The following is a 72,089-nucleotide window of genomic DNA, read 5'->3' on the forward strand; positions in this document are numbered from 1 at the left end:
CCTGACCCCCGCTGGACCTCCAGGAACTTTTGGCCAGCTTGGGGGGGGCCTCCTGACCCCCACAAGACTTGCCAAAAGTCCAGCGGGGGTCCGGAAGGACCTCCTGCCGTCCAATCGTGTTTGTCTATGGCCGCCGCCATTTTTCGGCGCCATTTTGGAAAATGGCGCCGGCTGAAGACAACAAGATTCAGTAGCAGGAGCCCGTTCCGGACCGCTGCCGTTGCGGACCGCCGCTGGACCCGCAGGTTATTTAAGTCATTTGGGGGGGGGTTCGGGAGGGTGGGGGATTTAATTTAAAGGGTCGGGGGTGGGTTTTAGGGGGTTTTAGTGTGCCGGCTCACGATTCTAACGATTTATAACGATAAATCGTTAGAATCTCTATTGTATTGTGTTCCATAACGGTTTAAGACGATATTAAAATTATCGGACGATAATTTTAATCGTCCTAAAACGATTCACATCCCTAATGGATACGGCACAGCTCAATTCCCTGCAGGCCATTCCCGGCCTGGCCCTGTGCATTGCTGAACAACAAGAAGCATTGGAGAAACTCACTTCTGTGAGAATCAAAGCACTGCTTCCAGTAATGAAGGTCAGTTACCTGAAGTAACTATAAAGACTATGGTACCTCTGACTGCTCCAGTTTGTTTCTCTGGAGAGGTTCAAAGAACTAGAGGTTTCCTAAATCAGTGCTGCATGCATTTTGCATTACAGCCTTCTCACTTCCCCACAGCCTATGCCAAGACTACTTATATTCTATCTTATCTTGATGGAATGGCCTTGTGTTGGTCCTCAATGCTATGGGAATGTAAGGGTCCAATTCTGCAGGATATTGACGGAGTTTTGGATTTGTTTAAATCCGTTTTTGATGATCCTGCTTGAGTGACTGTTGCTGGTTCTGCTCTGGTGGACCTGAAGCAAGGCAACCGACCACTGGCTGATTTTGCAATAGAATTCAAGACTATTGCTACAGAATTACGCTGGGATTCCAAATGTCTGAAAACCCTCTTCTTCAGAGGTCTGGATACTCGCTTAAAAGACGAGCTGGCTGCTCGTGAGACACCTGACTCACTGTATGAACTAGTGGCTTTGGTTACTAGAATTGACCACTGGCTTCATGATAAGGTGAAAGAACTCAAGCCTAGTAAAGGACCGGTTCAGAAGGAGGTTCATGCTAATCCTGCACTTCGGATGGTTCCAACAATACCTGTCACCAGTGGAAAGGAACCGATGCAACATGGTCGCAGTCACCTGACTTCAAAAGAGAGAAGACTTCAGAAGAGGCATGGCCTGTGTATGTACTGTGGACAAGCTGGTCACGATGTCCCAACATGCCCAATTCATCCGGGAAACGGACAGGCCTAAGTCCTGCGGGAGGACTGTTCTTAGGCCTTACTACAATCTCTCCTCCACTCTCTCTCCCAGTCTCCCTGATCTGCAGACCGTCCAAAATTCAAACTCTTGCCCTGGTGGATTCAGGGGCAAGAGGCAACTTTATACTTCAACGCCTAGTGGAAAATTTGAGGATTCCCCTCGTCACTTTGAAGGTTCCACTGCTCTTATCATCTATCCATGGAGAGCCTTTGCCAGGTGAACGTGACTCGTCGCACTGAACTGGTAATCCTCCACACCGGAGCCCTCCATACTGAGTTGATTTCTTTCTTTGTGTTAGAGAAGGCCATGCACCCTATCATTCTGGGGTTACCCTGGTTGCAGTTGCATCAGCCTCAATTTGACTGGGCCACCTTGGAACTCTCCCATTGGGGCCCAGGTTGTCATGGCAATTGCCTTACAGAGGTTTCTCCTGTCCTCTGCATGCCTACAACTCCAGTGTTGTCAGGACTGCTGCCTCAATACACATCATTCGCTGATGTGTTTTCCAAAGAAGCTGCTGACATCCTTCCTCCACACAGATCTTACGACTGTGCCATAAGGCTGAAACCGAACACTGAACCTCCTAAAGGACATGTCTATCCACTCTCTGTAATAGAGAATAAGGCTATGTCTGTGTACATCGAGGAGAATTTACAGAAAGGATACATCAGACTATCAAAGTCTCCAGTTGGCGCAGACTTCTTCTTTGTGGGGAAGAAGGATGGTACCTTACATCCTTTTATTGACTATTGAGGTCTGAACATGATCACGATCAAAGACTGATATCCCCTGCCTTTAATCTCAGAACTGTTCGACCAGCTTCAAGGTGCCAAGATAGTCTCGAAACTTGACCTGAAGGGAGACTATAACTTAGTTCACATTCACAGTGGCAACGAATAGAAAACAGCCTTCAACACTCGAGATGGTCATTTCAAATACTTAGTAATGCCCTTCGGCCTGTGCAACACACCTGCTGTGTTCCAGAACATGATGAACGACATCTTGCGGGACATGGTGTACAAGAGTGTCATAGTGTACCTAGATGACATCCTGATATTTTCTCAGGACTTATCTACTCATCTAGAGCAGGGGTGGGCAATTCCGGTCCTCGAGGGCTGCAAACCAGTTGGGTTTTCAGGATATCCTTAATGAATATGCATGAGAGAGACCAGCATACACACTGCCTCAGTTGTATGCAAATCTATTTCATGCATATTCATTAGGGGTATCCTGAAAACCCGACTGGTTTGCAGCCCTCAAGGACCGGACTTGCCCACCCCTGATCTAGAGGATGTCAAACAAGTACTATGAAGACTTCGAGAACATCATCTCTATGCCAAGCTATCCAAGTGTGAATTCCATAAGGACTCTGTGCCTTTTCTTGGCTATATTGTGTCTAAAGATGGCTTCCTGATGGATCCCCCAAAATTATAGAGTATTAAAAATTGGTCCCAACCTACCAGCCTGAAGGCCCTAAGACAATTTTTGGGGTTCACTAATTACTATAGAAGCTTTATAAAGAACTATTCTTCTTTAACTGTGTCCTTAACTGCAATGACCCGGAAAGGGGCCAACACTTCTAAATGGTCTGCGGTGGCCATTTCCACGTTCGAGGATTTAAAGACTGCCTTTTCCACCGAACCATGCCTGCATCATACAGACCCTGACAAGCCATTCATCGTGGAGGTCGATGCTTCTGATGTCAGTGTTGGGGCTGTATTGAGCCAAACCGGAGACTCCAAATCCTTACATCCCTGCTCCTTCTTCTCGCAACGTTTCTCTCTGGCAGAGAAGAACTATGGGATTGGAGAAAAAGAGCTCCTGGCTATTAAGTTGGCATTTGAAGAATGGCGGCCTTGGCTCGAAGCACTCAACATCAAATTACCATGTTTTCGGACCATACAAATCTAGAGTATCTCCGCCATGCACAACGTCTTAACCATAGACAAGCCAGATGGTCCTTGTTTTTTAACCGTTTTGACTTTGTGCTCAAGTATCGCCCCAGAGACAAGAATACCAAAGCTGATGCCCTGTCATGCTCCTTTCTCTTGGAGGATGTTCCAGAAGAACCTCAGCATATTATCGACCTGAAGAAAGTCATCTTGGCGGCTACTCATACTGTGCCTGCTGGCAAAACCATCGTGCCTAAACACCTCAGGAAGAAAGTGCTCTATTGGGCACACAATTCCAAGCTGGCTGGTCATCCTGGTCAACGCCGTACCCTGCTGAAGCTACAGAAGTATTATTGGTGGCCAACTATCAAGGAAGATACAATCTCCTATGTAGCGTCTTGTGTCAACTGTGCCAAGCACAAACCTACTTCTGGCCAACCGTGGGGATTGCTGCAACTGCTTCCAGCTCTGGAACAGCCCTGGATGCATATTGCTACTGACTTTGTAGTCAATCTTCCCCTCTCTGGAGGTATGAATACCATTTGGGTCACAGTCGACCGGTTCAGCAAGATGACCCATTTTGTGGCGCTGCCTGGCTTACCTTCAGCCTTGGAGCTTGCAAAGCTCTTCATATCCCACATCTTTCGCCTTCATGGCCTACCGAAGCACATAGTCTCGGATTGAGGATCACAGTTCACGGCAAAATTCTGGAAGGCTTTGTGCAAGCTTTTCGACATCTCTCTAGATTATACATCTGCCTATCATCCTCAATCAAATGGCCAAACAGAATGGATGAATAGGACCTTTAAACAGTTCATTCGGGCCTATGTGAGTTGCCGTCAGAATAACTGGGCCGAACTGTTACCATGGGCTGAATTCGCCATTAATTCTCATCCAGCATCATCCACTGGATCAACACCTTTTGAAGTGGTATATGGACGTTCACCATCACCGCCACTTCTATTGAAGCTCTCAGTGACGTCCCCAGCAGCTCAATCCACTGCTGATGATATCCATCAATTATGGTCTCAGACGAAATAAATGCTACTAAAAGCGAGTGATCAAGCCAAAGGTTTTATGACGCTCACCATTCCAAAGCGGCTGTGTTTCAACCTGGTGACAAAGTCTGGCTATCCACTAAGCACCTTAGACTGAAGTTACCCTCCACTCGATTTGCTCCTCGCTACGTTGGACCATTTCCAATCCTCTGACATCTTGGCAACATCACTTACAGTCTGAAGCTACCACCTGGATTAAACATCCACAACACTTTCCATGTTTCACTTTTGAAACCACTCATTCTCAGTTAGTTCTCTTCCAAATCTCAGGAACCATCTCCCATCAATGCAGAAGACCTAGAATACAAGATTGAAGCCGTCCCTAATGTCCGGAGATGAGGCAAGACTTGGGAATACCTTCTTTCATGGGAAGGTTTTGGCCCCGAAGAAAATTCTTGGGAGCCTCTGGCAAATATCCTTGACAAACAGATGCTCCATCAGTTTCATCTCTTGCATCCTTGGAAACCAAAATCTGGTACCCACAGAGGAGACCGCCCTTTGAAGGGGGGGTACTGTTGTGACCGTCACTTCCTGATGGTTTCACTCTGCCTACCTTTCCTTTTTTGCGACTCCTCCTTGTTGCGTCTGTCGCTGCTCGACTCCCTCACTCCGCCCTCTCTCCGCCCTTTTTACCACTGTGGCGACTCCCTCTGGGTCTGATGGATGGTTAGCTGCCACGGCCTCTTCTTGTCATCTCTCTCCAGCGTCCCCGGACCGGCACGATGCTGTGGATCTGCCATGTTCCTGATGACATAGGGCGTGCACATGCTCCGATTGATGTACCAGCAACGTGGCGAACTTCGGGGGCGTCCCCCTGAGATGACTTCATCCGCTTCCAATATAAAAGGTCTCAGTATTTGTTAACAGATTGAGTTAGCAAGGATTTGTCCAAGCTACTCTGCCTCCTCAGACTTACCAGAGGTACCCGCTCCTTGGGGGCCTCGCTCTCTTTTCTTTATTTCAGATTGTCAATAGGAACCGGTACTCGCTACCCGAGGGCCCATGTTCCTGAACACTCTGAAGATTCTCTACTGCCTGGAAGCTATCGCTGATGCAGACATTTGTTAGTTATCTTTATTTCAGATTGCCAATAGGAACCGGTACTCACTACTTGAGGGCCCATGTTCCTGAACACTCTGAAGATTCTCTACTGCCTGGAAGCTATCGCAGATACAGACATTTGTGAGTTACCACCGCTCTCTCAGAGCTTTCCCTGGAACCAGGTATTCGCTCCTTGAGGGCCTAACCCTTTCCAGCTACTGAGCTTCCTAAAGACCTTATTTGAGTTTTGTCATTTAGTTCTGGCTATGAACACAGCATATCTGTCTACTCACTATCTATAGTTTCTCTACAGCTCAGCAACCCTGAGAACGCTGTTCCAGTACATGAGGGACTTCAGCCCTGCTGGGCATATCTGCTCACTACTGCCACCTCTGGTGGTTCTACTAACCTGTCTAATAAAATAACTATCTGTGTCTGTCTCCATACACCAGCCTAACCGGTGGTCCCTCTCAGGATATCCTCTTGGGGGCGCAGTCATCTGCCGTCGGCCCATGGATCCACCTATCTACTTTCCTCTACAGCTGAGTGCCCTCTCCAAGCACTCCGCTGGTAACAGATTGCTACTCTCTCCATCAGGAGTCTTCAGCAACAGATTCATAATAGATTACTACTCCGCAGTCAACTATGAGTTTGTAACTTCTTTTTTTTAGAATCTAGCTGTTTTATCTTTTATGATTGAATTGTAATTTCCTTACTGTTTATTTATTTATATTGTAAACCGCTGTGAAGGCTTGCTGAGACAACGGTATATAAATAATAATAAACCATAAACCATAAACTCTAACAGATTGTTTACTACTCCCTCTGCAGGAGCTGAGCATATCAGACTGCTACCTCCTCCTTCCATAGGAGCTAGTTCATAACAGATTGCTAACTCCTCATGGAGTTCCTACAGACTGCAATTACTCCTCCCTTTGACAGGTGTCGCTCTGCTACAGATTACTAACTCCTACCCTCTGGAGGGGAATTGATAACAGACTAAGTCCTTAGCAGATCCATAACAGATTGCTCCTCCTATCTGATTGCTCCACCCACCAGGCATCAGATTTACAACAGATTGCTAACTCCTTAGCAAGAACCTAACACTCCTGCTCTTCACGAACGCCTGGCTGCCGCGGCATCCGACTGCCGTCCTCTCTGACATCCCCAGACCGGCTTGGGCGCTGCCCCCCACCAAGTTTTTCAGGTACCTTAGGGCACGTGCACCACATGACACTCATTCTTATTTCCTCATTGGCGCGTTCCTCAGGGGCGCCCCCTGTGATGACATCACACTGCCCGGATATTTAAGCCTACAGTTTATTGCTAGCCATTGAGTTAGCAAGGGTGATTCTTCTGATGGGATTCACTCTCCATAACCAGCTACTCTGCCTTCCAACTTTCATTGGACTCTTTCTGCTAACAGGGTACCTGCTCCCTGGGGGCCTCTTTTGCTTCTTTCAGGTCGCTATCAGGTAACCAGTACTCGCTCAAGGGCCCATGTTCCCTGACCCGCTGCCTGCATCTATCTCCTCTTCTACTTGGAAGAATTCGCTACAGACACCAATAATAATAATAATAATTAGTGAATACTACTATCATTCATTCCTCAGAGCTGTCTCCCTGGAACCAGGTACTCGCTCCTCAAGGACCTGCCTTCGTTCTAGCGCCAGTGCCACCTCCTACGTGGAACGTTTGTTTGAGTACTTTGCCAACAAGTCTCTCTGCTTCCAGGGATCTGGTACTCGCTCCTCGAGGGTCAGCTCTCCCTATCTCGGGGCTTCTCCATATTTGGGACTCTGTGAATGTTCTATTGTACTCACTTTCTCAGTTCTCTCCACTTCAGCACTGCTACTGGAGGAACTGCTGTTCCAGTGCCCTGGGGAATACTAGCCCAGCCGGGCTACATCGTCTACGCACTACTGCCACCTCTGGTGACTTCTCAAACTGTCTAAATAAAGAACTATCTGTGTTTGTGTGTCCAGAGCTGAGCTTGACCTGTGGCCCCTCACGGGACTTCCCCCTGTGGGCGTGGTCAGCTGCCACAGTGTCCAAGGGTCCAGCCACACCTTACTAGCTATAACAGGTTTGAGACATAGTGTGGACTCTTAGTCGCAGTGGTGATGACTCCTCCCACGGGGAGAGGCCCCATGGGGAACCACAGTGATAGGCTAGACTCAGAGAGCAGACACTGGAGATGGAAAGCTTTAATGTACTGCTGTAGATAGATGTTAATAGTGGAGGAAGAGATGGCACTGAAGTGCAGCAAGGTGCCAATACATCAGACAGTCTCAGATGAAGTAGTCTCACCCAAATGTACAAGGTTGGTAGTGTACCACAGAGCAGGATAAGCCGAACCTGGTGGGTGGAAATGGAGAGCTGGATCATATAGGTACTCACTGAAGAGTAGTGCAGGAATCCTCCTGGTAGATGGTAAAGGTGGGACCCGAGGTCCGTGCTACAGGATACTCTGTGCTGGATATGCCCTCGAGGAACGAGTACCTGGAAGTGCAGATGATCCTGTGAAGAGAAGAGAGACCCCGGAGGAGTGGTTGTCTAATTAGTAGTAGAAACCCCAAAGTGTAATTGGAAGCAAAAGGCTCCCAAGGAGCAGGTGCCCAGAGCTTCTTCAGGAGTGAGATACCCCAGAGGATAGTGAGGAGTCTAAGGGTGCAGCTTAGAAGCAGTTAGATTAGCTAAACAAAGTCCTTGCTAACTCGTTCGTTAGGAACAGAGCGGAGGCTTAAATACCTGGAGGTAGTGACATCATGCGGTGGGAACGCCCCCGAGGTTCCCGCCATGATGTGTAGATAAGCATAGGCAGTGTGCGCGCACACCCTAGGAGGCCACGGGAAGGAGCATGGCAGACAGGGACACCCATGTTGAGTTGGAGACGCCGAGGGTTTTGGCACTCGGCACCAGAGGCAGCCATCTTACCCTTGGAGGAGAAAGGTAAAAAAGAGGTGAGGAAGAGCAGTCGCAGCCGTCTGTGACCGACGGATGCAACAGGTAATTAAGAAATAGTAGCTTGTGATCTATCTAATGTTTGTGTACTTACCAGGTACTTGTGACTTGTACTTCCCACTATTGGAAACAGGATACTGGACTTCATGGACCCTTGGTCTGACCAAGTATGGCATATCTTATGTTCTTATGTTCTCCAAGGTGGGAGGAGGTCAAGGGGGGATGGTAGGTTCATGAGTTGAAATATCTTACCTTCCCAGCCCCCCCCCTTCTCCCTTACCATTCTAACTCCCTCACCTTCCCAGCTCCCTCCCTGCTCCCTCCCCCCCTGCTCCCTCCCCCCCACCCTTCCCCAGCACCCTGCTGCCTCTCCCCTACCCCTCCCCTCTCTTCCTACAAACAGCCTTTCCTTGAAAGAGCCATTGCCTTAACGTTCTCCTATACCCCTACCCCCTCCTCTCCTTTCCCCTCCTCGCTCCCCCTCTCCCCTTCTCCCTGCCCCTGCATTTAATAATAATATTGTAAATAAGTTCATATGTTAAGTTCTTAAGTGTACATGCATCCTTAACATCCTGATGCATACCTATTCCTAACATGGATAATCTTCATCCAGTTCGTTTTACAAAGTTGTATCCCTGCTCGTTGACTCTCTCTATCCTTGTTCCTAGTTCATTGTAATATCGTTGACTCTCTCTATCCTCGTTCATTGTAATTTCCTTTCTCAGTTAATTGTGAACCGACATGATGTGTCCTACGAATGCCGGTATATAAAAATTGTTAAATAAAAAATAAAATAAATAAATCTAGTCTGGAACCTAGGGACAACCAGTGATAGACTGGATAGTCCAGCCACACTTGTTTTGTGGACTTTTAATATATTTATGTGCATATCTATGCTTTCCACACAGAAAACATTTTTTCATACAATCATATTTATAAGCAAGATTTCTGTACATAAATCCCAAACTACAGGTCCTGGTACCCTCCTGCTTCAGCTGATAGACTGACACTAGCGCTGGAAAACTTTATTCTATCTCCAAACAGAAACAACATTTTCAATGCTAAGTAAACATGATTTAAGCCTGAGCACGTGTTTGCATTAGGGAGTAATTGTTGCATGTGCTGGCCGCGGCCTGACCACGCTACTGATCATCTCCTAGTCCAGACCTCAGCCTTTCCTTGCCACCGCACCTTGATTGCCGCCAGCCCTGACTCCAGCTTGTTATACGATGCCTCTACTGTCCACGTCCTGGACGTGGCCTTTCAGGCTTTGGCCTGTTCTTGCTCGGGCGTCCCCTGTCAGACTTTGGTTCCTATTGTTGCCCAGGTCTCCGGGACTCCACCTTGTCCATTACAGACTCTCCAGTTTCAGCTGTTGCTGCCTCTGGGCTGACCGCACCATCCTTTCTCCGACGACTACATAAGGAGGCCCACCTAAGTCCAGCCGGCCCCAGTACCCAAAGGCTCAACCAGCGGGGAATGAGGGCTGGTATTGGTGAAGCTCCAGCCGGCCTCCGTCAGTCATCCCACTCTGCCTGCCGACAGTGGGGACCCATAGGATCCCTCCTACAGGTAGCGTCAATCCCACCTCGACCCAAGGGTCCACCTCCTGCGCAACAGGTTGTAAAGCCAAGGACTCGGCGGAGCTGTGTGCCCTCTAGACTATCCCTGGCTTGGCTTCAAAGGTACAAGAACAGCAATGATTTATCAAGGAACTGGCCTCCTCCATCTAGTGTCTGCACACTCATCTTGATGCCCAATCCGGTAATCCAGTTCCAGTGCCAGGTTCCTCCCACCAACAACCGTCTCTCTCGACTTCCAGGGCCTTGCTGGCCCTACCAGCTCTGCATCATTTCAATGGTGAATTCAAGCTCTGCAGAGGGTTAATCAACCAATGCTATATGTAGTTTGCTCTGCAGCCCTTCATCTTCCAAGATGAACTTACAGAGGTCACCTTTATCCTGTCTTGTCTTGAGGGAAAGGCATTGGCCTGGGCTTCGCCCTTATGGGAGTGATCAGATTCGCTCCTGCAAGAACTGTCTTGATATGTGGCCGGAATTTGGCAGACATTCAATGACCCAGGGCGGCATGTTGTGGAAAGTGCTAATCTGCTTCACCTTCATCAAGGCCAAAGGAGCCTGTTTGACTTCACAATTGAATTTCGGATCTTAGCTACCGAGCTCTCCTGGCAGGAAGACTGCCTACGAGCTATCTACCTGGATGGATAATCCCTGCAGCTGAATGATGAGTTTGCAGCTTGGGAGTTCCCGCCTTCGCTTGAGGATCTTATCGATCTGACAGGCTGAATTAACCATTGTCTCCAAGAGCGCCAACGGGAGAATCGGATGCCCAGAAGGTCCACTCGGGTACACTCCCGCTTACCACCGACCACCAGCCTTGCCACCACTCCTTGATTGCCGCCAGCCCTGACTCCAGCTTGTTCTACGGTGCCTCTACTGTCTACGTCCTGGACTTGGCCTTTCAGGCTTCAGCCTGTTCTTACTCGGGCACCCCCCTGTCAGACTTTGGTTCCTATTGGCGTCCAGGTCTCTGGGACTCTGCCTCATCCAGTACAGACTCTCCAGTTCATCTGTTGCTGCCTCTGGGCTGACCACGCCACCCTTTCTCTGACGACTACATATGGAGGCCCACGTAAGTCCAGCCGGCCCTGGTATACAAAGGCTCAACCTGCGGGGAACGAGGGCTGGGATTGGCGAAGCTCTAGCCGACCTCTGTTAGTCATCCCACTCCACCTGCCAATGGTGGGGACCCATAGGATCCCTCCTACTGGTAGCGTCAACCCCACGTCGGCCCAAGGGTCCACCTCCTGTGCAACAATAATAACTAATTACTTCTTTTGCATGGGATTTCCATCTGACGGTGGTGGTAAGCAATTTGTGCAGTTTTATACACACACTTTTTTTGTGCACAAACTCCTTGGTGCATTGGATGTAAAGTTTGTGCACAAAAAATATGCTTTCAACTGCAGACAAAACTGCATTTTTCTGAGCACCCCTTATTACATTGGGTCTTAAAAGAAGAGTTACTGTATATAGTCCCTCTTCTTGGTGGCTGTGAGAAGGCTTGGAACTGTATTTTGAATTACCTGCAGCCTCTGTAATCTCATGTGTGACCATCCTATTAAGGCTGGATTAGAGTAATCTGTCTTTGTTGAGATGAAAACATAGAGCACCATTGATCGTTTTGTGGAAAAAAATCTAAGTACTTCATTCATCTTGGCTGAATAAAACATCTTCTGTCTATAGAGAAGATATGAGCCTTTATTGATAAATCAGAGTTGATGATGACATCATATTTTTTTTTTTTATCTCAGAGCTGTAGATAAATGCCCCCCCCCCCATCCAATTCTGGGACATGCCGAAAGAGAGCAGAAAAAGGAGATATCTGCTCTTGTTGTTTTAAGGGAATTTAGTTCTTATCAGGTTTTTTTTCAACCATCCATCTTTAACTGTTTATTGTTATAAAAAATAATGACAATTTAAAACAGTCTTCTTGTAAAAAAAAGCACAATCCAACATTTACTAATAATTCCATTTCGATTTTTTAAATTTTACAATATCACGACCTCAACGACAGTGCACCTTAACAGCAAACACTAGAATAAAAATGAAATGAAATACATAAAAAGATCCAAATAAAGGAAGCAAAAAGGAAACACAACTTGTTTGCACGTACACCCCTACTTTGCATTCAGGACCAGCTTTAGGGAGAGGCAACATCCGCACGTGCTGAGAGCACCAAATTCTCAAGGCGCCCAGAATCTGGGACTACCCCCATTGATTTCAAGAGGAAAATCTACCTACCCAGAATCCTCTACCTTTGAACGCTGTAACTTTAAATCCAGCCCTGCTTGTACCTGCTTCAAAGCAAAACCCTGCTTTCCCATTCTGGCATGGATTGTCAAAGGGAAACTCCTTGGGCAGGCAGTTTTCCTCTGAAAATTAGCTTCCAGGCCTGCAAGCCATTGCCATCTTGAAATTGCCCCATATATATCTCCATCTTTTATTCTTCAGATGTTATAATTTTAAGACTGCTCACTCTAGTTATAAACATTTCCTAATCCTAGAATCAAATTCCTTGGCATATTCTCTGGCAATCCAAGGACCTGCATGCCCTTTTGATTTGTATTTGTGTATTTATTGGATTTGCTTCACCTGTGCTGAGATATGGTAAGCAAATTTTTCACGCTCTCTGGTCATAGTCCATATGATTATGGAGTTTCAGGTACCTCCTCCTAACTGTAATATTGATTCTGCTCATACAATTTTCCATATCAATTTTCTGCAATAATTTCTCCATATCTGTATCTGCCTTTGAAAGAGTTTTTTTCCAGAGTGTAGTTAGTGTCTCTGAGTTCCTGTCTAGTTTCTGGTCTGATTTATCAGTACTATTTCCCGGATCAATCAGGTTCCATCTCAGATCTTAAACTATTCCCTGCACCTTGAAGACTGCTCTGATTTTTACTCCTTTAATCATAACTGCATATCAGCACTGGTGATTGGCATGTCTGCTTGTTTTCCTGCCCTGCTACTTCTGAGTAAGTTCATACCATGCTTAGTGGGAAAACAGCCTCTGCATTCCCCTGTTCATTTCTTTATCTTCAACCTGGAGAGAATCCTAAAGGTTGCCTGTTTACTTTTTCCTGACCAGCATGCTGATTCTCACTTGGAGGAATGGATGTTGAGCATTTGAAGAACAAATTCAGTCCCAGAGGCTGCTGGAGTAGTCCTGCTACTATGACGCTAACTGCTTCTGAAACTGAATAGAGAAAATAATCTAATCATACTTATGCTGTGATGTCACTACAAAGGAAGTCAAATTTTTTTTCATCTTTCAGGGATGCGCATGTAAACAAAAATTGATTTGGTTTGTTCATTGGTTAATTTGGCTCTGCGATTTGTTTCACTGAGTTTGTAATAAAAAAATAAGTATTTGCCTTTTCCGCCATTTGGTCATTGTTTTTCCATTAATGTCAAAGAAGGAAAGAAATGCATCCTATTTTGGCTCAAAAATTGTGGGTTTCTATCCAAGTTTAGTGAAAGTTGCAGTCAGGCAACAACAGCAGAGCGAGGAGTACTCCAGGACAACAAGTATGGGACAATGTGTCATCAAGAGTAACAGGAATAACCCAAGACATCATGAGAGGGGCAAAGAAAACCCAACGGTGGATAAAGGGCTCCAACAACAATGATGTGAAGACCCAAGGCACCAGAAGATAGGCAAGACAGCTTGAACAACAAGGCAAAGAAAGAGGAGCAAAACAGAAGCAACAGTTACACCAAAAAAGGGGCAAAGGGCACTAACACAAGTGGCATGAAGACCCCATGATACAGTGGTCAGTGACAGACTTAGGACTTTGCTGTCCCTAGGCACTGATTGTGCTGTCGTCGTCCCCCCCCCCCCCCCCCCACACACACACATGCTTCTCCCAACACAGTATAGTCAGACAACAGGGAGTAGGTCTAAGGCACAGCTCTATAGTTTCCTATGGCAGCTCAGGGGTAGGTTCTGTGGCAAAGAATGCGAAAGTTCTGAAGTATGCTGACAAACATTTATCTTTTATATTGGATTATAAACCTTTCTTGTGTTTATATAATTGGCCCTTTACTAGGTGAGACTAGAGATGTGCAAATCCCGAACCTTTTGGTTCGGGCTTCGTTTTCCGCTCGCCATAGGAAATTTTGCATTTCCCGTGGTTCGGGCCTTTGTTATTCGGGGGACTCAAATTCTGGGTTAGTGCACACTAACGGGAGTTCGTGCATGCTAACTCCCTGTTAATGCCCACTAACTCCCGTTAGTGCGTGTAAACATTTTAACGTTAGTGCGCACTAACCCGAAAACCAAATTTTCCCAAAATTTAGGGATAATTTGATTCGGTTTTTGGGTCCCCCGAACCAGGACGAATTAGGCAATTTCAATTTCATTGAAATTGCCTAATTCATCCTAAACGATTGCACATCCCTAGATGAGACAAAAGGATCTCAAGTATCAGTACAGGGAAGAGATCTCAGGTCTGGGAAGAGGAGAAGTGAGAGAGCCAGGGATAAGGAGAGAAAGGCGGGAGGATCAGGAATGGTATAAGGAGAAGGTGAAACAGATGGAGATGGAAGATGGGAATGATCATAAATCTGGAAGGGTGGAGGGGAGGAAGGGAAAAAGGCCAAGATCTGGCAAGAAGAGATAGGCATGAAGGATGAAGGTTCCTGGATCGGAGAGACAGAATCCAAGTTGAAAAGAAAGAGGATGTGAAAACCACTTATTCCTGAAACAAGCTGGGACACTAATACAAACTTGTGGTGCATGAGCTCAGCAGCCTGGTTGTGCTGGTAATTGATGACCTCCCTTTGTATTCTTTAAGCATTCTCAATATAATTGAAGCTATCTTATTAGTACTTGTAGTGCAATGTATATAGTATCTGCAATGTATATAGTTTTTATAGTGCAATGTATATAGTTCACAATACAACTTAAGCATAGTTTATAATGCATAGATTTTTTTCGCCTGTTTCATGTCAAACGCACCTTAAGCGTAGTTTACTGTTTTACTGTTAACGATGTGATATCTTTGATGAATATCGGTATATAAAACCATGAAATAAATAAATAAATAAAGGTTTCATGATATCCACAATAAATATGCATGAGATAGATTTGCATGCACTGCCTCCATTGTATGTGTCTTGAGCCTAGCATGCAGCAGGTGGCAGGATTCTAAACACACAAGGATGATGGGAAAAGGGATGGATAGGTGGAAGATAGAGAAGGCAATCTCCCCTCCCTTGCACATCCCCAGATTTCACATCCACCTCCTCTTTTATCCACCCTCAGTCACATCTGTTTATCCAGCTAACTAGCCAAGCAATTCAGCAGCGGAAAATGGACCCACACTGAGGCAAATAAAATATTCAAATGCCAAGAGTAAAACAGGGTAAGTAGAGCATGTAAAAGCTTAAATATGTAATAGAAAAAAATACACAAGGAAAGAATGTCTAGCAAATGCCATTGATGGTTCCTGCCAGTTGAGGACTCAGAGAAGGTGCAAAAGACATAGCTCGTCAGCAGTTAAGCATTATAGGGCATGCACATGCTTTTGGCTTTTCAGCTATAGGATGCAGTAGGTGGGCTATTTCCCCCAGAGAAGGAATGTTCAGTTCCAGGCATTCCTCATGTCTGTCAGCCTCTCACACTTAGACTTTTGTTAGGTGTCATCTGTGTGTACTCATTGGAATTGGTTGACAATTCCAATGAGGGGGTTGTTGTTAGAAGACATTAGTCTCTAAGTCCTACCAGAGAATGAGAATGAGGTTTGTGTGAGCTGGGGTCAGTTTACCAAGGGATCATTACTCCTAATGAGAGGCACAACCTTTGTCACATTCTTCACATACTTAAGCAACAGACCTGCATGCAGTGGATGTGCAGACACATCTCCTTTCTCAGGGACTTGAAGTCTTTGATTGGATGGTCAGGAAACATGGAATGTATGATAGTGAAGTCCTCCACGGTTAGTGTAGGATGAATTATCCAAAGTATAGATAGAGTTAGTTGTAGATGGTACTGGGTACATTTGATGGCAGGAATTCTGCTCTCAAATCCATCTACAGGTTTCAGAACTGGCATGCTGAGTTTTGGGGTCAGAATCAAGGTTTCAGAAACCAGATACTCAGTCTCCTTCTCTGAGTCCCCAGGGTTGCTGTATTCAATTTAACAGTTATGGATGGATCTGGAGCTGTGCATGCATACTGGATAACAGTAGCAAGAAAAAGCAGGTAAGTAGTACGTATAGGTGCAATAGCATGTGCAAGTTTTCAGCTGACACTTGTCACACCTGCTTTAAAAAATGTGTCCAGTCTAGGAGAAATGAAATTATTCTCTCATCTGGTTCTTTCAGGGGAATAGGTGCAACCTTACATTCCAACATGCTCAATGACCAGGTAAGGCTAATCATCTCATTCTGTCATGGGTGCATTCCCAGACATTGGACCTTGTTTTGAGATTGTCATATATTTCAGCAATGGTATGCAACACTTGGAAGTGGACAAAAATTGCTGTCAGTCCCATAATGTTACAGATCCTTTCTTACAGTATGCACAGCCAAGACATACAAGCACCATCACATCCTTCTTGTTCGAAGTCACAATATCCTGATTCCTGACTGCCTTCTCCCTGATTTTGCACTTGCACTCCCGGCAAAAATATAATTATGTTTAATTTGCTTGATAGTCCTTGAAGCCACTCCTAGGCCGATGGCTTTGCTGTTATAGTTTTCCTGATGCTTTGCTTCCCAGTCAAGAACTTCCATATTACATGTTTATCAGACAGGATGATGTAATTCTCTAGAAAATAGACCAGGATTATTTTTGTTCTTCTCTTGGCAGCACTTGATCATCTGCAACTATGACTTTGGCTCTGTATCACTGGTAATTAGTCCTGCCTCCTCCTTCCTCCCCACCTCTTCCCATGCTGCTCATTTGTAGATAGTATTGTTAAGCATCTCTGCCTCCTTCTTGTTGCATCCGTTGCTGCTTGATGCCCTCACTCTGCCCTCTTTACCTCTGTGGTGACTCACTCCGGGTCTGATGGATGGTTAGCTGCCGTACCGTCTTCTTGCCGTCTCCCTCTGGCGTCCCCGGACCGGCTCGACAATACGGATCCGCCATGTTTCTGATGACGTAGGGTGCACGCGTGCTCCGATTAATGTACCAGCAAGGGCGTGAACCTCAGGGGCATTCCCCTGAGATGACGTCCTCCGTTTCTAATATAAAAGGTCTCAGTATTCGCTAACGAATCGAGTTAGCAAAAGGGGATTGCTTCGGCTTTACTCCCAAGCTACTCTGCCTCCTCGGACTTACCAGGGGTACCCGCTCCTCGGGGGCCTCGTTCTCCTTTCTTTATTTCAGATTGCAGATAGAAACCGGTACTCACTCCTCGAGGGCCCATGTTCCTGAACACTCTGAAGATTTTCTACTGCCTGGAAGCTATCGCAGATACAGACATTTATGAGTTACCATTGCTTTCTCAGAGCTTTCCCTGGAACCAGGTACTCGCTCCGTGAGGGCCTAACCCTTTCCAGCTACTGAGCTTCCTTAAGACTTTATGTGAGTTTTGTCATCTGGTTCTGGCTATGAACACAGCATACCCTATCTACTCACTAAATATAGTTTATCTACAGCTCAGCAACCCTGGGATCACTGTTCCAGTACCTGAGTGACTTCAGCCCTGTCAGGCATGTTAGCTCACTACTGCCACCTTTGGTGGTTCTACTAACCTGTCTAATAAAAGAATTATCTGTGTCTGTCTCCGTAGTCAAGCCTAGCAGGTGGTCCCTCTCAGGATATCCTCCTGTGGGCGCAGTCACCTGCCATCGGCCCAAGGATCCACCTATCTACATTCCTTTACAGCTGAGTGCCTCTCCTAGCACTCCACTAGTATCAGATTGCTACTCCTTCTCCATCAGGAGTCTTCAGCAACAGATTCATAACAGATTGCTACTCCACAGTCTAAACCCTAACAGATTGTTTACTACTCCTTCTACAGGAGCTGAGCATATCAGATTGCTAACTCCTCCTTCCACAGGAGCAGATCATAACAGTTTGCTAACTCCTCCCTTCCTCAGGAGCCAAAGCATAACAGATTGCTCCCTTCCTCAGGAGTCGAAGCATAACAGATTGCTAACTCCAGTTGATCCAGCTTTAAATTGGAGAAGCAGTACTCCTGGGAATACAGCTTAAGGTATGGGGTGTCAGTAACCCCATGGACCAGGCACACCTCTCCGCCTTGCAGTCTATACCGGGCCTGGCTCAATGCATCTCAGAACTGCAAGAAACCTTGGAGAAACATACTGCAGCATTCCATCAGCTTCACACACAGAAGATACAAGGCACAGCTTCTACCCAAGAAGGTCAGTTACAGGAGGTAACTTTAAAAACTGCTGTTCTACTGGCTGCTCCTATTCGCTTCTCCAGAGAACTCCAGAAGACTCTGGGCTTTTTGAACCAGTGCAGCTTGCATTTCACCTTACAGCCTTCATTGTTTCCCACAGGCCTCTCTACATCCTGTCATACTTGGATGGGAGAGCCTTGTCGTGGGCATCTACCTTGTGGGAACACAAGGACCCTATTTTGCAGGACATAGAAGGATTTATGGACTTGTTTAAATCCGTTTTTGATGACCCTGCTCGAATGTCTGTTGCCGGGTTTGCTTTAGTGAACTTGAAGCAAGGCAACAGATCATTGGCTGAATTTGCCATAGAATTCAAGACTCTTGCAGCGGAACTTCGCTGGGACCCCAGATGTCTCAAGACTCTCTTCTGCAGAGGTCTGGATACCCGCTTGAAAGACGAGCTGGCCGCTCGCCAGACACCTGACTCGCTGGAAGAATTGATAGCCTTAGCTACTCGGATTGATTGTCAGCTCCGAAACAAGGTGAAGGAACTCCGGCCTAAGGTGTTAACTGGGTTGAAACAGGCCAGTACCCCTGCACCTTGGATGGGTCCAGCAATTCCTGCTGTTGATACAGATGAACCGATGCAACTTGGTCATGGTCACTTGACCTGAAAGGAGAGAAGATTTCGGAAGAAACGCAGCCTTTGCATGTACTGTGGTCAGCCCGGCCATGATGTCTCTACATGCCCCATTCGTTTGGGAAACAGACAGGCCTAAGTCCCGTGGGAGGACTGTTCTTGGGCCATACTGCGTTATCTCCTCCACTCTCTCGTTCAGTCTCTGTGACCTCTGAACCAGCAACGGTTCGGACCCCTTCCCTGGTGGACTCAGGGGCAGGAGGCAACCTTATTCTCAGATGTCTTGTGGAAGACCTGAGGAGTCCCTTCGTCAAATTAGAAGATCCATTATTGCATCACAACTTGAAGTGGGCTTTGGACGTTCTATTACATCGCCGCTTCTCTTGAGGATCTTAATGATGGCCACAGCCGTTCTACTGTCTACTGATATTCATAGCGGTTGCTATGTTCGCCATGGCTAGATGGCACTCTACATCTTACCGTCTTCATGGACTATAACTTAGAGATATCTGCTACGATTGTTTCACTTGGAAGTCGTGTCTGAAGCACTACACCACTATTAGATCCAAGGAAGATATCTCTAGCTACCAGCCTGTTTGATTTTCTGGTGCTGCCACCAACTCTCTTCCAGCTTCTTCTATGGAAGAGTTATCCAGAAGTATGTTATGGATGTACCCCAACATTGCCACTTCTGTTGAAGTTTCTATGACGTCCATAGCAGCTAGATTGCTGCTGAATTCAACACTTCATCCATTACATTACTGAAGAAGTTACCCATAGAAGTGGGGTTGGACGTACCCCAACATCGCCACTTCCACTGAAGGTTCAGTGACATCATTGCAGCTAAGCTATTGCTGCTGAAGTCAACACCACATCCAGTTACATTACTGAAGTTACCTTTAGAAGTGGAGTTGGACGTACCCCAAAATTTCCACTTCTGTTGAAGTCTCAGTGGCGTCTATAGCAGTTAGCTAATGCTGTTAAATACTACTATCTCTCATCAAGCAACTTCTACTAGAGAGTCATCTTTAGAAGTGGATTTTGGACATTCTTCAACATCACCACTTCCACATCACCACTTCCAAGTCAACATCACCACTTCCACGTCCACAGCAGCTCTACCCATTGCTGCTGATATCATCAATAACACTGTGAAAGATTCTTCCAAATCTCAAGATCCATCTGTCACCTTTGCAGAAGACGATAAGACATCAAGATCAAAGAGATTCTGGATGTTCACATCAGAGGCAAGATCTTTGAATACCTTTTGATTTGGGAAGGCTTTGGCACCAATTTGATCACTTGGGAGCCTCAGACCCATATCTTGGATAAAGAGATGCTTCATCAGTTTCACCTCGCGCATCCTTTGAAACCTAAGCCTGGTACCCGAAGAGGAGATCGCCCATTGAAGGGGGGTACTGTTGCGTCTGTCGCTGTTCGACGCCCTCACTCCACCCTCTTTACCACTGTGGCAACTCCATCCAGGTCTGATGGACAGTTAGCTGCAATGGCGTCTTCTTGCCATCTCGCTCCGCCGTCCCCGGACCGGCTCGACGATACGGATTCACTGTGTTCCTGATGACGTAGGGCGTGTGCGCGCGCGCTCCGATTGATGTACTAGCAAATTATGTTTGCATAGTTTTTAAAAAAATGTTATATGCAAATATCATATTTACATGTTTGTAGCTAATTCATTTTAATGTACATTTTATATATATATTTTTATGACATGATTTATTTATTATTATTTATATATTTTTTCTGTAAATTCATTTTATTTGTTGTCTCAATTTACATGTATGTGTGTATTTTTATTTGTTTATGATAGCCCCTGAGGCAGCTCTCTGAGAGAAACGCGGCCAGAGTTGGGCAAGATTCAATAAAGTCCATTTTACATCGATCCAACCTTTGTGTTCATTGCTGTCAGCCATATTGGATCGATTACTGGTTTGTTTTCTTGGACCATGTATTGATGCACATACATCCCCCCACTTTACAAAATTGGGGGCTAAGTGCAAATGTTAAATGCATGCTCATCTCCTTAGTTTGGCGTGTGCATCTTTTAATGTTCACCTCAGATAGTTCACACTATTTCAACTAGTACATGCTCTTGCATGTAACGCTATTACATGTACACACATATGGCAGCGCGCATGAATGGATGAGGCCATTTTATAGCATACACGCGTATATGTGCATATGATATGAAATAGGCTACATGCGCGTACACGTGTGCACAATTTTGTATAGCCATGTGCTTGTGTATGCAAATGTCAGCTCTACCGCATAAGTGTGGGGATTTTATTTGATACGCATGCCGAACCAATTAAAAGTTTCCCAAGTCTGTACCCACTTCATCCAGGTAAAGGCTCACGACTTCCTAACCCACTAATTAATAGGGGTGTGCAATCATTTGCAACGTATTGGCAATCCGCAATGTATAGGGTCATATTTGTTGTATTCGTGGGGAAGCGAAACGTATCACAATTCCCACGAATACAACGAATCTTCACCAAATTATTTGGCCATCTAAAGGAGCAAATTTAAACAAAACCCCGCCCTCCTAACCCCCCCCCCCCCCCCCCAAGACTTGCCAAAACTCCCTGGTGGTCCAGCGGGGATCCGGGAGCCATCTACTGCACTCATACCGTCGGCTGCCGGTATTCAAAATGACGCTGATAGCCCCTGTGACATAGTAAGGGCAAAGGCTATCGGTGCCATTTTTATTACTGGCAGCCGATGGCCTGAGTGCAGATCACTCCCAGACCCCCGCTGGACCACCAGGGACTTTTTGCAAGTCTTGTGGGGGTCAGGAGGGTCCCCCAAGACTTGCCAAAAGTCCCTGGTGGTCCAGCAGGGGTCTGGGAGTGATCTCCTACATTCGGGCAATCAGCTACCGATATTCAAAATAGCACCTATAGCCTTTGCCCTTACTATGTCACAGGGGTTACTGGTGCCATTGGTCAGCCCCTGTCACATGTTAGGAGCACAAGATGGTGCCGGCCGTCCATTGCTCCTACCATGTGACAGGGGCCGACCAATGGCACCCTAGCCCTTGAGACATATTTTGGTCAAATGCTATCGGCTCCATTTTGTTTACTGGCAGCCGATGGCGTGAGTGCAATAGATGACTCCCGGACCCCTGCTGGACCACCAGGGAGTTTTGGTAAGCCTTGGGGGGTCAGGAGGGTGAGGGGTTGTAGTTAATTAAATTTTAGCTGGGAAATGAATAAGAATGGAATGCATGAATGGATCGGGGGCCCCCCCCCCCTTGTCGAATGCAACGTATCTGCCTCCCCATGAATACGAATTCTGTATGTAACGTATGCGGTCCCTCTGCACATCCCTACTAATTAACCTTCCTCTCTTTTACCATTTTAGCCCTGATCCTTCAAACCCCACTGATTAGCCCTGAATTTTATTTTAAAACTTACATGAAATCCATATCAGAAGTACAGTTACATGCTAGGGGACCCCGGCATGCGCTTTTGCGTGTAAATACTTACACGTACATTTCAAGTCACCTTCCCTGAATCCCCATATCCTGCCCATGCTCCGTCCAGACCATGCCCACACTCCACCCTTTTTAAACTGTTTGATTTATGTGCATATCAGGAAATACGAGCGTACTTGGGCACTTCTTAAAGTCCGCGCAGCGTGCGCTAGCCCAAGACCCACACACATCTCCTAGCTTTCGTACATGTAGGGCTTTTAAAATTCACCTAATTTTTGAATAGTATACACTATTTCTGATTGGTGTGTACTACTTATAAAGAGAACACACTATTCAGAAATAGCATGCACTATTCACAACTGATGTGCACTAAAATGATCGAAAAAAGTGATTTTATTTATCATTTCTTTTTAAAAACAATATGAAATGATCTATATATTGTTGTTGACATTGTCTATGCCATTCTAAATAAAAGCACATCTCTAGTAATCAATTTCTATCGTTCTGTTAATCATCGCCTGTCCCAACCTGCTCATCCTCACCTCTCCATTTCACTCCCTATACATATTCTTACCCAGAGGTGAAAAATCCCTTAGTTTCAGGTCATCTGGGCATTGGCTCAAGGAGCTATTATTTTGGCAGACCTAGACCTGGTAAGAGAAGCTGTTGCTTCTGTGGGCCCAGATCAAAAGGAAAAAGTCACTGCTTCAGTGGGCCCTGGTTCATCAGGAGGAGCTATTGCTTTTGACTGAATCTTCTCCCTGCTCCCACAGTATATAGGCTACATGGTGGGAAGAAAGATAGATAAATAATTTAAAAAATATGCAAAACAAATTAAGTATTAGCTGAAAAGCAAAAATCTAAAAAATTGTCATGCAAAAGGGCTAGAAATATTCTGAAAAACACAAAAAACAACTGTATATTTAGACAAAGTCCATGGTTACTTTGGGGGAGAACAATAACGAACGTGGGAAACTCTCCCGGTTTCACTCTGCAGCGGCCATCTTTACGATAGCGGCAGCCATCTTTACAATGGTGGCGGCTATCTTTAAAGATGGCACTGGCCAGCCAGTGCTCCTACCATGTGACAGGGGCCGGCCAATGGCACTGATACTCTGTCACATGGTAAGGGCAAAGGGCTATCGGCGCCATCTTTATGAGTGGCAGCCGACGGCCCGAGAACGGGAGATCGCTCCCGGGACCACCACTAGACCACCAGGTAATTTTAAAATGTTTTGGGGGGCTCGGGATGGTGGGGGAAGCTAAGGGGTCATTTTTAAAGGGTCGGGTGTTTTTTTTTTTATCGGGCCATCGGCGCCATTTTTGAGTGGCAGCCAAAATGGACCACCAGGTACTCGTAAAATGTTTTGGGGGGGGTTTGGGATGGTGGGGGAAGGTAAGGGATTAGTTTTATAGGATTGGGGTGGGTTTAGAGGTTATTTTGGTGTGCCAGTTTTCCCGTCCTCCCCCCTCCCCCGATTTACGATTTTTCACGATAAATCGGGGGAATTTCTATTGTATCTCGACTCAACGATTTTTGACGATTTAAAAAATATCTGATGATTTTTTTTAAATCATCAAAAAACGATTCACATCCCTAATCGATTCCCCGTGTTTTGTCCTTGTTTATGATAAATGTTTTTTGGTTCATTTTAGATTGTAAAGCCTTGCTTCTCTGCCCCTCCTCATGCAGTCTACGGGCAAAACAAGGGGTCCATGTCAGAAGACCTACCATTTAAGTCTGACTTTTGTTAACACAGTGGAGCTGCCATTTTTCATTTAAAGCATTAAATATATTATGGAAATACAAGGAAACACTGTGGGGCGGATTTTAAAACCCCTGCACGCGTAAAACCAGCAGGATTTACGCGCACAGGGCCCTCGCGTGCCGGCGTGCCTATTTTGCATAGGCCGCCGGCACGCATAAAGCCCTGGGACGCGCGTAAGTCCCGGGGCTTTCGAAACAGGGAGGGAGGGGGCGTGTCCGGGGGCGTTCCCGAAACGACGCGGCGTTTCGGGGGTGTGCCACGGCGTTTCGGGGGCGGGCCCGGGGGCATGGTGCTGCCCTGGGGGCGTGGTCGAGGCCTCCGGACCATGTCCCCGGGACCAGAGGATGGAGCGGGGCTGCCGGCAAACGCGCGCAAAGTTACGCCTGCTTTCAGCAGGCGTAACTTTGCCGACAAAGGTAAGGGGGGGGTTTAGATAGGGCCGGGGGGGAGGTAGGGGAAGGGAGGGCGAAGAAAAGTTCCCTCCGAGGCCGCTCCAAAATCGGAGAGGCCTCGGAGGGAACAGGCAGGCCACGCTGGGCTCAGCGCGCGCAGGTTGCACAAATGTGCACCCCCTTGCGCGCGCCGACCCCGGATTTTATAAGATACGCGTGGCTATGCACGTATCTTATAAAATCTGGTGTACTTTTGTTCGCGCCACCGGCGTGAACAAAAGTACCCGCGTGCGTAGTGTTTGAAAATCCACCCCTAAGTTAATACTGCATCTTTCTTGCTATGATGTATTGACCATCCAGAGCAGTGAATTACTTTGTTTGGTTTGTGGATTTGAGTGTGGGACATTGCTGGAAACTTATTCCACCAATCTCTCTCTACATAATGGGAGAGATTTCTTCTTCTGGTAAATCTATGTTAGACACTTCTATAACCTCAGGATTAAATATCCATTTTGCCAATGAAGACTGCAGTTGTTACTCTTGAAATGCTGTGGGCTTGGAAAACTGATGACTTCATTAGGAGAATTGCCCTCTCAAGTGAATGTTTACTCACAATTAATGAACAGGAAGGGACTATTTTAGAGACTGGAAAGTAATATACAAGTTTACATGAATGTGATGTGGCTTTAATTAAAGATAACCAAATGTTACATCGAAAGATGGAGAACATGGAAAATTATTCCAGGAGACTGAATTTATCATTTCTTAATTTCCCTAAATGTTCTTTATATCTCCCTTAGATATGTTGAGGAAATTTTACGTGGAATTATTGAAAATTCCTAGAGTCTATTTCTCAAACTCCTAAGCTTTATTACTTCCTATCAGTGGAAATGTTCCATCTACTGATAGTACATCTTTTAAATCAGATTTGACTTCAGATAGTCTGGATCTTACTGTTTTTATAGAACTATCATAATCAAAAGTTATGGCTAGAGCAACTCTTTTGGTTATATTTGCATTAGAGCCAAATAAACATTGAATGTTGGAAATGTTATTTCATGTAAAAAAATACTCTCTTTATGGGTCAGAAAATTTATGTACTCACTGTTGTTGCCAAGGAAACAAAGAAAAGAAGAAAGTTTTTTATTTAAAAGAAAAACAAAGTGTACTTGCTCTAGGTGTTTTCTTCCTATTAAAATATTCTTATAAATGTTTTGTGAATTTTGAAGGTATGAAACTGATATTTATAATCCAGATCAATTAGAAGGAATTATGCAAAAGAGATGCTGCTCCACAAGTCATTTCTCAATCTCAGATTTAGGAGACTAACGTTGAATAATGTGATACTGTCTTTTGCTACTGTTTTTCTTTTCCAATAGTGGACTAATTAAAGGTGATAAGAACATAAGAACATTAGAAATTGCCATGCTGGGTCAGACCAAGGGTCCATCAAGCCAAGCATCCTGTTTCCAACAGAGGCCAAAACCAGGCCACAAGAACCTGGGAATTACCCAAACACTAAGAAGATCCCATGCTACTGATGCAATTAATAGCAGTGGCTATTCCCTAAGGGGTAGATTTTAAAAAGCATTTACTCGAGCAAAACTGGTTTTTGCTCGAGTAAATACACTTTACTCAAGTAAGTGGGCTTTTCAAAATTGCTACAATATATGCCATTGAATTGTCCATAGGATTTACTCAAGTAAGTGCACTTTACTCGAGTAAATAGCTTTTGAAAATTGCTACGATAGTATGTCACATTTACATGCGTAACTCTTTTGAAAATGACCCCCCTAAGTAAACTTGATTAATAGCCATTAATGGACTTCTCCTCCAAGAACTTATCCAAACCTTTTTTGAACCCAGCTACACTAACTGCACTAACCACATCCTCTGGCAACAAATTCCAGAGCTTTATGTGCGTTGAGTGAAAAAGAATTTTCTCCGATTAGTCTTAAATGTGTTACATGCTAACTTCATGGAAAGCCACATAGTCCTCCTATTATTCGAAAGTGTAAATAACTGAGTCAAATCTACTCGTTCAAGACCTCTCATGATCTTAAAGACCTCTATCATATCCCCCCTCAGCCGTCTCTTCTCCAAGCTGAACAGCCCTAACCTCTTCAGCCTTTCCTCATAGGGGAGCTGATCCATCCCGTTTATCATTTTGGTTGCCCTTCTCTGTACCTTCTCCATCGCAACTATATCTTTTTTGAGATGCTGCGACCAGAATTGTACACAGTATTCAAGGTGTGGTCTCACCATGGAGCGATAAATAGGCATTATGAAATTTTCTGTTCTATTAACCATTCTATTAACGCCAAACATGCACATATGTTTGTTTGAAATTTGCTATGGATAAAAAGTACCTGTTGATAATTGCTCCTACTTTTTTCTAGGTACAACTTTCATGGAAAATAAGGCATGTAGATCTGATAATGCAATTTACATGTTTTATTTGTACAAAACACAACACTGGGGATGTTTCCTCTTAATGTGGCTAAAATTTAAGGATGTGCTTGCAATTTTTTTTTTTTTTTTGGTTTAGTTTATTTTTTCACATCATTGTTTTTTTCATTTTGTGGGGATTTTTTTCATTTTTATTTTTTTTCAGAAAATAGTATGCTCTATTTACAATCAAAGGTGAATTTGTAATAGTTGTATCTGTAAAATAGCATTTATGTGAGTATAAGCTTTTTTAGAAACGCCAACATACACACATAAATTGGAGTTCATGAGTTAATTTGTGCTTGTATAAAAGGGGTTGGCTAGGGGCATTCTGGAGTAGATAATACTTACATGAGTAAGTTGCTAATTTTAAAGAAATAGCCATATGTACAGTAGATTTGGCAGCTTACTGCTACTCAATATCTGGAGTACCTGATCATAAACATCTTAAAAACAAAATGCTGATTGGGCGGGGGGGGGGGGGGGGCGTTTGGTGAAATGGGCAGAATTCATGTTGATGAGCCAGGAGGGTCTCTATGACCTGCAGATGGACAGGACAAACTGATAGAATGATTGGTAAAATTGGTGATTTCACTGCCGTGTACATATTAGAAAATCTTCTGACAGGCGGTAAATGCATCTAATCTATATGTGTTACATCTACTCACTTATCACTATAAAATTTGAAATAGAAATATGTGGGTATACCAGTTGCACACACTTATCTGGCAAAATAGCTACATTTTTGCAATTATCTGAGTTACCCAACTAAGTAATGGCATTTATTCAGACTAAGGCCTGGATTTTCTAAGGCACGCACTAACATGAAAATCGGGACCCACAATAAAAAAAAAAAAAACATAGGAAAAACTAAAATTTCCCATGGAGGCCCGAAAACGAAGCTCGAACGAAAAGAACTAAACAATGCACATCTCTTTAGCTGTGTTGAAGTAGTGAAGTTTACAAACTGTCAACATATGCACATAAATTTCTACATTCCCAAATAAATGACTTTGAAAATTATCCAATAAATATCTGATTTCTGTGGCATTCAATAATATTAAAGGGCCTATGCAATACAATTCACAGTAAACAAAGGTTTAACATGCATGTGCTAAAAACTTAAAAAGTGGTAATCCCGCAATAAAATTCCATTTATTGAGTCATGAAATACAATTTAACATGAATACAGTAAAAAAAAATGGTTCCAGTAGTGTAATCAAGCTATTATCATGCATGGCAAATAGTGAGATCATGCTAAACTGAGCAAGCTTAATACTCTTTTCTTCTTGGCTCCTGCTTTCTTCCAAAGAATATACATGTAAGCAATTGCGTACTAAGGAGGGGTGAGGGAGAGTCTGCCCCAGGTGATAACAGAGACACAGGTAGTCAGGTACCATTGCTGCCAGCAGGAAAGTCCTGCGGTGGCACAAAGTAATGTGCTGGCAGAGTTCCTAGTCCCCGCCAGCAAAAGCGAGGTCCTGCCGTGCTACCAGCCTTTCCCTGGAGCCAGCAGCAGATGAAGAGGTACTGCTCTGCAGCTGAAGAAGAGGTCCACAATGTGTGTGAGAGAGTGAGAGATTGGCCCTGTGAGAGTGAGTGCCTGTGTATAAGAAGATGGGTGTCTGTGGAAGAGTGTATGAGAGGGTGTGTGTGTGTGTGTGTGTGTATGTGTATGTACATATGTGAGTATAAGAGGGTGTCAGTGTGTGTATATGAGAGGGGTTGTTTGTGTGAATGTATGAGAGTAGGTGTGTGTGAGAAGGGGGTGTCTGTGTGAGTGTATGAGAGGGTGTGTGTGTATGTGTGTGTACATATGAGAGAGTGTCTGTGTGTGTGTATGTGATATGAGAGGGTACCTGTGTGTGAGGGGGTGCCTGTGTGTGAGGGTATGTATATGTGTATGTGTGTGTGTCTGTGAGTGCCTGGTAGGTTTCTATGAGAGAGCGTGCCTGTGCATGTGTGACTGTATTTATGTGTGTGAGAAGGGTTAAAGTTTGGGTGCTCATCTCCAATCTAAAACAATGTCAGGAAATCTAAAGTAACCATGTATGGAGAGCAAGAGATTTTTTGTATCCTTATTAGTTTTAATTATTAGATGTGGTGTCTGTTATTTTGAAATATTTTATTGTTTGGTAATTCTATTCATCATCTGTTTTGATATGTATATTTTTTTATTATGGTTTTACTATTCTGATTGATTTATATTTCTTGATTGTATTGTTTTGAGGCATAGTGATGTTCTTCTTTTCCATTATTCCACTGCATGCAGAATCTGGCTTGTTGTGGACTCCAGTTCAGTTTTTGTCTGCATGTGTGTGTATAAGTATGTGTATGTGTGCTAGTGTAAGAGGGGGGGGGGGGAAGCATGTGTGTGGGTAAGATATAATGGATAAGTAATCAAAAATAGAAAAGCAACTACCCTCTCTAATTAATATCTCACAACAAACAGAGAGGAAAAAAGGATCAAACGTCCAATTCTCTAAATTCTACCCAACCCCCTAAATTAACAACTCAATTTTTATATATAAAAGCAAATGACAATATCATAAATGATCGCTTTATAATGTCAGTCTGCAGTCTCTCGCCGCACAATGGGCCACAAGCCGTGATCAGCCTCTAAAGCAATAAGTTCTATTTAATCATTAATTGTCATATTGCTATCTTTTTTTATGTTTTCAAACCTATTTGTTATCTCAAATTTTTAATAAATCATTTAAACCACCCAAAAAGAGTTTTTTAGCATTAAACACTTAAAAACGTATTGTGCTTCCCACACTATAAACTACCTTAACCCTATTAAAATTCCCACATCTAAACATATTGGAAAAACAAATACTTAGCCGCTTAGTAACCCCTCCTCCTCCAATACCCCAGACGGCACAACCCCTCCTCCTCCAATACTTTCAAAAAATGGCGCCTCAGTGTCGCCATTTTTTGAAAGTATTGGAGGAGGAGGGGTTGTGCCGTCTGGGTTGGGAGAATATTGGCCTTGTAAGAATATCTCAATAGATCCCCTGAAGAAGATTGTGAATCAATTGAAACATGAGCCATGTCGGGATGATTTGGGGATGATTTGGGAATATCAAGTTTGAATTATAAATCAGGAGCCTTTGTGGACATATCTTACTAAGCGGCTAAGTATTTGTTTTTCCAATATGTTTAGATGTGGGAATTTTAATAGGGTTAAGGTAGTTTATAGTGTGGGAAGCACAATACGTTTTTAAGTGTTTAATGCTAAAAAAACTCTTTTTGGGTGGTTTAAATGATTTATTAAAAATTTGAGATAACAAATAGGTTTGAAAACATAAAAATAGATAGCAATATGACAATAAATGATTAAATAGAACTTATTGCTTTAGAGGCTGATCACGGCTTGTGGCCCATTGTGCGGCGAGAGACTGCAGACTGACATTATAAAGCGATCATTTATGATATTGTCATTTGCTTTTATATATAAAAATTGAGTTGTTAATTTAGGGGGTTGGGTAGAATTTAGAGAATTGGATGCTTGATCCTTTTTTCCTCTCTGTTTGTTGTGAGATAAGATATAGTGGAAGCATATATATGTTGTGAGAGAGATGCAGAGGAAGTGTGTGTGTGTGTCTCACACATACACAATTCCTCTATCTTTCTCACACACACACACAAGTTGCCTCTGTCTCTCACCAAGCATGTTTGCATATATGTGAGAGAGAGAGGGCACATTTTGGGGCCGATGCAATATAAATTGCGGATAGCGGGTGCTGAAAAGTCAGCGCCTGGTTTCCGAATGCGCGCATGCCACCCGCAAGAGGGGCGCCTGCAATATCCACATTAGGAAGTAGAGGCTGCCAGTTATGTAAATAGCCACCATGCAAACTCTGCAGCCATTTTCACTACTGGCAGATGGCTGAGTTTGCATGGCGGCTATTTTCATTACTGGCATATGGCCGGTTATGAAAACTGACGCCGAGTTTACCGGCGTTGGTCTTCATAACTCGGCGGTCTGCCGAGTTATTTTTTTTTAATTTTTTACTTTAAAAAAGTACAGAAAAGCAATTTTTTCTGCTTTTATGTACTTCTTTTACCTGCGCTCAGCTATTAATGCCTGCTCCAGGCAGGCGTTAATAGTTGAGCAATAAATGTGCGTCTGAGACGCACATTTATTTTTTTGATTGCAGAGTGAATGAGTAATAGCCTCATTCACATGCATTTGCATGTGATGAGCGCTATTGCATTTACTCCGCGTGTGATGCAGGTTAAATAGGCGCTAATCCCCCCTTGTATTGGGGGTGGATTAGTGCCTATTTAACCCGCGTCGGAGTGCAGGTTATACAATCTTAGGATGACAGATATGGAGAGCAGGAGATTTTTTAAATCCTTATTAGTTTTAATTATTGGGTGTTATTTAATGTGTCTGCTGTTTTGAAATATTTTATCGATGTTTAGGAAATTTTAAAATTATATATGGGGTGGAGGGTGCCAAAGGAAGTATCTGCCCTGGGTGCCAAATACTTTAGGTACGCCACTGCAGGTAAGTCTAGCACATGGGGGATATATGCCAGTACTGAGGATAGAATTAAGAGAGATGTTGTACTTCAGGAAAGCGACTGAAAGGAAACTGAGTTCCTGGAGATCAGGAAACTAACATGAGCGCATGATTATAAGCATCTGTTTTCTGTGTCAGTAAGAATCTTTAAAAAGTATTGGGAGAGGACATGGTGGGGGGGGGGGGGGGGATTGGGAAGAGGACATGGAAAAGGAGGGGGCCAGGAAGGAATTTATGCAACCTGACACAAAAGTGCACACATATCTAGTCATTCCCCCTTCTATGACCACCTTGTAGTGAATGTCCCTCAATGACCGGACCATACAGTCTGCTAGAACCTCAGAGCTCTGAATGCAATCAAAACCCAAATAATTGGTGAATTGACAGAAAACTCTTTGGCTCAGACTACTGTTCAGCCTCAGTTAATTGAATGCCTGTAGTGGTCTCTGGCCACACTAACAAAGCCAATGACAGCAATGCCCTTTGTCCTGTGATAACCTATTCTGTTGAAAGACGTACGCCTTTATAAATAAAGGCAGACTAATATTTGAAGTACTTGTATTGATGTATCTCTCTCTCTCTCTCTATCATTCTCTACTTCTACATATTTCCCTGTCTTTGTGATATCTGGTAAAACTTTGAGGTGAATTTTAAAAGAGGTGCATGAGCCAGAAATCGGGTACGCATATAGCACATGCACATGTCCACCCAATTTTTTAAAGTGGCGGGATTCATGTGCATGAGCCAGGGCACGCACATCTTGTATTAGAGAAAAAGGGGGCATGGTGTGGGTGTTGCGGGGTGTGGCTAAGAGATGTGCACAGAATTACCTATGCACCTGGGCATGTTCCCAGGTCCAGTGCCAGGCCAATTTACTTCTTCTATGGAATAGCTGCAAGTTAAAAAAAATCAAAACAGGCATCCCTGAGGGTTTTAGGGTAACTGGGGGGAGTTCTGGGTAAAGAACCAGAGGGGGTCTGGAAGACCTTGCTCTAAGCTGGGCAAACTGGTGGACAAACTGGTGAAACTGGTCATAGCATAGACACACGTGCCTGTTAAAAAAAAAAAAAAATTGCCCAGCTTTGCACAGCTGTGCGTGCCCACTTGCCAAATTAGGTGCACACATACACACGCCTAGGCTATTTTATAACGTACGTGTGTGTGTGTGCGCATAGTTTACAAAATTGCTGCATCTCTAGGCATGTGCTAACACACTCATGTACATGTACACCCGCGAGCCCCTTTGAAAGTTAACGTCACAATTTGTATTTTATAAAGGGAGGAAGCACTGGGTGAAACACATTGGCTAGTCCGTGTCTGGAGGGATTCCCCCTCCCCAATAAGAAGAATCTCTGCTTTTATGAATAGCCAGAAGGTAAGAACTACTGCTCAGTTTAAATCATTTTAAAGCTTTAGGATATCTGTGGTACTCTTTTGATAACAGCTTTCTAGTAATTTATGCCAATATATTGAAATATATCTGTTTATACACCACTCTGAAACTTCTGTGCCTTGTACAATATGAGATGTGTCACAATGCATGAAAAGCCTTTTTATGTCTAGCAATGTATATTGGAGACAGCATATTTATGGTGTGCATATTTGCATTTATATAGTAAGTCCTGAAAAAATATGTCTTGGCTAGGGATGAATAGTTGTAAAAACATAAGAACATAAGAAATTGCCATGCTGGGTCAGACCAAGGGTCCATCAAGCCCAGCATCCTGTTTCCAACAGAGGCCAAACCAGACCACAAGAACCTGGCAATTACCCAACCACTAAGAAGATCCCATGTTACTGTTGCAAATAATAGCAGTAGCTATTTCCTAAGTAAACTTGATTAATAGCAGTTAATGGACTTCTCCTCCAAGAACTTATCCAAACCTTTTTTGAACCCAGCTACAACAACTGCACTAACCACATCCTCTGGCAACAAATTCCAGAGCTTTATTGTGCGTTGAATGAAAAAGAATTTTCTCCGATTAGTCTTAAATATGCTACTTGCTAATTTCATGGAATGCCCCCTAGTCCTTCTATTATTCGAAAGTGTAAATTACCGATTCACATCTACTGGTTCAAGACCTCTCATGATCTTAAAGACCTTTATCATATCCCCCCTCAGCCATCTCTTCTCCAAGCTGAACAGCCCTAACCTCTTCAACCTTATACCATTGACCCTTGGGGTGCAGATCCCCAGGATTAACCATAGGAGAGACTGATTTTGGGACCCCATGGCAGTAATTGCATAGTCTACCTAGAAAGACCAAGTTCTGGCTGTGGCCCGCACTCTTAGACTCAACTAACAGGAAATGGCCATGGCATCAGGTGAAGACCCACCTGGGCCTTGCATGGTGGGCCGCTTTCTTTGATGCAAACTCCATTGATACTAAGGTCCCTGCTCTCCTCCAGATGCCTACTTTGCTCCCCCTGAACGGGAAAATATGTGACTGCAGGAAAGCAAAATTGTGTTTTGTTTAATTTTTTCATCTTTGGGGTGAAGTTATTCATATTTTGGTTCATAGGGACAGTATCTTTCAAATCAGCATGCGGGTGTACTTTGGCCAGGGGCGGATTGACCTATTGGGGGATCGAGCATCCCCCGGTGGGCCGGTCTAGCTGGTCACGTGGTCTCGACTGCGTGGCTCTTCCTCAGCCCAGCCTCAGCGCCTCCCAACCAGCCCCCGCCATTAGATCAAGCCAGCGGGGGCCGAAGAAATACAAATCGAGGCCGGCGGAGGCTGAAGAAAAGAAGATCAGTCAGCCCCCGCGGAAGACCAAGCCAGCAGGGGTCGAAGAAATGAAGATGGGAGCCTCCCAGCCAGCCCCCGCCATTAGACCAAGCCAGCGGGGGCCGAAGAAAAGAAGAACAACCAGCCCCCGCGCAAGACCAAGCCAGCAGGGGCTGAAGAAATGAAGATGGGAGCCTCCCAGCCAGCCCCCGCCAGAGACCAAGCCGGCAGGGGGCCGACTAAATTAAAATCGAGGCCGATGGTGGCGGCCGAAGAAAAGAAGATGGGCGCCTCCCAGCCAGTCTCCGCAGGCCTCGATTTTAATTTTTTTTGCCCCCGCTGGCCTCAATTTTAATTTCTTCGGCCCCTGCCGGAGACCAAGCCGGGGGGCCGAAGAAATTAAAATCGAGGCTGGCAGGGACCGAAGAAATTAAAAGCGAGGCCCCCACTGAATAGCTGGTCTCTGGCGGCGGTTAGCAGCACCGGTGTTCACTTCTTTGGCCCCAGCCGCCTCAATTTTAATTTCTTTGGTCCCCGCCAGAGACCAAGAGGCCCGAAGAAATTAAAATTGAGGCCGGCGGGGGCCGAAGAAATTAAAATCAAGACCGGCAGGGGCCGAAGAAGTGAACACCGGTGATGCTAAACGCCGCCGGAGACCAGCTGTTCAGCGGGGTCCTTGGATCGGAAGGGTGATTCTGTGTGTGAGAAAGGAACAGTGCTTGTGTGTGTGTATGAATGTGAGAAAGGAATGGTGCTTCTGTGTGTGTGTGTATGTGATGTGTATGTGAGAAAGGAATCTGCCAGTTTAAAAAAAAAATGAAATGTGATAGTACATATACCTCAACTTTTGTGCTGGTAGTGCAACTTTTGAAAAGTTGGATGAAAGATTAAATTACTGAATGTTAAACATCCCTCTTCTGGAAAATAAAATTTAGCAAAGTGCGTAGAGACAAATACTAAAGCAAAAAAAAAAAATTAAACTATTTAAAATGTTCATCTCAGCAAAATCACAAATTTAAGATACTGATGCCAGGTGGGGTTTGTTTGGTTTTTTTTAAGCATAATTTAAGCATGAAGACTAGAATTCCAATCTGAAAAGTTTTTGCCATTTTTTTTAACCCTTTAGAAAATGTATATTTTTAAATGACTAAGACTGGAATCTTCCCATTTAAAAGGGAAGTTGACTAAGGATATCTTTCGGTGCCATATCTCCCACATGAATAATCATATGACTGATAGTTTGAAGAAAGACACTTGCTTCATTGCCTGAAAGCGGAAAACAAGAGAAGCTGTACAGTGTGGTTGGCTATCCCTTGGGAGGACAGAACCTGAAGGAAGGATGCCATTTTGCCTTCTGATAGGAATGTGGTTTTCGTATTTAATGGTTGGGATTATCACTTTCACTTTTAGTAAAAGTAAAAAATGCTGCAAGTCTGAAAGCAAGGAGCTTCTGTGAGAGTGTAATGTGTATGTGAGACAGGGAGGGTGCTTCTGTGTGTCAATGTGTGTGTGGAAGAGAGATGGAGCAATTTTTTGGCTGGCTTGTGGTTGTGAGATAGAATATGGGTGTGATTGAGAGCTTGTGTGTAAGTGAAAGAGAGAGAGAGAGAACATGTGTGTGATTGAAAGCCTTTGTGTTAAGTAAGAGAGAGCGAGAGCATTGTGTGATTGAGAGAGACTGGCCAGAGAGGTGACGTGTATATATGTGAGACTGATCAGGGAGATGACTGGCATGTGTGTGCTTGTGTATGTGTGTGTGTGAGAGAGAGAGAGAGAGAGAGACTTGTTGGGGAGATGATTGGTGTGTGAGAGACAGAAATTGGTCTTGAGGGTATGACTGTGTGTGTGTATATGTGAGTGAGAGAGAGAGAGAGAGAGAGAAGAGATTAGTTGTGGTCCCTAAGGAAGAGGACAGTGAGGACAGCTTCAGCAGCTACTGCTGCTTCTGGTGTGGCCTGCAAGAGAAAGGAGTAGGAGAACTGCTGGAGAGGGTAAGTAAAGGTGGCTTTTTAAGTTTATTTTTCTTGATTGACTACCATTTTAATTATTGGGTAGTATGTGATGTGTCTGCTGTTTGAAATATTTTATTGGTGTTTGGTAAAGGTTTCAAAATTTGCTTGAGTCTTTAATTATTTGATATTCTATTCATCAGCTGTTTTGAAATTATTTTATTAGTATGATTTTATAATTATGATTCATGATTTATATATCTTGATTTTATTGTTTCATGAGGATTAGTGACATTTTTGTTTTTCCATTGTTGCACTGTATAGAGTCTGGAGTGATACGTTTTACAGTTTAGATTTTGTCTGTACATTTCTATTTATACTTTATGTGGCTTTATTCTGTGTTTGGTGATAGTTTGTGTTCTGCATGCAAAGACTGAGATGAAGCATTCTTTTAGCATGTGGTTTCTCTGTAGGGATCTGTAGTAGCTTGGCCTGTTCTGTTTTCCTGATAGGAGGTGTATTGATATTTTAGATTCTGGTGTAATATTTGTCGTATTCTTTTTCATAGGTGGGGTTGCTATTATTTGAGTTTTGGCAAATAAAACTGTGTTGATACAGGAGGACCATGCCGAAATATAGGGGTGTGTACATATATATGTAAATTATATTTGTAAATTATATTGTATATGTAATTGGGTACCCATGGGCCAGTATGACGAAAAATCCCCCGGGCCACTATTTTCCCTCAATCCGCCCCTGACTTTGGCCCAAATACGCAGCCATTTTGCCACTTAAGCAAGTATATGCATACATATTATAAAATAGCCTATCCGTGTGCACAAATGCATCTAATTTTAAGTGGGTGTGTGCATGGGCATGCAAATCCCACTTTTACCACATAAGTTGTGAAATTTTAAAAAGAGGTCATGCGCCCATGGCATGGCCAGTTTCACCAGTTCATCTACCAGTTTGCCCAGTTAACAGCTAGGTCCCCCAAACACCCCTAGTTTAATAGCCTTCTCCCCCTAGTTACCTCAGACTCTTAAATATCTCAGTTGTGGCTAGTTTTTATTTTCACTTGCAACTCCTTCATAGCAGAAGTAAACTTTCACACCACTAGACCTGGGCGATCACCCAGGTGTGTATTTACACGCCCATCTCTTGGCCATGCCCTGAAATGTCCATGTCCCACTCATCCCACTCAGACCACACCCACACACAGCCCCTTTTTGAAAACTTTAGAGATGTGCATTCAGTGAGAGATACGCACGTTATCTGAGCAGCTTTTAAAATTCACTTCATAATGTTTAGTTTAGTTTGTTTCATTTGCTGAACTGAAATAAACTTTAAATAAAAAAAATAGAAATATATAAAAGAAACTGTCACTTTAACCTTCCCCTAGACCATATTGACCCCTTCTGTGGGTGTCTCTGATTTCAAAAGAGGCATAAGCGTTACACAGTCACACATGATCCGCCAACCCTGGTTAAAAAAAGGCACCATCCAGTGCCATTTTGTTGTATAGCTTTTCAGTCTACAGCCATATAAGAAAAGGGCACCAGGCTCTGAGACAGCAGGCACCATTTTTGAACTGGAGCAGGCAAGGCAGGAGCAGCTTGGGATAACTCATGCAATGGAGAACTTAGTGGAAGGTGTAAGTGTGGTCCAGGAATGGGAAGGATGTTTTAAAGGGAAACTTTATATCCTTCATGAAAAAAAAAAAAAGAATTTCAGTAGGAATTTTTTGTTTTTTTAACTAAAAAAAAATAATTAAGAAACAGAACTGTTTCATGTTTTTATTTTGTTCAGAAACTGAACGCACACCAGTAGTGCTGACTGTGTTTTCATATATGCTACCTAAAGTGCATAGAGACATGGTCAATCCCCCAGGATGTCCGATTGTGACTACGATTGGGTCGCTGTTAGAACCTCTTTCGACTTTTGTCGATGTGATAATCCATTCAAAAGTGACAGAAGCTAGGTCATATTGTAAGGACACTAAGCATATGCTCAAAATCTTACAAGAAGTGCAGATTTCTGAACCCGTGTTATTAGTGACATTGGACATCAAGTCGCTTTATACGAGTCTACCACAGACAGCCACATTACATATTTTAGAACAAGTATTAGAAGAGAGAGAACATCCACATCGCATCCCAACTGCATTTTTGTATACCATCGCTCAAATAGCCCTATGTGATAATTATTTTGTGTTTCAAGATGTATGGTACAAACAATGTTGCGGCACAGCAATGGGAGCCACAGGCTCCAAGTTTAGCCAACTTATATGTGGCCGCTTTTGAGTCAACAAAATTGTATCCAGCACCACAATTTCAATTTGTAACAAATTGGGTTCGTTACATCGACGATGTTTTTTTTCCTGTGGCATGCAGACGAAAATAGCTTATTATTGTTCCATCAGTGGATTAATACGCTGGACCAAAATTTACAATTTACATTATCATATAATAGTGCCTTTATTAATTTTTTGGACATTATGATTATCAAAAAGGAAAGAAAACTGTCGACCACTTTGTATCGAAAAGAATGCCAAAGAAACACATTACTACATTATACGAGTTACCATCCGTATCATTTAAAGGTTAATTTACCGATGGGTCAATTTTTACGTATAAGACGTTTATGTGATTCTAGACAAGAATTTCAAACACAATCTGAACAGTTACAACGCCGATTATTGATACGTGGGTACCCTTATAAATGTATCAAAAAAGCATTTAAAAGAGCTTATCATGCTGAGCGTCAGTGGCTATTATTAGATAAAAATGTATCGTGAGAAGATGTGCATCCTGTATGTACTATTCCATACACTAATCGAGCTGGACAAGTAGCTGCTCTGATCCGCCAACATTGGCCGATCTTAAAAATTCATCAGATTTTTCGACAATATCCTATCATTACATATACGAGGGGTAGAAACATTGGTGATGTGGTCTCCCATTCTTTTTTGGCTTCATGTAGTGATAATTATCCATTGCAGAAGGTGGGCCATTGGCATTGCCAACAAGGAGCACAATGTGTGCTTTGTGATCAGACTATTGCCGGAAGTGATTGGATAGATAAATTCGGTGTATCCCATAAAGCACGACAATACACAGATTGTAGGACAACAAGAGTCATTTATTTAATTAAATGTCCCTGCGACCTATATTATATCGGGCGTACAAAATGCCCGATTAGAACACGGCTGATAGAACACCGTAGTTGTATCACTACAGCCAAGTTAACAGCACCAATGGTAACACATTGTATTGAAAACAATCATAGTTTCCAGCAATTACAGTGGCGTGTAATGGATGTTGTCCCTTTAAATCCGAGGGAAGGAGATCCTAATCGGGCACTAAATTTGCGAGAACAGCAATGGATTTTTTGAATGCATTCAGTGTACCCATCTGGACTTAATAGCGCGATAGAATGGTATTCTTTATGACCGGAAGTGATGTAGGTATATCGTCAACAGCACGGGGGAGTTTAAATGCCTTGATGTAGGGACTGCCGGAAGAGAAGCTATAAGGAACACACCGAGAAACGCCATGCTGCTCTAAATGTGAGTACTGTTACATTGCGTTGAATTGAATACAAAAATCTCATTTACTATCAGCGTAATAATTAATTTTTAGACGCAGATATACAGCCCTTGATGAAGGACATGGTAAAGTCCGAAACACGGTACGTTGTCAGGCAAGAAGTGAGCGGATAAGAAGTGAGCTTCTGTGAAAGGCTATAATGAGCAAGAAATGAGCGGATAAGAAGTGAGCTTGTGAAAATGAGACCATAACCTCAAGATATATGCTGGCAGAATGGTTGGTTTTCAGCAAGAAAATAAGCGTGTCAAGATGAGATAAGTACTACATTCAATACTAGTATTTGAAGACGTATGAATACACGAATTTGGGAATTGGTCATTAAAAAATTGTAAAGAATTGTGTTCACGGGTGTAATTCAAACGAAAAAAACATAAAAAATATATGGACTGACCGATGATTATATATAAGGTTGAGTGATTATGGCTGAAAAACCACACTATGATACCTAGTATGACGGTCATTATTCCACTGCTCAATTGCGTCAAATATTGTGCATGAAATAGGAAGGGGGTCAATATAGAAATTAGTGTGATTTCATAAGAACATAAGAACATGCCTATACTGGGTCAGACCAAGGGTCCATCAAGCCCAGCATTCTGTTTCCAACAGTGGCCAATCCAGGCCATAAGAACCTGGCAAGTATTTCGATTTGTAACAAAGAAGTGTGGGCCCATGTATACATCCTCAAGAGCTCATGAGACTAACTTTCAAACGATTCCACACAGCCACATATATGCATGAATATGAATATGGTAGTGTGAAAATCTACGATGGTATTTTATAACCTGCGCATATCAAATATGCAAGTATTGTAAAATATGCCTATTTCCACCCCACCACATACACGTGTATGTATGTATGGTAATGAGTGAATATATGCAATACATTGCATACTAATTTAAAAAATACACATGCTTATATTTTACGTGGAGAACTAAAATAGGACTTGTTCGTGTAAAACCCGGCATATATTACAACGTGTGCAAATTCATTCGGTATAATAAACCATTATCCAGTTCAAAAGAAGAGTACTGTGGTGGAGCATTCTTGCTTTCTTTTCTCTTAGTTTTAACAAACTGCTATTTCTTGAATTCTCCCCAGTACCTTGCCTGCTTCTTGCTCTTGTTGAAACAGAGGAGATCTTTTGAGTACCCCCAATCCTTCAGATTCCTGCCAGGGTACCCTGTATCTCCCCTTGTATTGGGCCCACCTTCTCTTCCTTGGGTTTCTGTGTTTTCCCTGTCTCCCCAACCACATCTGACCCTAAAAATGAAAATGTCTGCTGTAGGCTTTCCCCCTCCCTCTCTGCTTGGGCTCTGGTAGTACCCATCCTTTTTTAACCTGTACCTGTTCCCCTAACCCTTCCCAGTCTCTACTCATAATCAGTTGGGAAGGCAATTTTTCTCCTATTGTTTCCCACATTGGGGTTTGTTGATCCCCCAGGCAATATTTATTTTATAGATTGGTTGGGACTGTAAATCTCCATGGACACACTGCACCTTCACCCACCTCTCATCCTGTCGCTCCCCACCTTGCCTTTCCATACTTTCAAATTCCTTGCGAGGGGCCTAGACATGAGGGACTGATTGTTCCCTGTGTCCAAGACAGCTTTTAATTTCTGGTGTTTTATTTTTACCATTTGGACATAAGCATTCTCCATCTCATTTCTCCTTCTTTCCTTCATTGACCTCCTTTCCATATACTGTAGAAACAGTCCATTTAGGGAAATCTCTTTTGAAATGTCCCGTTTCCCCACATGAAAAGTGACACTCTTCCCTCTTTTTGGTACTGAAAATCTCCTTTCTTTCTGAGAAGCATTTTCCCCACTTCCTTATCCCTCATCCTATGGATATCTGATTTTCTACTCAACCACATTGCTCCTTTGCCGAGGGAAAGCTACTTTTCACTTTTACTCCTTCCAGAAGTAGATCTGCCCCTCCCTTCCTCAAACATTTCCTTCTTTTCATCCACGATATCCATGTATCTCTCACTGAAGGTAATCACTTCCCTCAAACCTGTGGGTCCTTGTCAGCCCACCCATGTTCGCATATCCCCGGGGGTTATTGCCAAGTGCTGCAGGACTATAGCTTCCAGAATGTCCTACTTTGACTTCTGCTCTGGCCCTATCCACTTATATCCCAGATCTCAGAGCTGCTAGATTACATCCCAGGGTCTCTCCCCTTTTTTAAAATTTTAGCCCCCTAAACCTCCACCTATAAAATTGTACTGATAAATCCAAATGGTCCTCAGTGCTTATTTTACTAATCTTGGGCTTCTTCCTTTCCTATAGCCCTAAAGGTAGCTTGAGCTTCTCTGGTCAAGTAGGGGGGCTAACCTTACTGCTCGCTGTTCCCATAGCCACACCACTATTTATGATACCCACTCAAATGTGACCAGGAAAGCCTTGGAGTCATCCCCCTCAACTATTTTACTTAATATCAAGTCTTGAGCAGGTTTGCTTCCACCTGTTTACTTAGTCCTACACAGTCCTGCAACATTCTGCTCATCATGAAGCCACTTTTGCTTTTGCTGTTCAATCAAGGCTCTGGTTTCTATGGTCTGTTCCTCAATTAGGGATGCTAGTGGTTGTTGTGGGGTCTTCTATGATGACATCTGTTGAATCATATGGTGTGAAATCTCATGGTTGTTTTTGGATATGTTCCACTATCCACTTTAGCATGCCTTTTGATGCGTCCTGAACCTTAGGGCATTGATTTTCATGAGACTCCCATCACTGCTTGTCCCCTAGTATCTGGCAGTGAGTATAGTTGGGCACTCGTACCTCATTATATCTTGATTCTCTGCATTTCTAGGGGTTTATGTGGTCCTTGTCTCTGGTATACTCTGCAGCATCAGGCATCCATGATCCCACTTCTGGCTCCAAATGGCGTGGGTCCTTGCCACTGGCCACTCTCCGAGTCACAATCTGACTGAGATTCTCTAGTTAAATAAGAATCTGAAACACTGGTTAAGTCACTGGGGGTGTTTCTCTATGTTCCCACTGCCCAACTTCTCCTTGAGGTTTCCCCGGTTCCTCCCTCGGAGGCTCCCCAGGACAGGAACCCAAGTCTCTATTGCCTACTTTTACTACGTTCCTTCCGGGGTGTCACAGCTATGGATTTGGGCTCTCGCTCCCCAGTTGGTGAGTTGGGCTTAAGCATAGTCCCCGGTTGTCTCAGTAGTTTAAAGTCTCTGTAGCATTACTTTATCAAAGAACAATAGTTCTAAAATTATGCAGTATTTAAGCAACTCTTTTCTAAATCCTTATATCTGCTGCTTGCAGTTGCTTCCTCTACAGCCTAGGTCTAGCTTGTGCTCTATGGGCCACCTCCCACTATAGTCTACAGCTGCAGTTTATGGTTTCCTTTCACTACGGCTGCAACTACATCCACCCACAGCAGTTCTCACTTAAAGCTCCTGACCTGAACACTTCCTGAGGATATCCTCTTCTGGAGGGGGTCTCCACCTCTTATCTCCCAGGTCCATGGGCTCAGGCTCATTTTCAGGGCTGCTCAATACCTCCATCTCCATCTCCTCTGTCTCTTCTCCTGGTTTAATAGAACTTTAGCCTGATCTGACCCCCGCCCTCCAGACAAGCTCTCCACCTTCTCCCACCACACCTGGGCTCTCCTCCCCCTCAATAAGGGAAAGCTTTATTGGTTCCTTCCACTCCAGAACACCTGTGTATTATAGGAGTTGGAGTCTGACTCCTATTCTGGCTTCTTTTAATTACTGGATCTCCTTCCCAGGTTTTCCTTACAGCCTGCCTTCTTTTATTGACCAGAGGAATATAATACACATCACAGTTTCCAGATAAAAACAATGGAAGGCAGAATGGAAACTAACCAAGTTCTTATAGTTTATACGTTAGTGTAAGTGTGCAGCAGTAGCAGCAGCATGTGTAAGTTAAAATCTGAAGCTGAATCTATCCATTTTATTCAGAAGACTACTAGAAAGCCTTTTAATTTAAGCTGTGTGCAATATGGTAGTAAGCATTTGCCATTGGCATGCATAGAGGTATAATCAATCATTAGCTATCGCAAACACTTAAGAATCAGTCAGCAGGCTGATTTTATAATGCCATAAACATTTAGGGTTGATGCTAATTTCTGACTGTGTCTGATGAAATATCCTTGAACATATGTTCCAGAGAAGCAGTGCTATCCCAAACCGAGACAGCTAGGTTACAAGACATGAAACAATAAATAAAATGTAAGAAGTGAAGTGGAAGTAGTAGAAAATAGGAAACATAATGCCCAATAATGCATAGAAATATAAAAATGCACAGATTTAAAAAGCAGTATATTAAGCTTTATTTTTATTGCTTAACAGATTGGGTTACAGGATGCTAATGTCATCTGCAATTGTGCAATGGCGGACAGAGTACATATTAGTTTGTCATGGGAAAATTGGAAATATTAATTGGGTTGGCATCCATTTCGAATGTTTAAATTTAATGAGCCATCACAAAAATCTTGTTTGTAAGAGCTGTGAAAACATTTTACATTTCCCTTTCTTTGGACCTGTATTCAGTTCTACATTTTAAGATATCAGAATTATAACTATATTATTTATATAATTTTTGCCATCAGAAAATTTACAAAATATACACGTGAGGATAGGCTAAATGACTTCATACGTACAAGAATTTATTTCACCTTCATACATGTAGAAAATAGCGATGTGCAGGGCAAATATTTTCATGTTTTTCGTTCAATTCTTTTTTCTTTGTTTCATTTTTCCATTTTTGTTAACTGTTAGTGTGGACTATTTTGAAATAACACATGCTATAACTGAAGCATGCACTAGAATTGAAATATCATGGTCCAAAATGAAATAGCATGCGCAAAATAGTTTAGCTTTTGAAATTTAGGACCTGATTTTTAAAACCCTATACAGGGTTTCTGCATGAAAGTAATCAGGTATGTGCTTATGTGCTATTTTCAAAACCTAGAGAATATGCACATACTCACACTATTGTGTGAAATAGTCAGCTTGCACCAATGATGTTCTGAAGGGAGATGTGTCAGGGGCAAAGCCTCTGGGATTGGTTTGTGGGGGGCAGTGAACTGATCCAGAAGCAGATTCTGTTATGTGTGCTGGCCACGGCAGACCCGTGGCTCGGCCCCCCTCACCTCTCTCAAGTGAATCCAGTGCCTGGTCCCTCGTCCCTGGCGCAGTAGGTCACCAGCTCCACCTCGGGCAGCCCCTGGTGCCTCTGGTTCAGCTACAGATCCTGATGCTCCATGTCGGGCCTCTCCGTGTGGCCCGCGGAGAGACGTCACTACTCAGCGCTAGGGATGTGAATCGTTTTTTGACGATTTAAAATATCGTCCGATATATTTTAAATCGTCAAAAATCGTTAGAGCCGCGATACAATAACAATTCCCCCGATTTATCGTCAAAAAATCGTAAATCGGAGGAAGGGGGAGGGGAAGGGGGAGGGCGGGAAAACCGGCACACTAAAACAACCCTAAAACCCACCCGACCCTTTAAAATAAATCCCCCACCCTCCCGAACCCCCCCAAAATGCCTTAAATTACCTGGGGTCCAGAGGAAGGGTCCCGGTGTGATCTTTTACTCTCGGACCTCGGACCTCCGTGCGTTGTAGAAACAAAATGGCGCCGGCGCTACCTTTGACCTGTCATATGACAGGCTGGCGCCATTTTGTTTTTTTGTCCCCCGACGTCAGGAGCGTAGGAGATCGCTCCCGGACCCCCGCTGGACCCCCAGGGACTTTTGGCCAGCTTGGGGGGGCCTCCTGACCCCCACAAGACTTGCCAAAAGTCCAGCGGGGGTCTGCAACGACCTCCTGCAGTCGAATCGTGTTGCCGAATGGCCGGCGCCATTTTCCATACGGAAAAACGATTCGCGGTAGGAGATCACTCCTGGACCCCCGCTGGACCCCCAGGGACTTTTGGCAAGCTTGGGGGGCCTCCTGACCCCCACAAGACTTACCAAAAGTCCAGCGGGGGTCCGGAACGACCTCCTGCAGTCGAATCGTGTTGCCGAATGGCCGGCGCCATTTTCCGTACGGAAAAACGATTTGACTGCAGGAGGTCGTTCCGGACCCCCGCTGGACTTTTGGCAAGTCTTGTGGGGGTCAGGAGGCCCCCCCAAGCTGGCCAAAAGTCCCTGGGGGTCCAGCGGGGGTCCGGGAGCTATCTCCTACGCTCCTGACGTCGGAGGACAAAAAAACAAAATGGCGCCGGCGCCATTTTGTTTCTACAATGCACGGAGGTCCGAGGTCCGAGAGTAAAAGATCACACCTGGACCCTTCCTCTGGACCCCAGGTAATTTAAGGCATTTTGGGGGGGTTCGGGAGGATGGGGGATTTATTTGAAAGGGTCGGGGTGGGTTTTAGGGTTGTTTTAGTGTGCCGGTTTTCCCGCCCTCCCCCCCCACTGGACCCCAGGTAATTTAAGGCATTTCGGGGGGGGTTGGGAGGGTGGGGGGATTTATTTGAAAGGGTCGGGGTGGGTTTTAGGGATGTTTTAGTGTGCCGGTTTTCGATTTACACGATTTACACGATTTACACGATATTTAAAAAACCCAAACTGCAACGATCCGATTCCCTCCCCCTCCCAGCCGAAATCGATCGTTAAGACGATTGATCACATGATTCACATCTCTACTCAGTGCTGCACTCCTCCCTAGGTGCACGCGCGTGCATCACTGTGTCTTAAGTAGGGCCCATGGCAGGAACCTAACCGCGGCCCTGGATGATGACTTCAGTGGCGCTCCGGAACTTAAGCCCGGGCTCAGCTCCCAAGGATTGCCTTTGCAACAGGTCTCCTCACTGGTTGAGTACTCGTTGCCTCTTAGAGGTTCTCCTCGTTCTTGGTTCCTGATCCTCTCTGACTCCCGTTCCTGGTTTCCTCATTCCTGTGTTCCTGATCCTCAACCTATCCTCGGGTGGCCTTGCCTGTCTCCAAGCCCAGGCCTCTACTTTGTCTACTCTGTTGCCTCTCTCCAGACCCAGAACTCTGCATTGCCTGACTACTCTGTTGCCTCTCTCCAGACCCAGATCTCTGTATTGCCTGACTACTCCATTGCCTCTCCCCAGACCCAGACCTCTGCATTGCCTGACTACTATGTTGCTTCTCTCCAGACCCAGACCTCAGCCTTGCTTGCCACTGCTTCCAGATTGCCACCAGCCCTGACTCCAGCTTGCCCTATGATGCCTCTTCAGTCTACATCCTGGACTTGGCCTATTCAGGCTTCGGCCTGTTCTTGCTTGTGCGCCCCCTGTCTGACTTTGATTCTATTGGTGCCCAGGTCTTCAGGACGCTGCCTCATCCAGTACAGATTTCTTCTCTCCTCTGTTGCTGCCACTGGGATGATCTCAATCCCTCCATCAACAATGACATACGGAGGCACACCTAAGTTCATTCGGCCCTGGTACGAAAAGGCTAAACCCACACGGAATGAGGGCTGGTACTGGTGAAGCACCAGCCGGCCTCCGTCCATCAGCCCACTCCACCTGCCAACAGTGGGGACCCGTAGGATCCTTCCTACGGGTTGCGTCAACCCCATCTTGGCCCAAGGGTCCACCTCCGGCACAACAGATTCAGGGACTAAATAGGAGTAGTAGGTGAATGGGAGCTTACTCTTCCAGTGGCTTCTCTATTGCAGTGTCTGCATGGCGAGAATATTCAAAATCACTGATATTGTTTTCTCTTGCTGGTTTCATGAGATCAGCAAAAGGAAGTACTGCTGCAAGTATTGACAATACTCTCAGAACTCTCAGTGCAGGCGCTGTAACAGAGAAGCCACATATCAGTGGAGAGCAGAGGGATAGGCTCCCACTGCTTTTTTAATCTCAGGGAGAATAGAGTCAAGACCTAGGCTTGAAAGTAGGAGCAAATGCAGGAGGGAGAGCCATGGGAAACAGATGCTCAGAGAGGAGGTAAGAGAGGCAAGCAGTAGATGTTGGAAGAGGAGGCAGATGCTGAGGGATGAAAGGAAAGGGCGAGGAAGAGGCATACTCTGTAGAGGGGAAAGTCAGGGGGCAGATGCTGGGGAAGGGGAATAATAGAAAGAACAGGTGCTTGGGGGATAGGCAGGTGTAGATGCTGGGAAAGAGGGAGAAACAGGAATAGATGCTGGGGAAGGTAGGAAAGAGGCAGAAGGGTTGGTACTAGAGACATGGTGATTGGGGAGAGTACAGGAATTCAGGTGGTCACTCAGGGAGTGGACGGGAGAGCAGAAGAGCACAAACAAATTCAAAGATTAGCTGGGAATTGGAAGGAGAGTAGGGACTCAGGTCTTGGATAGGGACTGAGAAGGGTGGAACTCGGGGACTAGGTGTCAGCTGGAAACAATATCTATTGGTTTACTCTCATGAGAAAATAATATATAAATTGGTCTATACAAGTGAAGTGGTTGACTGACATTACTGCATTGATCCCTGGAGGAGTCTGGAAAGTGTTGGTGGCAAATATGGCCAGGGCAACAGAGCTTTTATAGACTTTCCATGGCTGGAAAGGTATGGCCTCTTTGTGTAGAAGGCCGCACATCTTCCTTCAACTACTGGCAGAGGTATAGTAAGATTTCCTTATTAAACCTGAACATCAGGGCTGCCTTATGTGTGTGACATTATTACCTCAATCTCCAGATGTTTTATCTTGGTAGAAACTTAGCAGTAAGCTAACGGCCACATAGCTTGCTAGTGTGCCTTCTCCTGAAGAGGCATTACTTAATGACTTTTGGGAACCAGAAGATTAAGGAAGGGAAGTACTTGTTGACATTTCACTTGAGCTGCAAACTATCTGTGGGGTGGGGAGCTCTCTTGCACATCTCTTTTTAAGGCGAATTTGGTTGAACTGGCTCTGAGCTTTAACTCTAGCTGCAGTGAGCTGATAGCTACCATGTTTATCAGTAGAATTGTTATGGGTTGTGGATGAGCCAGAATAAGTTCATGACATTTGTCAACTAGTCATATTAGAGCATAGATGATCTACTGTTTTCTATTCATTCACCAGCCTTTTAGAAATAGAGGTGGATGATTAGAATTTAGGGCCTACCCAGGGACAGATTTAGAATTTTGCCATCCCTAGTCACTTTTAGTGCTTCCCCCCACCAACCACCTAGAACTGTCTTTTACAGGGTAGCAAAGGACTTTACACTGATGAATGAGATTCAGCAGAGCTGTAAGGCAGCAAATCTTAGCCATTCTGCTGACCCTAGATGTTTGCCTTCTTAGGAACAGGCATAATGTGTGCCTATTGACAAATCTAGTGCTGCGCCTACCTGCACCTCTATATGACCTCTTTTCTCCTCTAATGTGTAATAGGTGTACTTACACCACTATTGTAGTGGAAGGAGACCTACAATGGTGTTGTGATTTCATTATAGTTCTGTCACATCTTGGCATTAAGAGGACTGACCCAGTGTATTTGGCTTTGCTGTATAGACAGACCCTCTGGGACTCAGAAAAGCTTAGACCAAAATGGTCTACATCTATATTTTGGAGGAATAGGACCTGAAAGGCAATGTATCCCTGGGGATCTATGCTTTACCAGATCACTTATCCACTATACTGCAGAAGGTTTAAGGATTAGCAGGATGAAGGTCATCAAAAAGCTAAGGATGCAGTTGTTAATGCCAGAAAAGGGGCCAAGAAGCGGACTTTTGGAGAATTTTTCTGCCTGGTGTGTTGTCTCAGTAAGTACATAAGAAATGCTGAAATATGTCTCCATAAAAGGACTTGTGCAGTGTCTATTAAGTGGATGTACTGTGGATAACTATCCTTGACAACTGTTACTAACTATTTATTTATTTATTTATTTATTTATTTATTTATGTAAAGGCATTTTTTATACCGGCATTAGTGGAAACATCATACCAGTTTACATCCAAACCATACGTGGAAAATACATGAAACAGGGACAAGGTATGGGACAAGAGAAAAAGAGGAGGCCGAAAGAAAGCACAGAGCAACAAATAATATATAAGTAACAGAGTAAATATACAAAATAAAAAACATTATTGACTAGTGGGTTTACAGTTAGTAAATGCATCAGAATCATGGTTTGATACAGATAAAAATGTGCATGCATGCTTACAGTGACTGTGTTGTGATGGAAAAGACAGAAGGGGGGGGGGGGGGGCAGAAGAATGCACTAATTGGAAATCTTGGTGTTCTATTGCAGGTTTTCATTTGGCCTCTGAATTTTCAAAGAATCTCAGGCCGTGGAACAAGTATCTGTGGAAAGTTACCGAGACTGATGTACTTTTTCCCAATAGGTAAATGGACGGTAGTTCCAAAAAGGCCAGTGCTGGACACCAGCCATCACAAAGCAGGAATTAGGGTGTATATGTGTGTAAGGTTTACTTAGGGAATAGCCACTGCTGTTAATTGCATCAGTAGCATGGGATCTTCTTGGTGTTTGGTTAATTGCAGGTTCTTATGGCCTGGATTGGTCACTGTTGGAAACAGGATGCTGGGCTTGATGGACCCTTGGTCTGACCCAGCATGGCAATTTCTTATGTTTTTATGTATGAAAGTACAAAGGAGATGACACATGGCAGCACTCTTGAAAAGAAACACCATGACTCAGAGGATATACTAAAATAAATCTTTTAAAAGTTTGTAAAACTATTTTCAGTAAATATGGCAACACATAAAAATATCAAACATAGGCCTGGATTTATCAAAATGCACTAAATATTGCATGTGATAGGAAAAGGGGTGTGTTTTATGGTAATAGGCAGTTTATGCCAGTTAATACCTATGTGAAGATAGCACAAATTGTAATAACTTTTTCATACTTTGCAATAAATGCCAGAATTGTTGTATTTCCTACATACAACCACTGGGGAGACTATGTTTAGTAGTTTTAAGCTCCTGGAGAGCCTGGGTAACATCAACCTAGCTTGATGTTACCCAGGTAGAGAGTCCATCAAACTAGGTTGAGAGAACATTGCACAAATCTCATCTTTGGGTGAGTTTCCTTACTCCGAAGGACATCAAATCTTCACAGCAAAGCACTGTTCTGTTCTTACGTCTCACTTTGAATGCCAAAGTGGCCCCTACCCCGTACACTAATACCTAAACCTCACCTTGAGTTACTAGGTGTGCCTCCTATAGAGATATAAATACCTATCTAGTACAAGGGAATTATGGTCATGGTGTCTCTCTCTCTCTCTCTCTCTCTCTCTCTCTCTCTCTCTCTCTCTCTCTCTCTCTCTCTCTCTCTCTCTCTCTCAAAAGGTGTAGTTAAAGTCATGGCTTCACAAACCCCCATAACTAGGTAAGAGACATACAATCCAAAGAACTATAATAGATATGAAAAAAATTCCCCTCTCAAGGATGATAAGTCCTGCCACACTGAGGGTTCTGGTAGCAATAGTTTGGGTTGATGGAAAAAAGCTCCAGACTTTCTCAAAACTGCTGTTGGGTATCTACCTCCTCCAATACCACAGCTATCAGGGAGGGATGAGAATTAAGTTTAAGCAGAGATTAGCAGCCGAAGTGTAGCGTAAAGTCAACACTATGCTTCTCCATAACTACTGCTTCTCAGGCAATGAAGTATTTGCCCAAATTGATTCAGAGGAAGAATCATGTCATAGATCCCCTGAATCACAGAATGATATAGAGCTAGTAGCCCCCCAAAAAAGTAGTGTTTCATGGGGCGATTTTAAATGCCCGGTATGCACAAATACCGAGTGATATGTGCGTGGTTGGGCAGCACACATTCTGAGCATATTTTCAGAGTGACCCAGCCAGTGCATATCTCCTGATATGCATGGAAGTGTAGGGTTTTTGAAAAGGGGTAGGTCAGGGTTAGAGTCATGGCAGGGCAGAGCAGGTGCTGCCCCGCTTTAGCACATGCTAGCAACCAGTCAGTGTGCAGAACTTATTTCAGCTCCAGAGAGCAAGTAAGTTAAAAAAAAAAGTGTTAAGTTAGGTGGGGATTAGGGATCAGAGCGGAGATGGGGGGTTAGAGAAGAGTCCTCCCCATCCCCTCCTTTATTGGAGCAGTTTTAAAGAAAATCCCCACTTGTGCTCACGAGTAGGTACCCTTGTGTGTCGATATAAAATCAGGTACCATATTTTATAACATGCGTGCGATGACGCACGCATGTTATAAAATCGACACATCTTGTGCATGCGCTGGGAACCGCTCGCACATGGACACCTATGTGGACTTTTGAAAATTCACCCCTTAGCCTCCAGTCAAGAGGTAATGATACAGATAGAGCTAACTGCAAAAAGTATAGTTAGAGAGCATGAACGATGCCCCAAGCCTTTTAACTCAACCCTAGTGCCAGCAGCAGCCCCATCGTGAATTGGTAGATGTGCTATATTTGGATTTTCACAAGATATTCAACAAGTTCCTGTATGAGAGGCTTCTATAAAAACTAAAAAGTCATGGGATAAGAGGCAATGACCTTTTGTGGATTGCAAGCTGGTTAAAAGACAGGCAACAGAGATTAGGATTAAATGGTCTGTTTTCACATTGAAAAAAAGTAAACAGTGGAATGCCTCATGGATCTATACTTGGACCTATGCTTTTTATAAATGATCTGGAAAGGGGTACGATGAGTGAGGTGATCAAATCTGCGGATTACACAAAATTATGCAGAGTAGTTAAATCTCAAGAAGATTGTAATAAATTACAGAAGAACCTCGAGAGACTGGAAGATTGGGCATCCAAATGGCAGATGAAATTTAACGTGGACAAGTGCAAAGTGATGCATATAAGGAAAAATAACCCTTGCTGTAGTTATACAATGTTAAGTTCTATCTTAGAAGTTACCACCCACAAAGAGATCTAAGCATCATAGTAGATAATACAATGAAATCATCAGCTCAGTGTGCTGTGATGATCAAAAAAGCAAGAACATAAGAACATAAGAAATTGCCATGCTGGTTCAGACCAAGGGTCCATCAAGCCCAGCATCCTGTTTCCAACAGAGGCCAAACCAGGCCACAAGAACCTGGAAATTACCCAAACACAAAGAAGATCCCATGCTACTGATGAAATTAATAGCAGTGGCTATTCCCTAAGTAAACTTGATTAATAGCCGTTAATGGACTTCTCCTCCAAGAACTTATCCAAACCTTTTTTGAATCCAGCTACACTAACCACATCCTCTGGCAACAAATTCCAGAGCTTTATTGTGCATGGAGTAAAAAAGAATTTTCTCCGATTAGTCTTAAATGTGCTACTTGCTAACTTAATGGAATGCCCCCTAGTCCTTTTATTATTTGAAAGTGTAAATAACCGAGTCACATCTACTCATTCAAGACCTTTCATGACCTTAAAGACTTCTATCATATCCCCCCTCAGCCGTCTCTTCTCCAAGCTAAACAGCCCTGACCTCTTCAGCCTTTCCTCATAGGGGAGCTGTTCCATCCCCTTTATCATTTTGGTTGCCCTTCTCTGTACCTTCTCCATCGCAACTATATCTTTTTTGAGATGTGGCAACCAGAATTGTACACAGTATTCAAGGTGCGGTCTCACCATGGAGCGATACAGAGGCATTATGACATTTTCCGTTCTATTAACCATTCCCTTCCTAATAATTCCTAACATTCTATTTGCTTTTTTGACTGCTGCAGCACACTGAGCCGACGAAAGGAAGCCTCGCCCTTTGGTCCCAGCATCTAACTTACATGAAGTAGGTACTGGTGCTTGTGTGTGTGAGCAGCAGTTCCAGAGGCAGAGGTGCAGTGAAGACGATGCACAAGAAAGGGTAGCCACCCCAAAATTTCCATGTAAGCGGCAGGAGGACTAAAAGCACCTTGAGGGTCTTGCTGCCACTCTGTTTTGAGGCCTACTTACTTACTTCCATATAGCACATGCCCCATCTTGGGCATTTTGATGCCTCTGTGCCATTTAATATATACATGCTTCCCCTCACTACCCTCCTCACTAACCTCCACATCAAGCATTTCATTTATGCCGACGATGTGCAACTCATTTTCCCATTCTCTGACTCTCTCCATACTGCTCTGCTTAACTGGGAAGCCTGTCTTTCCTCTATCAACAAATTACTAAATGACATGCAACTAGCTCTAAATCCCAGCAAGACTGAACTCTTAATCATATCTAATAGGCCACCGCTACCAGACATCCCACCTGCATACTCATCCACATCTTTCCCATCACACGTTCGCAACCTTGGTGTCCTTATTGATAACCATCTTACTTTCAAACCCTTCATCAAATCTATCATCAAGGAATGCTATTTTAAGCTCCAAACCATAAAAAACTCAGACCACTGCTACACTTTTCTGATTTCCGCACTGTACTCCAGTCTATCATTTTATCTAAGGTAGACTATTGTAATGCACTCTTTCTAGGCATTCCCGCCACCTATACCAAACCCTTACAACTACTACAAAACGCTGCCGCTAGGATACTATCAAATTCAAAAAAAAGAGATCACATCACCCCCACACTTATCGAACTTCATTGGCTCCCTATACACTCCCGAATTCTCTATAAAGCCCTTTCCATCATCCACAAAAGTCTGTTGAACTCTAACCTCAATTGGATTAACCCCCCACTCCTCCCCCGTACCTCGAATAGACCCACACGTACAGCCCTCCAAGGAACCCTACGTGCCCAACCCATCAAATCTTTCAAATTATCATCTACCATAAGCAGAGCTTTCTCTCTCGCTGGCCCCTCCATATGGAACTCCCTGCCTCCCGATATACGCCTGGAAACATACACACCCACTTTCAAGAAAAAACTGAAAACATGGCTCTTCCAGCAAGCTTACCACACATCACCTGCCATTACATAAACCCCCACTGTTTAACTAAAAATTGAGTAACTAAGAATTTGCTACATGACTAGGAATCTATTTCTCGGAATACGTCTCATGCCCATCAATTTTGTACTTTGACTCGGCTACTTATGTAATTAGCTTATGTAAATAGTTGTGATTTTGCTGATTTTGCTGTATCTATTTATTGATATCACGGACGCTCGCGGCATAGTCAGCTCTATACCCTATCCCACTTTTAACCACCTTGTTCTCAGTTACATGTAAGGGCCCCGCCCAAAAGTTAACCTGTTTTTTTTTTTCAATGTTTTTCAATGTTATATGTAAGGGTTCTGCCCATTTGTTCCTTTTTAACTGTAAACCGATGCGATGTGTAAATGGTCATCGGTATAAAAGAAACTTTAAATAAATAAATAAATAAATAAATAAATAAATTTGCCAACCATCACAGACTAACTCTTAGGGGGTTAAGATGCCTCTGTGCTTTTTCTGGTATAACCACACTGTATGCATTGTGGGGTAAGATGCCTCCATGTTTGTTTGCATAGAACATACACTAGCTCGTTGGTGTTTTCATGCCTTTATGCTGATTGCGATACCTCACATTTTGCCTTGCTGCCATATACTTATAGAAATGACGGCAGAAGAAGACCAAACGGCCCATCCAGTCTGCCCAGCAAGCTTCACACGTTTTTTTCTCTCATACTTATCTGTTTCTCTTAGCTCTTGGTTCTATTTCCCTTCCACCCCCACCATTGAAATATCTAGCTTGATTAGTTAGGGGTAGTAGGGGTAGTAACTGCCGCAATAAGCAAGCTACACCCATGCTTATTTGTTTTACCCAGACTATGTTATACAGTCCTTATTGGTTGTTTTTCTTCTCCCCTGCTGTTGAAGCAGGGAGCTATGCTGGAAATGCGTGATGTATCAGTCTTCTCCCATGCCGTTGAAGCAGAGAGCCATGCTGGATATGCATCGAAAGTGAAGTATCGGACACAATTGGTTTGGGGTAGTAACCGCCGTAACAAGCCAGCTATTTCCCGCTTTGTGAGTGCGAACCCTTTTTTCTTCTCCCCTGCCGTTGAAGCAGAGAACTATGCTGTATATGCATTGAAGGTGAAGCATCAGGCTTATTTGGTTTGGGGTAGTAACCGCCGTAACAAGCCAGCTACTCCCCTCTTTGTGAGTGTAAATCCATTTTTCCACATTTCCTCTTGCTGTTGAAGCTTAGAGCAATGTTGGAGTCACAGTAAGCATGTGTATGTTTATTGAATAAGGGTATTGTCTCCATGCAGTAGCCGTCATTCTGGCGAGTCACCCACTCTTCATTGGCGGCCTCTTGACTTTATGGATCCACAGTGTTTATCCCACGCCCCTTTGAAGTCTTTCACAGTTCTGGTCTTCACCACATCCTCCGGAAGGGCATTCCAGGCGTCCACCACCCTCTCCGTGAAGAAATACTTCCTGACATTGGTTCTGAATCTTCCTCCCTGGAGCTTCAAATCGTGACCCCTGGTTCTGCTGATTTTTTTCCTACGGAACAGGTTTGTCGTTGTCTTTGGATCATTAAAACCTTTCAAGTATCTGAAAGTCTGTATCATATCACCTCTGCTCCTCCTTTTCCTCCAGTGGCAGCAAAACCCCCAGTGCTACACACTGGGGGTTTTGCTGCCACTCTGTCTCTCTGTCTCACTGTTCCTTGCAGTCTAGTCTTCTGATATTCAGCTGCTCTACTTCAGAGGCAAATTGCAGTAAACACCAGCCTGAGTCTTGTGTGTTTCTTCTCTGTCCAAGAGTTTGTGTGTGCCAAAGATTCAGCACACATACACAGTACATACTGTGGGTTACTAGGTGACTATTGTACTGTAGTACACTTCATAGATATTAGGGATGTGCAATTGTTTTTCCCGAATTAGGCAATGTCAATGATATTGCCTAATTTGGAATAGTTTGGGAGAACTGATAAACGATTTAATTTTTTCTGAAATTTCGGAAAAAAAATCATTTTTGAGTTAGTGCGCACTATCTGGAGTTACTGCGCACTAACCTGAAAATCTGGGCCCCCGAAAAAAACAAACAAACCCCGAACTGTGGGAAAAACGAAATTCCAACGGGGGGGGGGGCCCCGAAACTAAGCCCTATACGAAATTTGTACCTGAAGCACATCTCTAATAGGTATAGCAAACCAGTAGACAGTGAGTGATGCTACCAAGCATTTTATCTTTGCTTGCAAATCAGTGCCACTCTCAGTGCTGTAATGCCCCTCCCCCTTACCATTTGTAATTTTAAACACCAGCACTGCTGCTGCTTCAAGACTGTCTTGGTCTCTAAGTAACTATTGTTTAGTGTGTTTGACCTTTCCTGAGATTTTCATTTGAGATAACTTACTACATACACAGCCCAGTTAACATCAAGTCTGTCAAAAAGAGAATAAAATAATTTGGCATTGTATCTTGTTTCATAAAACAAGTTAAGCTATAAAATTCTGAAAATTTGTTCTGAGAGGTAATGTGAGTCCAAAATATTTCAAAGAGGCATGTGTGTTCTATTTCTCAGCAATGTTTCCGCTTAACTGGAGATGAAAACTGGTATTGATTAGGCATGTGGCATAAAAGAGATAGAGCAAAATCCATATTTTCGAGTATATTTTCACCTTTACTGTAAAGCACATCTTAGTAATTTATAGGATTTTAAAACTGAGAATAAGAATAAATATCACACTTTGGGAAAATCATGTTATGAATCTTTGCAAATTTGTGTATGCAGCAGTTTCAGAAGACAACCAGCCAAAAGTCATGATCTTTTAGGGTCTATATTCAAAGGCATTTATCCAAATAACTTGTGAGTTATCCATCTAAATACCAATGTTTAAATATTTTAGGCACTTATTCAGCAAACCTTTAGTGACATTATTTTTATCCAACTCAAATTTAGTCAGATATTGTAAGGGCATGCCTAGACATAATTAAATTAGCTGGATAAGTTATTCATCTAACTCTGGTTGTACCATAGAATAGTTTTAAAGTAGCTAGATAAAGTTAACTGGCTGTTTTGAATGGTGTGGATGCGCTTCTAAATATCCCCCTATAATTAGGGAGATAAGTTTATTCAGCTTTCTTTTCTGGCTGGACTGGAGCTGAAAATGGACTTTTTTGAGTCCACCATATAAGCAAGATTTTAAAAAATGTTTAAATCAGCATTAATATCTGGTATAAATGTCCAAGTACAATTACATTTTATTCTTGAAAGCTAGAAATTAGGGGTGGCACATACAAAACATAGAATTTCAGGAGTGGGTCATTATGGGATCTTTTTTTAAATTTCATTTTGTTTAATGATATCAAAACAAGCCCTTTGCCCCATTATATAACAGGGGCTACCAATGCCATTAGGTAGGCCCTGTCGCATGATAATACACCACAGATCAACAATGCCTCCTTTAATTGGAAACTTTTCCCTAGCCTGCCACCTGCAACACATCCCATTTTATCCATTTACTTTCTCTCATCAGGCCACACACCGCAAGACCACGCTCAGCAAAAGAAGGCTTATCCCAATACACACCCTCACACGCACTCAAGCCATCAGTCTATCACTCATTTCCATTATCCTATTTAACGCACAATCACTCCAAAAGAAAACCCATCTCTTACACGATATTCTTACAGACTCTAAACCAGAAATATGTGCTGTCACAGAAACATGGTTCAAACAACATGACACTCCCCTCATCAACCAGCTACCTTTAGAAATCTACGATGTTTTCTCTATCCCTCGGAAAAAGAAAAGAGGTGGCGGCATACTCTTGGCTGTAAAAAAGGAATTTCAACTACTATCCCAGAAATGTGATATTCCAAACCAGTACGAAATTGGCTTTTTCAAATCGAAGTCACTCCAACTGTGTCTCATTAATACACCCCCAGGTCTCCTGGAGAAAGATTCATCTCCTCTTATCGAATTTATTGCAAACTCACTATCCCCTGACATACCCACAATTCTCCTAGGAGACTTCAACTTACACGTGGATACTTCCCCGCAATCCCCAGCATGTGAAGCATTCCTCTCCTCCCTTGAAGCAATGGGCTTCCAACAAATAGTGAACTCTCCCACACACAAAGCTGGCCACACACTTGATCTTATCTTTGTCAATTCCCCCATCAACATAAGCAATCCCCCTTCATGCACTACAGTACCCTGGTCTGACCACTACCTTATTCAGACTAAACTCTCACTCCCGCAAATCTCCCCCACCACGCCCCATCAGCTCATTTCATTTAACTTCCGCAAACCATGCGCTATAGATACCATCTCACAAGCATGCGCTGACATAGACAGTCACATTGACGTCTCATCCCCAGACAATGCCATCTCTACCTGGCTCAACCTCACCCTCAGCATTGCTGACAAACACTGCCCCCTCACAATAAAAACTATCAACCCAAACCGTAGAAACAGAAAACCCTGGTATACGCCTGAACTTAGGAATCTTAAAACCCAACTCAGAACAGCTGAGAGGTCATGGCGCAAATACCAATCCCCCGCAACTAAAACATTATACTACCAACAAATGCATGAATATAGAAATTCCATCCTTCAGATTAAACGTAATTACTATGCTAAAAAAATACATGGTATGCAATATAACCCTAAGGCCCTATTCACCATGGTTGCGGACCTCACTTCTCCTACCCTCAAACAACTATCTGCTAATCCCTCTAAAAATCGTTGCAATGAATTAGCCCAATTTTTCAAAAACAAGGTCTCCTCCATCACTGCACAATTTTCACAGAATAACAGCAATATCTGTCTGCCCACCATCAACTCTCCAGTCTCCCTCTCATCTTTTGACTCTTCATCCTCTCTTGAAGTACAAAACATCCTTAAAAAATTAAAACCATCATCTCATCCCTCCGAAACCATCCCCACAAAACTCCTGCTAGCTATCCCCGAGGTGATTGCCAAACCCCTCTCAAATATCCTTAACTGTTCTCTAGAGCATGGCACAGTCCCTAACGTTCTTAAACAAGCAGTAGTAAAACCCCTACTCAAAAAACCCAATCTTGACCCAGACACCTTATCCAATTACAGACCTGTCTCTAACCTACCCCTCCTAGCTAAAGTTATTGAAAAAGTTGTCAACTCCCGTCTCTCCGATCACCTGGAACAAAACAACATTCTCCCATCTACACAACACGGTTTCAGAAAGCACTTAAGTACTGAAACCCTGCTGCTCTCCCTACACGATACCCTCATTAAAGGAACCGACTCAGGTACCTCTTATCTTATTGCCATGCTTGACATCTCGGCGGCATTCGACACAGTCAATCACGATGTCCTCCTCAACATACTCAGGAGTATCGGGATCACTGGCAATGCCCTATCCTGGATACGATCATATCTCCAGGATCGCCTTTTCACTGTATTAGTAGATAACAATGAATCTGACCCCATCAATCTTCCCCAAGGTGTTCCCCAAGGTTCCTCCCTCTCCTCTACCCTATTTAATATATACATGCTTCCCCTCACTACCCTCCTCACTAACCTCCACATCAAGCATTTCATTTATGCCGACGATGTGCAACTCATCTTCCCATTCTCTGACTCTCTCCATACTGCTCTGCTTAACTGGGAAGCCTGTCTTTCCTCTATCAACAAATTACTAAATGACATGCAACTAGCTCTAAATCCCAGCAAGACTGAACTCTTAATCATATCTAATAGGCCACCGCTCCCAGACATCCCACCTGCATACTCATCCACATCTTTCCCATCACACGTTCGCAACCTTGGTGTCCTTATTGATAACCATCTTACTTTCAAACCCTTCATCAAATCTATCATCAAGGAATGCTATTTTAAGCTCCAAACCATAAAAAAACTCAGACCACTGCTACACTTTTCTGATTTCCGCACTGTACTCCAGTCTATCATTTTATCTAAGGTAGACTATTGTAATGCACTCTTTCTAGGCATTCCCGCCACCTATACCAAACCCTTACAACTACTACAAAACGCTGCCGCTAGGATACTATCAAATTCAAAAAAAAGAGATCACATCACCCCTACACTTATCGAACTTCATTGGCTCCCTATACACTCCCGAATTCTCTATAAAGCCCTTTCCATCATCCACAAAAGTCTGTTGAACTCTAACCTCAATTGGATTAACCCCCCACTCCTCCCCCGTACCTCGAATAGACCCACACGTACAGCCCTCCAAGGAACCCTACGTGCCCAACCCATCAAATCTTTCAAATTATCATCTACCATAAGCAGAGCTTTCTCTCTCGCTGGCCCCTCCATATGGAACTCCCTGCCTCCCGATATACGCCTGGAAACATACACACCCACTTTCAAGAAAAAACTGAAAACATGGCTCTTCCAGCAAGCTTACCACACATCACCTGCCATTACATAAACCCCCACTGTTTAACTAAAAATTGAGTAACTAAGAATTTGCTACATGACTAGGAATCTATTTCTCGGAATACGTCTCATGCCCATCGATTTTGTACTTTGACTCGGCTACTTATGTAATTAGCTTTTGTAAATAGTTGTGATTTTGCTGATTTTACTGTATCTATTTATTGATATCACGGACGCTCGCGGCATAGTCAGCTCTATACCCTATCCCACTTTTAACCACCTTGTTCTCAGTTACATGTAAGGGCCCTGCCCAAAAGTTAACCTGTTTTTTCAATGTTATATGTAAGGGTTCTGCCCATTTGTTCCTTTTTAACTGTAAACCGATGCGATGTGTAAACGGTCATCGGTATAAAAGAAACTTTAAATAAATAAATAAATAAATAAATAAGGGCAAAGGGCAGCTGGTACCATTTTGAATAATAGCATTTGTAGGGCCCAGGAGCAGGAGGTCATCCCTGCGCCCTCCGTTAGATCACCAGGGAGTCCAGGGGAGCTTGGGAGGTTGGGCTAGGGAAGGTTGATATGATTGGAGTTGAATTGTTTAGTAAAAAAGAAGGGTTGTGGTGGGCTTTACATAGGTTGTTGTTTTTATTATTATTATTATTATTATTATTATTATTATTAATAATAAATAGTGCACCTATTAAAAAAAAAACCAAAAAAAACCACACACAAAATAATATTTATTTTTCTTTCATTTTTCTAGAACCATGAAATGCAATGAAATAGGAAATATCATTGGTATTTCCTATTTCATTGCAAATGAATGCCCACCTGTACTAGAAATAATTCAGTTGTCATTCATTATTTACCAGGTAATTTTATCCTTTGGGCTTCCAGCTCAGTCAGAATCTTCCACTATGAGGTCATGAGCCTTCTTTCATTGCTATTTTTTATTGCTTTCCATTTTATTGCCTCTCCCCCTTGGTCTTGTCCTTCATATAAATGATAACCCACTTGACAGAGAGGCATAGATCTCAGCTCCTTCCAGAACTGCATAAGAGTTTGCTTCCATCAGCCACTGTGTATAGCATTTGAGCAATAACTGGAACATCATTCCACCCATGCACTACAGAAGCCAAGTCCCAAACAAGTATCCTATCCTGACCTCCAGCAAACAACACACCATGCTGTCACTGGATTATTGTACAGGCTTCCTTCACTATTATTCTTATTTTGACAATTATATATACTTTTTAATTGAATCTGAAAAATGAAAGAGAATACTTAGATCCTTATTTTTATACAATTATTTTTTATATAATTTATGAACTATAATCTTCAAATCATACTTGCATTCTCTGCTTCTCAACAGCAGTTGATATGCCTAAGAATAAATTAAATGGTTCAAAAGTAACGGGTGTGAGAGCGAAAATTGAATGTTGTTATCTCTGTCATTTCGTTTGACCACTTTTTCATTTTTTGTTTGGGTTTTTTTTTGGTTTTGGAAATTATGTATGCTCTTTGCATATATACGGTAACTTTGAAACAACAGTGCAGGCGCCATAGGATGCGGGCATATTATAGCATATGTAGTTATATGTGCATATGTTATAAAATAGGCTGAATGCATGTACATGTGCGCACTAGGGATGTGAATCGTTTTTTGACGATTTAAAATATCGTCCGATATATTTTAAATCGTCAAAAATCGTTAGGGCCACAATACAATACCAATTCCCCCGATTTATCGTCAAAAAATCGTAAATCGGGGGAAGGGGGAGGGCAGGAAAACTGGCACACTAAAACCCCCTAAAACCCACCCCGACCCTTTAAATTAAATCCCCCACCCTCCCGAACCCCCCCCCCCCAAATGCCTTAAATTACCTGGGGGTCCAGCGTCGGTCCGGAACGGCAGCGGTCCGGAACGGCCTCCTGCAATTGAATCGTGTTGTCTTCAGCCGGTGCCATTTTTCAAAATGGCGGCGCAAAATGGCGGCGGCCATAGACCAACACGATTCAACTGCAGGAGGTCGTTCCGGACCCCCGCTGGGCTTTTGGCAAGTCTTTTGGGGGTCAGGAGGCCTCCCCCAAGCTGGCCAAAAGTCCCTGGGGGTCCAGCGGGGGTCCGGAAAATGATCTCCTGCCGCGAATCGTTTTCCGTACGGAAAATGGCGCCGGCAGGAGATCGACTGCAGGAGGTCATTCAGCGGGGGTTCCGGTGGGTCGGGGGTGGGTTTTAGGGGGTTTTAGTGTGCCGGCTCACGATTTTCACGATTTTCACGATACTTTAAACAGCCAAACGGCAACAATACGATTCCCTCCCCCTCCCAGCCGAAATCGATCATTAAGACGATCGAGGACACAATTCACATCTCTAGTGCGCACAAATTTAAATGGTTGTGTAAATGCCATGTCTACTGTGTACATGGGGTAATTTTATAAGGGATGAGTGCCAATGTCATATCCTGTTTTCTCAGTTAGTTGCCAATTCACTCATTTTAGGGACAGCACTTCCAAACCCCCCTCCCCCCCACTAATTTATTAGCCTCCCTTTCTCCCTGTTAGCCCCAACCCTTAAAATCCCACTGACTAGCCTAGATTTTTTTGTTTTTGTACTTACACGTCATCCATAGCTGTAGTAAAGTTACGTGGCAGGGGATTCTGGCATGCAACTGTGCACGTAAGTATGTATGCATACATCTCTTGGCCTTCATCTAACAAGCCAACCTTTGATTTGTGCGCATACAGGGAGATACACATGTACATGCGTGCCTTTTAAAATCCATGCAGCGTGCACTATTCCCACTTGTGCACATATCTCCCAGCTTTGGCATGCGTAGGGCTTTTAAAATTCACCTAATAGTGTGCACTTTTTAGAAACAGAGCAGACTATTTGAAAATAAAGCATGCTATTTTCAGATACCTAATACATATGAAAAAAGAGAAAAAAAAACCCAAGTTAAATCCATTGGGGTCTCCGGAGACCCCCCTTGTCCCATTCCCACTGTCGCCCGTGGAGGCAGCTGAAGTTTTCTCAGAATACTCTTTAAGGAAAAATAAAAAAACATTCATGTGTCCTGCTCCCATCTTCATTCCCATCTTCTTTGTTAACAAATAGCTCACTGGGCTACCAGCATCCCTATCACCCATCCTAGACTACCCTCCCAACACCCCCACGAAAGAATCATTAAATCCTCCCTGGCTGTCTAGTGGGGGCCTGGAGTAACTTCTCCACTCCTGGAACCTTTGGCTGCCATTTTTCAAAATGGCATTGCAGGCCCTTTGACCCTATCAGAATAATTGTAGTGCCCCTCTCACATTTTAGGAGCACTGTTGTTTAGTTTAAAAAAATGACATGAAATGTTATAGACAATGTCGATGATATTGTCTATGTCATTTCAAATGAAAGTGCTGCCCTATCAAAAATGAATTCTAGAGCTTTCAAATATATTCTGTTGCATTGTTTGGGCCTCATTTATCAAGAATATTCTCCCTTTTTACATGAATGAGAAAATCTTAATTATAAAATATGAGATAAAAAAAAGTTTGTTTTACAAGCATAAGAGGAATTTTTCAAAAGAGTAACATGAGTAAAAGTAGCATATATTGTAATCATTTTCAAAAGGTCTTTTACTCTCATAAAACAATTTGACAATTCAGCCCTATGGAGTGAATTTTCAAAGGGGTTACCCACATAAAAGTAGCAATTTTGAAAAGCCTAATTACACATGTAAAACCCAGTTTTACACACGTAAATCCTTTTGAAAATTACCCCCGATATATTCAATGGAATGCATAGCTCAGCAGATATATGCAGAAGTAAGGGTGCCTAAAGTTATGCCAGTATTTTATAAATTACTCAGCGGGAATCACATAGTTTATAAAATGCCACATATTTCTGCCCTAGGAATATGTATGTATGTAAGAACATAAGAACATAAGAAATTGCCATGCTGGGTCAGACCAAGGGTCCATCAAGCCCAGCATCCTGTTTCCAACAGAGGCCAAACCAGGCCACAAGAACCTGGCAATTACCCAAACACTATGAAGATCCCATGCTACTGATGCAATTAATAGCAGTGGCTACTCCCTAAGTAAACTTGATTAATAGCCATTAATGGACTTCTCCTCCAAGAACTTATTCAAACCTTTTTTGAAGCCAGCTACACTAACTGCACTAACCACATCCTCTGGCAACAAATTCCAGAGCTTTATTGTGCATTGAGTGAAATTTTTTTTTCTCAAATTAGTCTTAAATGTGTTACTTGCTAACTTCATGGAATGCTCCCTAGTCCTTCTATTATTTGAGTGTTTATAACCAATTCACATCTATTCATTTAAGACCTCTATCATATCCCCCCTTAGCCATCTTGTCTCCAAGCTGAACAGCCCTAACCTCTTCAGCCTTTCCTCATAGGGGAGCTGTTCCATTCCCTTTATCATTTTGGTCACCCTTCTCTGTACCTTCTCCATCGTAACTATATCTTTTTTGAGATGCGGCGACCACAATTGTACACAGTAGGGATGTGAATCGTTTTAGGACGATTAAAATTATCGTCCGATAATTTTAATATCGTCTTAAACCGTTATGGAACACAATACAATAGAGATTCTAACGATTTATCGTTATAAATCGTTAGAATCGTGAGCCGGCACACTAAAACCCACTAAAACCCACCCCCGACCCTTTAAATTAAATCCCCCACCCTCCCGAACCCCCCCCAAATGACTTAAATAACCTGCGGGTCCAGCGGCGGTCCGGAACGGCAGCGGTCCGGAACGGGCTCCTGCTCCTCAATCTTGTTGTCTTCAGCCGGCGCCATTTTCCAAAATGGCGGCGAAAAATGGCGGCGGCCATAGACGAACACGATTGGACGGCAGGAGGTCCTTCTGGACCCCCGCTGGACTTTTGGCAAGTCTCGTGGGGGTCAGGAGGCCCCCCACAAGCTGGCCAAAAGTTCCTGGAGGTCCAGCTGGGGTCAGGGAGCGATTTCCCGCCGCGAATCGTTTTCGTACGGAAAATGGCGCCGGCAGGAGATCGACTGCAGGAGGTTGTTCAGCGAGGCGCCGGAACCCTCGCTGAACGACCTCCTGCAGTCGATCTCCTGCCGGCGCCATTTTCCGTACGAAAACGATTCGCGGCGGGAAATCGCTCCCTGACCCCAGCTGGACCTCCAGGAACTTTTGGCCAGCTTGTGGGGGGCCTCCTGACCCCCACGAGACTTGCCAAAAGTCCAGCGGGGGTCCGGAAGGACCTCCTGCCGTCCAATCGTGTTCGTCTATGGCCGCCGCCATTTTTCGCCGCCATTTTGGAAAATGGCGCCGGCTGAAGACAACAAGATTGAGGAGCAGGAGCCCGTTCCGGACCGCTGCCGTTCCGGACCGCCGCTGGACCCGCAGGTTATTTAAGTCATTTGGGGGGGGTTCGGGAGGGTGGGAGATTTAATTTAAAGGGTCGGGGGTGGGTTTTAGGAGGTTTTAATGTGCCGGTTTTGCGATTTTTCGATTTTTCACGATTTTTCACGATATTTTACCCCCCCAAACGGCAACAATACGATTCCCTCCCCCTCCCAGCCGAAATCGATCGTTAAGACGATCGAGGACACGATTCACATCCCTAGTACACAGTATTTAAGGTGCGGTCTCACCATGGAGTGATACAGAGGCATTATGACATTTTCCGTTTTATTAACCATTCCCTTCCTAATAATTCCTAACATTCTGTTTGCTTTTTTGACTGCTGCAGCACACTGAGCCGATGATGTTAAAGTATTATCCACTATGATGCCTAGATCTTTCTCCTTGGTGATAGTTCCTAAGATGGAACCTAGCATCATGTAACCACAGCAAGGGTTATTTTTCCCTATATGCAACACCTTGCACTTGTCCACGTTAAATTTCATCTGCCATTTGGATGCCCAGTCTTCTAGTCTTGCATGGTCCTCCTGTAATGTATCACAATCCGCTTATGGTTTAACTACTCTGAATAATTTTGTATCATCCGCAAATTTGATAACCTCTCTCGTCGTATTCCTTTCCAGATCATTTATATATATATATATATTGAAAAGTACCGGTCCAAGTATAGATCCCTGAGACACTTCACTGTTTACACTTTTCAACTGAGAAAATTGTTCATTTAATCCTACTCTCTGTTTCCTGTCTTTTAACCAGTTTGTAATCCATGAAAGGACATCGCCTCCTACCCCATGACTTTTTAGTTTTCTTAGAAGCCTCTCATGAGGGACTTTGTCAAATGACTTCTGAAAATCCAAATATACTACATCTGCTGGTTCACCTTTATCCACATGTTTATTAACCCCTTCAAAAAAATGAAGCAGATTTGTTATGCAAGACTTCCCTTGGGTAAATCCATGTTGAGTGTGTTCCATTAAACCATGTCCTTCTATATGCTCTACGATTTTGATCTTGAGAATAGTTTCCACTATTTTTCCCAGCACTGAGGTCAGGCTCACTGGTCTATAGTTACCCGGATCGCCCCTGGTGCCTTTTTTTAAAATATTGGGGTTACATTGGCCACCCTCCAGTCTTCAGGTACAATGGATGATTTTAATGATAGGTTACAAATTTTAACTAATAGATCAGAAATTTCATTTTTTAGTTCCTTCAGTACCCTAGTATGCATACCATCCGGTCCAGATGATTTGCCACTCTTTAGTTTGCCAATCTGGCCTACTACATCTTCCATGTTCACAGTGATTTTGATCAGTTCGTCTGACTCATCACCCCTAAAAACCATCTCAGGAACTGGTATCTCCCCAACATCCTCATTAGTAAACATGGAAGTAAATAATTAATTTAGTCTTTCTGCAATGGCCTTATCTTCCCCAAGAGCCCCTTTAACCACTCGGTCATCTAATGGTCCAACCGACTCCCTCACAGGTTTCTTGCTTTGGATATATTTAAAAAGTTTTTATTATGAGATTTTGCCTCTGTGGCCAACGTCATTTCAATTTCTCTCTTCGCCTGTCTTATCAATGTTTTACACTTAACTTGGCAATGCTTATGTTTTATCCTATTTTCTTCAGATGGATCCTTCTTCCAATTTTTGAAAGACGTTTTTTTGACTAAAATAGCCTCCTTCACCTCACCTTTTAACCATGATGGTAATTGTTTTGCCTTCCTTCCACCTTTCCTAATGTGGGGAATAGATATGGACTGCGCCTCTAGGATTGTATTTTTAAACAATGTCCATGCCTGTTGAACATTTTTAACCTTTGCAGCTGCACCTTTCAGTTTTTTCCTAACTATTTTCCTCATTTTATCAAAGTTTCCCTTTTGAAAGTTTAGTGTTAGAGGTGCAGATTTACTTATTGTCCCCCTTCCAGTTATTAGTTTAAATTTGATCATGTTATGATCACTGTTGCCAAGTGGCCCACCACTGTTACCTCTCTCACCAAATCCTGCATTCCACTAAGAATTAAATCTAAAATAGCTCCCTCTCTTGTTGGTTCCTGAACCAATTGCTCCATAAAGCAGTCATTTATTACATCCAGGAACTTTATGTCTCTAGCAAGTCCTGATGTTACATTTACCAGGTCAATATTGGGGTAATTGAAATCTATATCGAAACACGTGGTATAGAAAAGTTAAACCATCACATCGCTATGAAATTTTATCTTATGTATTTAGGGACCATCATACCACCCACAGTGCTCACAAGTCAGACTTGCATCTCATGCACTTTAACGGGGTCACGTTTAATCAATTGGTCCAGATGAAAGGCATCAAAGTTCAATATTGAGTATTTTTATGAATTTTTTTACTATATGTATTTAAAAAGAAGAAACTTCCCTTGTTTCTGAATTATCGGGGTTGCTTATCCCGTAGCTGTCGGGGAAACAACTACGGGATAAGCAACCCCGATAATTCAGAAACAAGGGAAGTTTCTTCTTTTTAAATACATATAGTAAAAAAATTCATAAAAATACTCAATATTGAACTTTGATGCCTTTCATCTGGACCAATTGATTAAACGTGACCCCGTTAAAGTGCATGAGATGCAAGTCTGACTTGTGAGCACTGTGGGTGGTATGATGGTCCCTAAATACATAAGATAAAATTTCATAGCGATGTGATGGTTTAACTTTTCTATACCACGTGTTTCGATATAGTTCATTTTAATCGTGGGATTTTTCACTAAGAGAATTTGTGTGTTTGGTAATTGAAATCTCCCATTATTATTGCATTGCCAAATTGGTTAGCTTCCCTGATTTCTCTTAGGATTTCATCATCTGTCTGACCATTTTGTCCAGGTGGACAGTAGTATACTCTTATCACTATACTCTTACCCAACAAACATGGGATTTCTACTCATAAAGATTCAACTGAGCATTTAGTCTCTTGTATGTTATTTATCCTGTTGGACTCTATACCCTCCCAGACATAAAGTGCCACCACACCACCCCCCCCCCCCCACACCAAGTTCATCCTCCCTATCATTGCGATATAATTTATACCCTGATATAGCTCTCTCCCATTGGTTATCCTCCTTCCACCAAGTCTCTGTGATGCCAATTATGTCAATCTCATCATTTGCTGCTATACACTCTAACTCTCCCATCTTACTTCTTAGACTTCTGGCACTGGCATACAGACACTTTCAATACAGCGATCCATATAGAGGTAGATTTTAAAAGCATTGCTCATGCACAAACAACCATATATGTGTTCAGAATAAGGAGCAGGTCATGGGTCTGAGACAGATGTGCTTAGCCACAAATTTTATTCATGCAATACATGTATGTTGCATGTGTAACTTTGTTACTGTTACTCATGAGAGAGAGAGAGAGAGAGAGAGAGAACATTTCTATATAGAGGTACTCTAACGATCCAAATATATGTACCACTGTAGAGGGGCACTTTCAATCAGTGTGGATTTTCGGGAGGTGGGTTGCGGTTAGAAGGGGAATTGGTGCAGACACATTCAGAAGTACTCATAGTAAAATTGACATCAGTAAAGAAATAATTATAGTTCTTATAAGCGATGAAAAGATTAACAAGAGGAGTTGATTTATATACTTCAGTACTAGCTGTATTGTACAAATCTACCCTTTTCATCGCTTATAAGGGCTATAATTCTTTACTGATGTCAATTTTACTATGAATACCTCTGGATGTGTTTGTGCCAACACCCCCCTAACCCCCAACCCACCTCCCGAAAACCCACCCTGATTCTAAGTGCCCTCTCTAGAGTACTACATATGTAGAGAATGCTTTTACATAGAGTCTTCTCTCTCCCCCAGCACACAAGATTATATGCATAAAGGCTGTAGAAGTAAACACAACAACAGTATTTTAAATGCTAGGTGCATACTTAATAAAGTGAGGCATATTTTTGCTCACGCTGCAATACCCGCATTTATGGGAGCATGCACATTACTTTTAAAATGTACCCATTAGTTTCTACACCTATTTAATAATAGTATGCATAGACTGTATATGTTTTATATGCAAAATAAATGTAATATGCAAATAATGACCCTAAGTTTATGTACAGATGCAGGTATCTTATAAAGCAGGCTGATTCTTGTGTATATCTCACTTATAAAAACACATGTGCGTATAGTTCCAAACACCAGTTTGCTGAGATCTCCATCAGTTAACTCAAACCTCCACCTTTTGATCAAGACCTCCACTACTTGACCTAGGCCCTCTATAAATTTACCTAAACCCTCCATCATTTGCTCCAGACCAACCCATATTCTCAAAATCTGCAGACAAAAGAGAAGTTAGATTTAAATTCCAGAAGTTAATTAGCGAGTATAAAAACACACACACGTTTGATGTATGTGTGTACTCTGCTTTTAAAACATGTCTGTTTGTATTTTCCAGCCAGCCTTAGAATACCCTCAAAATGCCTTCTTTCTTCATGCATACTTTTCACATGCCAGCAGAAGTGCACTCATACTTACAGCCTTCTGAAAATTTGCTTGACCTAAACAAAGTCTATTTAGACATGATTATGCCAATTTTACATGCACTAACCTCAGGAAAATCTTTGAAAATGCATCCCTAAGTGTTTGTGTGAAAGGAATAACATAGAATTTATATTGCTTCTTGGTACAACCTCATCTTGAGTATTGTGCACATTTCTGCTCTCCACATCTCAAAAAAGATATAGAAGAATTATAAAAGGTACAGAGAAGAGCAACCAAAATGATAAAGGGGATGAAACAATTCCCCTATGAGAAAAACCTAAATAGGTTAGGACTCTTCAGCATGGAGAAGAAACGGCTGAGGGGAAATATGATGGAGGTCTATAACATAAGAAGTGGAGTGGAATGGGTAAATGTGAATTGGTTGTTCACTCTTTCAAAGAGTACAAAGACTAGGGGACACACAATGATGTTTCTAGGTGATACATTTAACACTAAGAAGAGGATTTTTTTTTTTACTCAGTGCAAAATTACATTCTGGAATTCATTGCCAGAGGATGTGGTAAAAATGTAGCTGTATTTAAAAAAAGGTTTGGACCAGGAAGGAGGCTTACCAAGTATACTCCAGCTGTCTCCCTTGGTCATCATCTGCCAGACCCCTGAACATTGTGCTAATGGTAGAAGGAGGAGCTATGCTTGATAAAAAGAGGTGCCCTGCAGCAGACAGGAGGAAGGAGGCTTACTACCTATACTCCAGCTGTATCCACAGGTCATCATCTGCCAGACTTCTGATCATTGTGCTGACAGTAGGGGGAGGAGCTACACTCGATAAGAATTGGTGCCCTGCAGCATGCCACTTCCGGGGCATCAAAGTCACATGCCCCTTGGTGCCCATTTTAATTCCCTGATAGTTTTTGCTGGAGTATCTCTTGCTGGAAGGAGCCGCTGCTCTGAATATCTGATAATATTGTGAAGAGGCATGTCAGCTGCATTCATCTTGTCCTATACCTGCCTCTTCTCAATCTACTATTCTTTTTGGATCTCCAGACCAGCTAAAGGGATCTACACTCATTGCAGGCCCTGTTATTGAATCAACAGTAGCTCTGCCAGAACTTGAAGTGACCTCAATTCCTAACAATTGCCCCTCCTTTGTTGTTGATGGATTGGAGGAGTAGTACTGAGTCTGACTTGGCTTTGGATTCTGGGGCCAGCTCAGTACCTTCTGATGAAGGGTTTTCCTTTTCTCAGCCTGCAACCTTCTGGAAGTCTAGTTTGGAGAGGCCAGCTACCATTACCATGGAAGATGTTTGGAAGGCAATAACCTTTC

The sequence above is a fragment of the Rhinatrema bivittatum genome, chromosome 1, assembly GCF_901001135.1.
Source record: "Rhinatrema bivittatum chromosome 1, aRhiBiv1.1, whole genome shotgun sequence".
In the NCBI taxonomy this organism is placed as follows: domain Eukaryota; kingdom Metazoa; phylum Chordata; class Amphibia; order Gymnophiona; family Rhinatrematidae; genus Rhinatrema; species Rhinatrema bivittatum.